Source organism: Gracilinanus agilis, chromosome 1 (assembly GCF_016433145.1).
Source record: "Gracilinanus agilis isolate LMUSP501 chromosome 1, AgileGrace, whole genome shotgun sequence".
NCBI lineage: Eukaryota > Metazoa > Chordata > Mammalia > Didelphimorphia > Didelphidae > Gracilinanus > Gracilinanus agilis.
Window position 1 is genome coordinate 724,363,353 of NC_058130.1, and position 72,089 is coordinate 724,435,441.

Below are 72,089 nucleotides of genomic sequence, written 5' to 3' on the forward strand. Positions count from 1 at the left end.
CACAACCTAGGAGTCATTCTTGATTCCTTACTTTATCATTGCCAATATCTGTCAATTTCATCTTTGCATCATCAATCAAATAAATCCCCTCCTTCCCTGATCACAGTCACCCTCATCACCTCATGCCAGGACTATTGCAGTAGCCTTCTTGGTGGGTCTCTCTTTACTCTAATCCATCCTCCATTCAACATCCAAAGTAATTTTCCTAAAACAAAGGTCTGACCATGCTATCCCCCCCTACTCAATAAACTCTAGAGGCTTCCTGTCACCTCCAGGATCAAAAATGGAACCCTTTGTTTGGCATTCAAAACCCTTCCTAACCTAATTTGAAACCCTCTGATTTTTCTAATCCTCTTACATCTTCCTCCTCTCCTTGTACTATGCTATCTTGTGACATTAGCCTCCTTTCTCTTCCCTGAACAAGATACTTCATCTCTCAGCTTCAGGTATTTTCACTGGCTCTATTCTATTTCTGGAATGCTCTCCCTCTTCATCTCTGCTTTCTGCCTTCCTTCAAATCCTGCCTAAATCCCACCTATTGCAGGAAGCCTTTCCCAACCCTCTTAATTAGATATAAGATAGATAAGATAGATAGATGGATTGATAGAGAGATAGATAGACATAGATCGATAAATAGATCAATAGATCAATCGATAGATAGGTAGATGGATTGAGAGACGGATGGACATAGATAGATAAATATATTGACAGATCGACTGATAGGTCAATCGATAGATAGACAGACATAGATAAATAGATTGACAGATCAATAGATCAGCTGATATATCATTCGATAGATAGATAGGTAGATGGATAGATAGGACCCACTATATGCCAGGCATTGTACTAAGTGTTAAGGATATAAGGAGAGACAAAAGGCAATCCCTGCCCTCAAGGACTTATAATTGAATGGGGGAGACAACATGCAAACAAATATATGTGTGTGTATATATGTTTGCATGTTGTCTCCCCCATTTGGTTGTATACATGCATTCAAACATATAGACACAGCTATTTAGTGTTTGAGGTCAGATTTGAACTCGGGAAGACGAGTCTGGTTGGATTCTGGTGGCCTGCTGGAGAGCAAAAAGCATAGTCTGGGACTGGTTAGATAGAGAGGGCTAAAGTTAAGATGGATTCACTCACACGCCAATCCTAAGGTCACTCAGGGGGAAGAGCTAGGATTTGAACCCAGCTCCTTCGATTCCAAATCCAGTGCTCTTCTCATTGTACTCTACTGTGCATATTCTCTCATTTGGTCTTCACCAAAGCTCTGTGAGTTAGACCACAAATGTGCCAACATCCCCATTTTATAGGGGGGGAACCTGAGGTTTAGAAGTGGGTCTTGCTCAGGGTCATATGGCCAAAAAAGTGGCAGGTTTGGAGCTGTTGGACTTATTCCTCTAAACCAGGACCCTTTCCCTCGGATGCTTATTTCTTCAAATACCTATCCAGCAAAAGTGAGACACATCTACAAAGGAAATAATACACATGGAAGAGACCTTGGGTCAGTTAGTCAAATAGTATAAACTTAGTTTATGCCCTCAAAGCAATCACATTATAATAAGGGATACAATATATACATCTAAGATATACACAGAAGAGTTGAACGGGGAACTAGGAAAGGCCTACTAGAGAAGATTAGTTATGAGATGAGTCTCACAGGAGGTCAGGGAAGCTATTCTGGGATTTCTAGCACAGCATATTCACTTCTGGATGGAAGAGATGTTTCCCTTCTGGCCATGGCTACAATTTAATTTCGTTCTCTTCCATGAAGTTTTCCTAGGTATCTGAGGCTTTGCTGATCTCTCCTATCTTTAAATTCCTATGGCATTTATATAGCACTTGGGTCTAGTCTCATACATAGTCCCTCTGAAAGCTACTACAAGTCTGACACACTTTGTGAGTTAACATTTATGTAAATCCATATTTCTTGAGTTCCCATCAATGCATTTACTTTTACTAGGTTAAATAGAGGGCTGGAAGCAAAAGATATTTAATCAAATAACAGGTGAGAAGATTTCTGCCATGCACACAAGCTTCTCACAGGTAATCAGTCTACCAATGAATATGTGGAGTTATTAGTTTCCAATTTTTAGTTTCTGATTTTTAGGAAGTTATTTTCTTCATTGAACTTTTGTACTTCCTTTTCCATTTAACTAATTCTACTTTTTAAGGAGTTCTTCAATGGATTTTTGTTTGTTTGTTTGTTTTTTAAACCCTTGTACTTGGGTGTATTGTCTCATAGGTGGAAGATTGGTAAGGGTGGGCAATGGGGGTCAAGTGACTTGCCCAGGGTCACACAGCTGGGAAGTGGCTGAGGCCGGGTTTGAACCTAGGACCTCCTGTCTCTAGGCCTGACTCTCACTCCACTGAGCTACCCAGCTGCCCCCTCTTCAATGGATTTTTGTTTCTCCTTTCCCATTTGTCCAATTCTAGTTTCCAGGGAGTAGCCTTCTTCAGTGAAGCTTCTCCCTAAGCTGTTGACTATTACTTTAATTTCTTTTCCTATTTTTCCTTCTACTTCTCTTATTGTTTTATTTTTTAACTTCTTTTTTGAGCTCTTCCAGGATTTTTTTTACTTTTTAGGCCTGATACTCTTTCACACTTTCCTTTGAGGCTTCACCTGGTTCCATTTTGGCATTATTTGGTTTACTTTTATGAATTTATATTTTGATCTTCCCTTAGCAACTTCTAAGGTCGGTTTTTCTTTGTTTTTTGCTCATTTTCTCCAGCTTTTTCTTGGCCATGCTTATATGTTGCAGTTCAGCTCTATTCCTGGAGTGGATGAAATACCATCCCAAGCTTGTATTGTAGTCTACTCCAGTGCTTGGGGTTGGCCTGGTTGCCTTTGGGTCCTGCAGTGTGCACTTCAAGGAGGCTTCCTGGCTGGTTTGAGGGAAGGCTTGAAGCTGTTTTGTCCAGAAGCTGCCTTGTTGGATCAGACTGGGTTCAGCTCCCTTTACTATCGATTGATTCCTGCAGATGTGGCATGGTCCTCTTACCCCAGTGAGAAGGGTTTCTTCTGCTGTCCTTCCTTGTCATCTTGTGCTAAAACACTGCTTCATCCTGTCTTTTGGTGGTTCTGCCCCTCTAGTGTGCTTTTTGAGGCTTTATTTTTTGGTGGTTGCTTGGAAGAGGGTTTGGGCAAACTCAGAGCGTTCCGTACTCCACCATCTTAGCTCCTGGAAGCAAAAGTCTCTGCTAATGTGTACGTGACACACACAGGGAATATACTTGGCTAGAAACATTTGTGAAAGGCACATGAGACACATGTAGTTTGGCCATCCATATTTTAGTAGAACATCATGACTAGGGCAAACCATATTCCCAGAGCTATAGAACTACTGGCATACTCTGAGATGTGGTATCTGTTGTTCCTCAGCTGTAGTGTGGCTTTTTGCCCTGGGCTGCTTTCTATTGCCATCTACTGGTCATCTTCCGAGTTGTAGCTTCTTTCCATTAAGGCAAGGAGGCATTCTTAATATTTTTTTTTTTAAAATCATGACTCTCTTTGGCAGTCTGATGAAGCCTATAGGGCTTTTCAGAGAATAATTTTTTTTTAATAATGTTTTTTAATTTTTTTTTAGAAAAATTTCCATTGTTACATGATTCATTTTCTTTCTCTCCCCCTAAAACAACCCACCCCCCCAGCCAACATGCATTTCCACTGGGTTTTAGATGTGTCATTGATCAAGACCTATTTCCATATTATTGATATTTGCACTAGGGTGATTATTTAGAGTCTATATCCCCAATCATATCCCCACCAAACCATGTGATTAAGCAGTTGTTTTTCTTCTGGGTTTCTACTCCCTCAGTTCTTTCTCTGGATGCAGATAGTGCTCTCTCATTAGTCCCTCAGCCTTGCTCTGGATCCTTGCATTGCTGCTAGTAGAGAAGTCTGTTATATTCGATTGTATCACAGTGTATCAGTCTCTGTACAATGTTCTCCTGGATCTGCTCCTTTAACTCTGCATCAATTCCTGGAGGTCTTTCCAGTTCACATGGAATTCCTCCAGTTCTTTATTCCATCACCAGCATATACCACAATTTGTTCAGCCATTCCCCAATTGAAGGGCATACCCTTGTTTTCCAGTTTTTTAGAGAAGAATGTTTTTTAAAGCAGAAAATAAAATACATCAAATTGCAAAGAAATGAATTCTATTAGCACTCAATTATCAAAACATTAAAAAATAATAATTGAATAGACACCAGGTTAAAAACCCTTGCCCTAAAGCAGGTAAGCAATAAACATTTTTTTAAACCCTTACCTTCTATCTTAGAATCAATACTGGGTATTGGTTCTAAGGCAGAAGAGTGGTAAGGGCTAGGCAATGGGGGTTAAGTGACTTGCCCAGGGTCACACAGCTAGGAAGTATCTGAGGTCAGATTTGAACCCAGGACCTACTATCTCTGTGTCTGACTCTCAATCCACTGAGCCACTCAGCTGCCCCCAGAAATAAACATTTATTAAGCTTTCATTATGTTTGGGGCCCTGTGTGGAGACCCAGGGATAGAAATACAAGTAAAAAGAAAGAGTATGTCCTCATAGAGCTTATATTTTTTTGGGGGGGGGGGAGGGGAAGACCATTCATAAAAGAGGAACAAGGAAGGTCACTATGTTTTGGGACATAGTGGTGAAGTCAAGAGAGTCAGAAAGACAGTTGAGAGGGGGATGATTGTCCTGGACCCATCCCCAAAATGGGGGCTCTGGTCTGGAAGGAATTTACCAATGAGAGAAAGTAGGCTGAAAAGAACTTGGGGATTGGGGGGTCTCTCCCTCCCTCTATCTCTAGCTTTATTCCTTTGTCTCTGACCCTGCTGGTGATGGAATACTATTGTGCTCAAAGGAATAATGAACTGGAGGAATTCCATGTGAACTGGAAAGACCTCCAGGAAGTGATGCAGAGTGAAAGGAGCAGAACCAGAAGAACTTTGTACACAGAGACTGATACACTGTGGCAAATCGAATGGACCTCTCTACTAGTAGCAAAGCAATGATCCAGGACATCATNGGGATAGAAATACAAGTAAAAAGAAAGAGTATGTCCTCATAGAGCTTTTTTTTTTGGGGGGGGGGGGGAGGGGAAGACCATTCATAAAAGAGGAACAAGGAAGGTCACTATGTTTTGGGACATAGTGGTGAAGTCAAGAGAGTCAGAAAGACAGTTGAGAGGGGGATGATTGTCCTGGACCCATCCCCAAAATGGGGGCTCTGGTCTGGAAGGAATTTACCAATGAGAGAAAGTAGGCTGAAAAGAACTTGGGGATTGGGGGGTCTCTCCCTCCCTCTATCTCTAGCTTTATTCCTTTGTCTCTGACCCTGCTGGTGATGGAATACTATTGTGCTCAAAGGAATAATGAACTGGAGGAATTCCATGTGAACTGGAAAGACCTCCAGGAAGTGATGCAGAGTGAAAGGAGCAGAACCAGAAGAACTTTGTACACAGAGACTGATACACTGTGGCAAATCGAATGGACCTCTCTACTAGTAGCAAAGCAATGATCCAGGACATCATTCACATTCAGAGGAAGAACTGTGGGAGCAGAAACATAGAAGAAAAACAACTACCTGATCACATGGGTCGATGGGGATATGATTAAGGATGTAGACTCTAAATCAACGGTCAGCAACCTTTTTGGCCCTAAGAGCCATAAACGCTTGCAGAAAGAGAAGAATGGAGGTGGAAGTCCCTAGAATATGGGGCAGGGTGGGGGGGCGGCTGAAGGGCCCCCTGGGGCACATCCTGGGGCTCTGCCAGTACTGGCAGGTCGGGAGGTGGAGCCAGATATGGCTATGTTGCCAACACCTGCTCTAAATGATCACCCTAATGCAAATATTAATAATATGGAAATAGGTCTTGATCAATGACACATGTAACTCCCCTGTTAACTTATAAAAAAAACACAGAACTATTAAATAGTCATAAAAGACACTCTTTAATCAAGGGAAAGGGGCAACAGGGCTACCTGGCCTCTTTTGCAGAGCTGCGCCTTGTGCAGAATCCAAGAACTGAACACTGCTTTGCTCTGCTCCCTGACCCCCCTGGGAGTGACACCGCGCTAGATGATGACTCCAAGGAATAAAGGAAATTGGGAAACTTGTATACCATTTGGGAAGATCCAGGGGCTGGGAGAGATGATTGACATTATACTGGTAAGGATGGGATTTACAATCAAGCTTGGGAAAGGAATCCTAGCTAGAGTCTGGGTGTAAGGAAAGCGACTGCTTACACAATGGATACTAAAGGATGGTCCCTGCCCAGGTGTGTTTTCCGGGGACTGGGTCTTTGATACAATGGGCAAGACTACCCAAGACAAAGGGTATTTAGCATTTACCCTAGGGTCCATTATTCAGTCTGCAACTGCTAGCCTGAGATTCCCTTCAGGGTGGATTCTCTTGGGAACAGGGAACAAGCACAAGCTTTGGGGGGTCTCCAACCTACAAGCTATTTCTAAAACTTGGGGTTCACCAGATCTCACTAAGCCACAAGTTTGGGGTCTCTAGATTCCACGTCGACCCCCACCCCTACCCCAAAAAGCATCTATTCTACCTGGCATTGAGGATACAAAGACAAAAGGATGTTTGTCCCCATCAACAAAAGAGCACGTGTACATTCTATCAGGGAGACAAAAACAAGTGTATTTCAAGTATACATAAAATAATATTATCAGGTAAATTCTTTGGAGGGGGTGGAATACACCTCGGGGAGATCCAGGAAGGCTTCTGGTAGAAGGTGGTGTCTGAGCAGAATTTTGGAGGAAACAAGGGATTCTAAAAGGCAGAGATGAAGAGGTAGCTCATTCCTTGCAAGTTAGCAGTCAGGGTAAAAAGGGGAAGATGGGAGACTGAGCTTGAAGAACAGACTTCTTTAAGCTACCCCTTAGGGCTCAGGCAGGAAAATTGTAGTTCAATTGTGTCAGACTCTCCTGGACCCCATTTGAAGTTTTCTTGCCAAAGATACTAAAGTAGTTTGCCAATTTCTTCTCCAGTCCATTTTATAGAAGAGGAAACTACAGGCAACTAGGGTTACATGACTTGCCCAGGGCCACACAGCTAGTAAGTGTCTGAGGCTGGATTTGAACCCACACAGATGAGTCTTTCTGATTCCAAATCCAGCACTCTAGGCACTATGGGGCCACCTAGCTGCCCAGACAGGGGAGTTATGTATAATAAAGATGGAAAGGTAAGTGGGGGCCAGATGGTTGAAGTTTTTAAAAGCTAAATCAACTTAATCAAATGATCCTTGAGACAATCAGGAGCCATTAATGTTTATGGGGTGGCAAGTGAAATCTTCTCACTTTCACTTTGGCAACAAATGGTTGACTGGATTAGAAAAGGGGAGAAACTAAGGCAGGGAGACCGGTTAGGAAATAACAGCAACAATCTAAGTGAGAGAAGAGTGGTGACCACAGAGAAGAGGCTGGATTTGAGCAATATCACCGAGACAGACACAAACTTTGGCAAATGATTGGATATGTGAAGTCAAGTCAACAAGCATTTATTAAATATTTACGATGGGCCAGGCAGGCAGTTAGGTGACAGAGGATAAAGCACTGAGCTTCAGAATCTGAAAGACCCGAGTTCAAATCTCACCTCAGATACTTATTAGTGGTGTGACCCTAGGCAAGTTACTTGACCCTCTTTGCCCCAATTTCTTCATTTATAAAATGATCAGGAGAAGGAAATGGCAAACCATCTTTGCCAACAAAACCCCAAATGGTGTCTCGAAGAGTTGGACACAATTGAAATGACTGAACAACACAACAACGGTGAGTTGGGTTGTACGACTTCCTCCAGATCTATTCAGTAGCATCACATGGGTAGGAACAGAAGAGGAAGTGGGAATCACCTGGGGTTTTCTTAAAAGGGGATGGTTAGGGGAGAAGTGAGGGCTGGGGTCTTCTGGAGTTGAATTTAACTATAGGCTAGATGTAGAGAAGGGAAGAAGGGGAAGAGAGAGCCAGAGTGGGGCTGGGAGAGGAAGAAGGGGGATAAGAGGGACAAGAAGATTTCAGTGTTGGGAGTCTCCTCTCTCCAGGAAGATCTTCCCCATGGTGAATGCTGAGCACAGACCTAGGCACACAGAAAGCAGCAGCTCTGGGGATTTGAGATTGCATGTACAAGGTTCAGAGTTGGACACTCCCTGGCCGTGTCCTGCGACACGTAGCTCCTCAGTGCTTGAGAGCCTACTATCCAATGAACTCTGGGAATTTTCTCAGAAGCACAAGGAGCTTTTTCAGGCAGGTGGTGGGAGGGGTGGGGCAAGGGGTATGAACTGGAGATTCCACTTCAGCCACCTGAGGCTTACCCACAGGAAGCCTTGGCAGTAGCCCAGGGAGAACCAGTGTTTAGACTTGCTCCCTTGAGGTCATCCGATGAGCCAGTTTAAAAGCCCTTCCCCTAGGCAGCAGACTTACACAGTACTGTATTTACTTGCAGAATTCCTCCTTTGTCCAGTTTTCTTTTTCAAAGATATTTCACCTACTGTACCTCTCTGGGTCACTATGAGAAAAGGGCTTTGTAATCCATAAAGTGCCCCAAAAAGGGGAGTCTAACAAATACAGACCACAGTTGGATTGAACAGTTAGTAATCCCTCAGGAGCCCCTCTGCTCTGGACCCACGCACAGGGCCTCGGTTTGATTCTGGATGAAATTCTAAGATCTCCTCAAAAAGTGAAGAGTAAAAAAGGTTCACCATAAATCAGGTAAGGGACAAATATTTATTTCCTACACATAGAAGAAATACTAAATCCAACACACACACACACACACACACACACACCGGTAGAACAACTTAAAACACAATACAGTAATTTAACTTATGACTGTTAGCCTTTCCCAAGAAGCAGAGACTAAAACTTCATTAGAGCATAGAGCAAGCCCTTACCACTCTTCCACCAAGGAGCCAATACACAGAAGTGAAGGGTTTAAAAAACAAACAAACAGAACATAGAGCAAGGGGTAGCTCAGTGGATAGAGAGGCAGGGCTGGAGATGGGAGGTCTTGATTTCAAATCTGGCCTCTGACACTTCCTACTGTATGGCAAGAAAAATTGCCTAGACTTTATCATTCTTCTGCCTTGAAACTTATTTATTTTTGATTCTAAAACAGAAGGTAAGGGTTAAAAAAAAAAAAAAAAAGAAACCGGTACTTAGACATCATTATGTTTCATCACTTCTCTTCACTCATTTTAGAGGTCTTTTGGCAAACCCAGCCAGGGACTGGGCTCTTCCTCTTAAGTGGATCCAAGAGCTCTGAAGTAATTGTCAGAGCCTCCTTTCAATATGTAGTAGAGCACCTATCTTGGACCCAGGACCTTCTGCGATCATCTCCAAGTTCAGGCAATCCTTCTTTCATGTTCAGTCATGTAAGATCTGAAAAATGGGGTTTTCCCCCTCACTAAATAGAGGTCCCTTAGTGTGGATTTAGGTTTGGATCAGTGATGACCCAAGCAGTGTTTCTGGCCTATTTTGTCGGCCCAGGTCAGCCACCCCAGTCCTCTGTAAGTTTAACTCAAAATCTGACTGCGGTATGATGTTATTCAAATAAACGATGTTTCCTTTATAAATAGCAGGATGGGTAGAGGACCAGGGTAAAAGGAGTGCCCTAAGCTACCAGGTTCTAGCTCCTCCCACTCAGAGACTGGTCTGCAAGGACCTGCTTGGCCCCAACACCTTTGGGCTACTACTCTACTCTCTCTCTCTGCCTCAACCCTTCTAGTTAACTAAAATCTGACCAGTTGGTCCAAAAATGAGAACAGAGTTCAGATTATAAGGTTTAGCTACAAGCCGACAGGCTTAAGCCAAGAGTGGTCTGGCTTAGAGTGTGGTAGACAGTCTGTCCCGGCAACTCTCCCTCACATGAAATCTCCAGGAACCGGGTTTCGGCCACTAAAATGAGATCAGGATGAGGGATGGGATCAGGTAAAGAGTCTCTGGAGTCCTGGATCTTCTCAGGTAGGTCCAGAGCTTTGCCCAGATCAAAATGGCCACCCCAAATTTGTTTCCCCCCCACTCACTGCACCCCAAGGCAAAAGTGCCCCCTGGGACTTTCTGTCGTCCTCCATATCCTTCCCTCTCATTCTGGAATACCACCTCAAATGGTTCCAGGCCTGCGGTGGAATGCCTTTGCAAAGGGTCTCTTCCACAAGGTTCTTGCATGCTTTTTCTCCAAAGTCCTTTACAAGTTTGCCTTCGTCTATCTTTATTTTCACAGACTGGAGGAGGCAGTCTGAAGCCCAGGCTCCAACTTCCCCGGACATGGCAATAATTGCTTTTCCAGTCAAAGGTGCTTCAGATTTACATGAGCCCACCTGGACTATTGAGGGAAGACAAAGGCAAGGATGGAGACGCTTCCTGGATGGGGGGGCGATGCTGACTGAGGTCTCCTCCGAGGAATTGATTGATGGCTCAAACTGACTCCATTTCGAGGAAACCAGCTTTCTTATAAGGGGCCATAGTCACAGAATAGCTAGTATAGTAAGTAAGTAATGAAAAGGAAGGGAAGGAGGGAAGGAGGTGTGGCAAGGAAAGGCAACAGTAAAAGTAAGAGAATAAAGGAGCAAGTTAAAGTGGGGAGCGGTTAGCAAGAATGCTTTATATCTTGATTAGTTACTAAGGAAGGGGTCGTTTGTTTGGACTGTGGTTGCCCAGGTCTTTAGGGAACTGTCGTCACTTTACCCATGATCCACTTTGGCCTGTGTGGCTTTACCTCTGGTTCACTCTGTTTGCCTACTTGGTGGGGTGGGGAGGTGAGCAAACCGCAATATAAATGAGATGCTAATGTTATGTGAAATATCCTGGGGCAACTCTAGGTCAAATTTTGCTCTTTTCTGGGCAAACTTTTTTTTTTTTTAACCCTTTCTTTCTATCTTAGAATTAATACTATGTATTGGTTCTAAGGTAGAAAATCAGTAAGAGTTGGGCATTGGGGGTGAAGTGACTGAGCCACTCGCTGTGTAAGGGGTAAAAAGGGGTTTTTGTTGGGTGAATATTAAAAAGGGATGGTCACCAGGGAATTGAATAAATATCAATCCCCAGTGAGAAAACCTCAAGTCAAAATGACTTTTATGGTAGTTTATTTACAAATGAGAAGAGAGAGAGAAAGTAAGAAAATTAGAGAGAGGATAAGGTAAGATAATTAACCTAACATACCAAATAATTTGCTCCAGTCCCTGGTTCAACCCAGGCAGATCTAACTAGTCCTTAATCAGAGAAGGGGGCAGAGGGCTGAAGGCTGGGAATAAATGAAGCAAAAGTTTCAGACACAAAGCCTCTTTGGAAAGGAGAGTTCCTTCAAAGAAATCCAGGAAGATTTAGTCTTTACACTCACCATATGTAATTCCAAGGGAGAGATTAAAAGGAGTCTCACCTAGTTCAAAGACTCAGCCAGCGCTCCTCCAAGCCCAAGACATGAATAAGAAGAGCTCCTTCAGGTCCAAGACACAAACAAAAAGAAAGTTACAGGAAGTTGTCACTCCCTTTGAAACGCTTCTTTTTCCTCACTTCCTGTGCCTTCCTCCTAGTTTATGTGTTCAATCAGGACAGATTTTGCTTAGGACTGCCCAGGGGGCAGTCAATCAATTCTGATTCATCACCCACTCTTGCACACGTGGGTCACAAACTTCCCACTGGAGAATTAAGTGGAGTTGCTTTCACCTTTGGTGATTAAATCTAAGAATGGGCAGGGTAGATTTAACCTCAATATCACAGCTGCTCCCTGTTCGAACTCTAAAAAAGGCTGTGAGATTGTGCCTGGGAAACTGAACCACCTGCATATGCTGTCAATCATCCCCAAATGCTGAACTGATATATGTGGTAGGATGGAAGTGGATAGGGGAAGCTTTGCTAGTTCTGGTTATATGAGTTATTATTATTATTTTTTAAAATCATTATTGTTGTTGCTAAGAGGAAAGTGGTAGAGGGTGCAGCTAGGTAGCTCAGTAGATAGAGAGCCAGCCCTTGAGACAGGAGGTCCTGAGTTCAAATCTAGCCTTAGACCCTTTCTAGTTGTGTGACCCTGGGCAAGTCACTTGATTCCCCACCATTGTCTACCCCTTACCATACTTCTGCCTTGAAACCAATACGTAGCATTGATTCTAAGATGGAAGGTAATATTTTTTTTAAAGAAAGGTCATGGGACATGTGCTAGAAACAGCTCATGGGAACTTAATGTGTTCCCAATCCTAACTCACTATGAGACTTTTTGTTTTAAACCTTTACCTTCTGTCTTAGAATTGATGCTAAGTATTACAGTGCCTTCCTTCTGTTAATTATTTCCTATTATGCTACAAATAGCTTGTTTGTTCATATTAGTTTCTGGAGAAGGAAATGGCAAACCACTCTAGTAACTTTGCCAAGAAAACCTCAAAGAAAAGGAGGTCTAGAGCCAAATACAACTGAAAACAACTGAACAACACCAAATTATATTTGTTTGCTTTTGTTTTCTTCATTCATTTGTGAGCTCTTTGTGGGCATAGCACCTGGCATATTTTAAAAGTCTGATAAATGCTTATAGACTGACTTACCCAGTCTAACTCATAGCTAAAACATGGTCCTGCTCAACTACCTCCCTGACAAGTTTCTGCTTCCCCCATCCCTGAAGGGGAACCATTATTTAGTGCCTTCCTCCCTCTGAGATTATCTTGCATTTATTCTGATTATGTCCTTTTTTTCCCTTTTTTAATACTTACCTTTGGTTTTAGAATCAATACCGTATATTAGTTCCAAGGCAAAAAAGTGGTAAAGGCTAGGAAATTGGAGTTAAGTGAGTTGACCAGGGTCACAAAGCTAGAAAGTGTCTGAACCTCCTCTCTCGGGGCCTGGCTCTCAATCCACTGAACCAGCTAGCTGCCATACTACTTACGTCTTATATATTTGTTAGTTATGAGCTCCTCGAGGTCAGGGGACTGTTTTTGTCTTTCTTTGTATCCCCAGAGCTTAGCCCAAGGCCTGGCACATAGTAGGCACTTAATAAATATTTGTTGATCTCTTCTCTGGTAAAGTCCATCTAATTCCTGGATAGCTCTGGTTATTCCTTAGAATGGGCTGAAATTTCCTCCAAGGTAACATTTTCCACCCCATCCTCTATTTTTGCTCTCCAGGGGTTAATCAGAACAAGCCCAATCACCCATAGGCAAACAAAATTTTTTCTGTGGGTCAAGAGCTCTTTTCGAATGAATGTCTTGAGCAAGTGTATTTAATATGATGTAGACTGAAGGCCAGGGTGGGGCAAGCCTTGAATGCCAGGACACGGGAAGGATGGGACTGGGCATGTTGAAATCTACTCCTCTGCCTGGAAAGAAGGCGGGCTAGATGTGATCCAGAGAAGACAACCCAGAAGTCCTGGCTGTAGACGTGTGGCCAGTAGCTGCCAGAGCAATGCGAACCAACCAACTTGTGAAATATATCTTGTTTATTTCTTGTTACCTCTTCTGGGTAAGTAGGGCTTGGGGGTCCAGGGGATGAGGCTCCTTGGGAAAGGATTTTTAGGAGAGGGCTGGCTCATCTGGGAGAGGAAGCATAGAAGAAACTGCAGACACTGGGATAGGCTTTCGGCACCCCCTAAGATGACATGACTGATGTGGAATACAGGAAATCCACAGTCCCTCCCATTGCTTTCTCCCTTCTCAAATTACCTTGTATTTATTTGAGAATAAGTTGTATCTCTCAGTGAAAATCTAAATTACTTGAGGGAGGAATGATTTTTTATTTTTTTTGGTCTTTATCTACGAGTGCCTAGCATAATGCCTGACATATAATAAAATAGGTGCTTTATTAATGCTTTTTGGATTGAATTTAATTAAAATCTTCCAACCTTGAGCTATCATTAGATAGCTCAGTAATAGATAATGGATTCTAGAAACAATTTCTTGGAAAACCAGAGCTAGAACAGTCTTGGATCAGAGGATGTAGAGTGTCAGAGCTGGAAGGGATGTTAGAACAGAGAATGTCAGAGCCCAGAGAGACCTTACTTAGACTTAGAGAATATCAGAGCTGGGAGGGCCCTCATGTTGGTCTGATTGACTGACTGGGAGGGACCTTTAAAAAAAAGGATGCTAGATCTGGGAAGGATCTTAGGATGTAGGATGACAGAGCCAGGAGAGACTTTAGAGATCAATGAGTTGATTCATTTTATTTTTTTCAAGATAATTTCACATTATAAACTCAATAACAAACAACAAATATGAACATACAAAACGAGAAATAGAATTCAAAGGCTTAAATTTCAAACTTTACATGTCAATAAAACTAAAAAATAGTCACAATTTATTTTGGTCCCCTCCTGATATCTTTTCCTGTGTACTTATAAAATGTTTGTAGCTATTTTTAATATGGTTTCAGTGAATGTAATACTTTCCTCAAATGTCACTATTTTTTATGCCATTTCCTTTTTTGGGATTGTCCATATTTTTCTAATTTTGGGGTGTCATCCATAATATTCTATTAATGTGCCATAACATATTCAACCATTCACCAACCATTGAACATATAGTATATTGCTAAATTTTTTTATTATTACCAGAAGAAATTAAAAATATTTTTAGCCGTATGATTTTGTTTTATTTTATTATTTTAAATTTTACTTAATTGATTAAGAAAATTTTTTCATGGTTACATGATTCATGTTCTTTCTCTCCCCTTCTCCCACCCCACTCCTGTAGCCAACATGCAATTCCACTGGGTTTTACATGTGTCATTGATCAAGACCTTTTTCCATATTATTAATATTTTCATTAGGGTGATCATTTATAGTCTACATCCCCAATCATATCCCCATTGAACCATGTGATCAAGTAGTTGTTTAAAAATATTTTTTTTAAAGATAGAGTTTTCCTTCTTTATAGCAATATCTTTAGGAGATAGTCCTCACAGTGGGACCATTGGGCCAGATGAAAGGTTCATAACTCTTACTGTACATTGCCAAATTACTCTCCAAATTGTAAATGTACTAACCCAAAGCCCCACCAACAATGATGATAGTTTGGTCTTAGATAAAACCCTGTGATATACAAATATAAAAAAAAAAAAAGTTCTACCACCAACATAACAGTAGGCCTGTTTTTCCACAGCCCTGCCAACAATGAATTTTTATCACTATAAACTATATTTGCTAATTCAAAGGATAAAGGACTTAAATCACTTCCACTAATGGCTTACTCCCAACCCAGTATGGTATGGAGGTGACACTGGCTTTCAGAAGACTATGTCAGGGAAACAAACTCTGTCAGGTCTGATCTGCCATAGCTTTGAGAAGCTGGCCATGTTCTGTTTGTAATCTAAGGATCAATCTACTTAAATTCAGAGAGGACCATTTCCAATTGGCTTCAGGGTGGTAAATTTTTGGCTATCACTCAGAGATAATCTACTAAATTGTAAAGAGAGTTGGGAATCTGCATTCAGTGATTCTACGAATGGGGAAAGGAAACAAGCATTTATTAAATGCCTACTATGTGCTAAGGTGCTTTATAAATATTATCTCATTTGAGACACACAACAACCTCAGGGAGGTGGGTACAATTATCTCTATTTTATAGATGAGGAAAATGAGGCAGGTAGAGATTAAGTGACTTGCCCAGGGTTATACCATTAGTAAGAGTCTGAGGCCAAGTTTGAATCCATGTCTTCCTAACTCCAGAGCCAGTATTCTATTCACCAAGTCAACTACTGGTAGGTAGAGAGACTGAGAAGGTATTTATCAATTTCTTTCATTGATAGCTGCCATTTATGTAGCATCTTAAGGTATTGTGGAGCATATTACATACATGATATCATTTGAACCTTGGGAGTCTAGGAAGTAAGTATTGCAGGTACCATCATTCCTATTTTGTAGATAAAGAAACTGAGTTGCAGAGAAATTTTAAATGATTTAGCTAGTGTGAGAAGGTGGCTTTGAATTCAGTTCTTTCCTGATTCTGCATTGATTGATTGTTTGAGTAATCAAAGCTATGAAAGATTTTGTGGGACAGAATTTGTCAAATGACTAGATGGTGGTGGTGGTGGGACAGCAGAGAGGGACAAGGGACAAGGGATGGCCAGAGATGATTTAGAGATTACCAGTCTGGGTAACTGGAGGAATGTTAATGATTCTGGGATCCTTTGGGTCCAAGATTCCAGGATCCTATTTTACTTTGAAGATTTGCATTTTTGTCATAGGCAGGGGTGGTAGTGCTCCTTCCAAGTATAAATTGTGATCCCCTATGTAACTTTTTTCTTTTAAGAATTCATAGGAACATTTGATTATAAATCTGGAGCTGGAAGAACATTTTGAAGTCATTTAGCCCAACTCCCTTATTTTATAGATGAAGAAACTGAGACTCAGAGAGGTAAAGGGACTTACCTAAGGTCACCAAGGGAGTCATTGGTAGAGCTGGGAGTTGAATTAAGGTCCTTTTGATGTCAAATCAAGGGCTATTTTCATTATATCATGCTGCTTCTGTGGCTGATCTGATGATAAGGTTCTCCAAACAGAACTGGGCTGCCAGTCCTCAGACAACAACCACCTTGGTGCTTGAGTTCCTCGTCTAACTGAGCCCCCTCCCTCTTGGTAAAAGCCTTCAGAGTTTGTACTCTGCTGGCATTGGCTTCAAGAACCCAGGGTTGTCACTTCCACATTGCCCTGAGAAATTATAGTGGGCCAAAATGGAAGATTTGTGATTCATAAAATGAGACAACAAAGACTTTGTAAACTGTAGACCCCTATATGACTGATAGCTCATTTGAGAGAGGCTGTGAATTCTTTTGCAAAGGATGTTCAAGTAGGGTCCCTGGAAAACTCATGAATCTCACTTGAAGTTCTGACTGTGGCACATAATCATCATGTTGTCTCAGAGGAATCACATTTTTTCCCTCTGAACCTCAGCTTTCTTATCTATCAAATGGAACTAATACTACCTGCACTACCTATCTCACAAAATTATGAGAGATGTGCTTTCAAAAGGGGGAAACTGGGGGCAAATAGGTGGCTCAGTGGATTGAGAGCCAGGCCTAGAGGCAGGAGGTCCTGGGTTCAAATCTGACATCAGATACTTCCTAGCTGTGTGACCCTGGGCAAGTCACTTAACCAGATTGTCTAGCTCACACTCTTCTGCCTTAGAACCAATATATAGTATTGATTCTAAGATGGAAGATAAGGATTTAAAAAAAGGGGTGGGGGATCTGTGGAAGGGACCAGGAGAAGACCCATAACAAGGGTGAAGAAAAGCTGGGGCTTTACTCAGTGGGTGCTAACATCTTAGAGGGACATATTTTATTGAGGGGTATTTTTTTCGCATTGTTGGTTGGGAGAATGCCATATTTATTCCTTATTATCCTCCACTAACTCGATCCTCAAAGGAAAGGGGGTCATGGGAGGGCAAAAGAGAGTAGAAGGCAGTGCTTGGTTAGTAGAACCCCTCCCCCCACAACTTCTTCCTTGGAATTGGGTTAGGGGTGCTCTCAAAGTGCCTCATCTCCTCATATTAACCCCTTTGGTTGGAGAATTAGTTCCCACTTCCTCTGGAGAAACTTGAGGCCCGATTACAAAGACCTGAGATCTCCCTTTCCTAGGGAACAATGTACCCAGAAGAAGACTTCATTCCCAGAGAAGCCTGGCCTAGTTACCAGGTCTGAAGTATCCTCCCTGCAGGCAGCTCCTGGTCTATGAAAGCAATCTAGCTTCCCAGGACCAATCTGGGCCCTTTCTCTGGAGGGTCTGATATTGTGAACTTTCCCTCCCCACCACTTCCCATCATTTCTTCACCAGGATAAGGGTGTAGGGCTCAATTTATTTGCCTTAAGTGACAAAATTTCTCCTTACAACTTTTTAACTCAAGGTTTATGCTTCCATTTACCTAGCTGAAACTATGCCCACCAAATAGCAATCATATTTGACCTGAAATATGTCTAAGAGGAAGCCCAGAAGTCAACTCTTCTTCTTCGGAGCTTTTTTGCTTTATTAGTTGGAACTTCTCCATGTTTGTCTTCCATTGCCAGGTGGCCAGTGGTCTAATGATTGCTGTGGGTATATATGCAAAGCTCTCCAAAGAATCAGGTAAGTGTGATTTGTCTTGGGCGCATCACTACTGGGATCTGGCCTGGGGACACAATGGGGAGTGGGGAGCCCTCCTCCCACTCCCTTCCTGTAAACACCATCAGAAAGGAAGGTGGCAGGAGCCCAGGATGCTTTGGAGTTGAGAAAAGAGGAAAGAAAATCCTGTTACCATTTAGTAACCATCTCAACTAGGGGTTCTTAACCCGATTTATGTCATGGAGCCCTTTGGCAGTCACTCTGGGGAACCCTGCAAATGTCTTTTTAGAACAATGTTTAAAATACATAAAATAAAATTTGTAGATTATAAAGGGAACCCGTGAAAGTTAAACTGTCACCAACATACTTTCAAAAACAAATTCATGGGGGCAGCTGGGTAGCTCAGTGGAGTGAGAGTCAGGCCTAGAGACAGGAGGTCCTAGGTTCAAACCCGGCCTCAGCCACTTCCCAGCTGTGTGACCCTGGGCAAGTCACTTGACCCCCATTGGCCACCCTTACCAATCTTCCACCTATGAGACAATACACCCAAGTACAAGGGTTTAAAAAAAAAAAAAAAAAACCAAATTCATGGGGCAGCTGGGTAGCTCAGTGGATTGAGAGCCAGGCCTAGAGACGGGAGGTCCTAGGTTCAAATCCAGCCTCAGACACTTCCCAGCTGTGTGACCCTTACCACTCTTCCACCTATAAGTCAATACACATAAGTTAAGGGTTTAAAATAAAAAAAAAATAAAAAAATAAAAAACAAATTCATGACCCCAGGCGGAGAAGCCCTGATTCAGTCCAACCCATGATCCCAAAAGAATCCTCACAGTGAGACCCACCTGACAAGTTATCAACCACGAGCTGTTTGTAAACAAGTTAGGGAAAGATACAGTCTGTTTCTCTTATTGGCCTCCCACAGATACCACCTCTGGAAGCAGCCCACTCCACTTTGGGATATGGTTAGGAAGTCTTTCCTCAGGGTTCTCCCCTCTTGGGACAATTCCCTTTCCATGTAACAGTTCTTCAAATGTATGACTTCACTCATCATGTGTCCCTTTGAGTCTTCTCCAGGCTAAACATTCCTGGTTCCTTTATCTCCTAATCACTCAGCAGGGACTGAAGGCTCTTCACCATCCTGGTGGCCTTCCTTTGAATATTTAATGAACAAAGTGCAGAACTGAACATGATATTCCAGATGAGTTCTGATGAGGGCAGATTACAATGAGGCTATCAACTACTTATCTCTTGAAGCTCCATCTCTCTTACTTCAGTCTAAGCTTGCATTAGACAGTTTGGTTAACACATTTATTCCTGTTGAGCTTGCAGCATACTATAACCTTCAGATCTTTTCCAGATAACCTGTTGCCTTACTCTTTAGAGCTCTGGATCCTTCACTTCTCTATCAGGAGGTGGGCAGCCTGTCTCACCAAGAGTCCTCTGGAACTGGTTGGTTATTATAGCTAATAAGAGTCTCTGATTCTTTCAAATTTGTCTTTGCCATATTAGTGTCATATAAGTGATTTTCCTCATTCTGTTCATTTCACTCTGCATCAGTTCAAATAAATCTCAGGTTTCTCTGAAACGATCTTTTTTATCATTTCTTGCAGCATAATAGTAGCCCATCACATTTCATATAATGTAACTTGTTAAGCCATTCCTCAATTTAGAGGTAGCTGCTTAGAGACCCATTCCTTGCCACCTCAAAAGGAACAATAAATATTTTTATATATCCTTAGAGTTTGTTTTGCTTAGGAATAATCCCTCCCTTAATGTACCTTCTCTCTTATTCTTCATTCTTCTTTTTCCTCTTTCCCTTCTATTAAATGAAACGTATTTCTGTTCGCAACTGTGTTTGTGTGTATGTGCATGTGAATTTTTCCCTCCTTTAACCAGTTTAGATGAGAACAAGATTCAAGTGTCAACAACTCCCTCCATCCTCTCCTCCTTGTTTGTATAGATGTCTTTTTTCAAACTTTGATGACAAGAGATAATCATATAATTTTTCCCAATGTTCTTTTCCCTTCCCCATTTCCTCTTCCTCTTCTTTCCACTCTTCTCTTAAGATCAACATTAACAGAACCATTTCTAAGCCTTCTACCTGATTATGTTCCCTCTATGACCCTTACTGATGATAGGGTTTGGAGGAGTCATTTGAATGTAAGCTGTTTATCCTTGTTTAGTCCCTTGTCATTGTTCACGTATGTTTAGCTTTTTATATTCCTTTTTACTCCTGTGTATGAATGCCAAAGTTTCTACCCAGCTCCAGTCTTTTCATCAGGAATGAATGACGAGTATTTCCAAAGGAGCAGGTGTTTACATTTCTAGGTAGAATTTGCTGGTGTCAGGAAGCAGCTTCAGGGTTAATGTATATGGCTTGGTGGTTTGGGATGCTGTCTTGTGTGGGAAATTAATATAGACTTGTGATATCTTTTATGAAATAATTTCCTCTTTATTCCCTCAAGAACAGTTTGAACTTAAGGCTAAAACAGTTTCTCCCCCAGACTCTGAATAGGGGTGAGCACTCCCTTCTTTTGTTTAAATCTTAATAGGATAACAGGATTGAGAGATTAGATGAACTCTCTTAGGTAACAAAGTTGGCAAGCTCTAGCTGCCATTTTGGACTGCAGTGAGCCCGCCTTCAGTTGCAGAGGAAAGGGCCTGTTGGTGTCCTTAAGATTCACTCTTTCTGTGATGAAGTAGTGAGAGAGGAGTTGGGGTCTCGAAGTCCACCTTCTCAGTGGCTATTTATGCTTCAGAGAAGTCTTGGGGTATCCTGGAGAGGGACTGAGAGGTGAGGTCACGAGGGGTATATATTGGCATGTCCAGACCATGGAGGGAGTCCACTGGCCATTTTATATTTTCTTGACTAGTTGATTAATAAATTAACTGAAAATTAAGAACTGCTGCCTATTGAGAATATCAATCATTACACCTGAGAGTACGGAGAGGGGGAAGGAAGAGTCAGTGGTGTGGGGAGAGTAGATTTCAAGTGCCATTAGAGTGAGATTAGAGAATGATGGAATGTGAGTGTGAAGCTTGGTGAAGAATGAGTCCGGTGAAGAGCTAGAGCCTCTGACCTGGGTTTTGGGTGAGGCTTAGGAGAGATAGTGGAGAATAATCTATTCTTCTCTCCTTAACTCCCAGCCTCCAACAACACATATCAGGATGGGGTGAGAGATAATGAAACAGAATAAGATCATCTTCTATCCAGGATGTCTGAATTGTGAATATTTGAGCTTTGCCTGATTTCAAGATTGGACGGAGTGAGCCCAGGAAAGCACAGAGTGACTTGGGGCTCTGGGTGGTTGGAGGGGAGGAGGATGGAAGGAGAGCTAAGCTGTGGGGACAGTAAGACAGCAACTGAGCAGGGCCTGGGTCCCCAGGAAGTCTTTAGCTTTTGTCTCTCCCTGGGGTTCTTTATAGACAGCACAGAAAAACAAAGAAACAGAGTTTTTACAGACACAGATCAAAGACAAGCCCAGCATACCTACCGGTATAGGTTCCAATCTTAGAGAAGGGACGGAGGATCATGAAAGACCTCACTGTATCTCCTGGACTCTGGTGCCCTTAGCTTGTGGTTTGAGTCTTCTGTGTCCATATATTGGGGAAAATTCCTGAGGACTAAGTTGTGATTCTGAGTTGCTCAACATTGGCTCAGAGGATGAAGAAAAGAATTGAGCCTGGTCAGTTCACAAGGCTTCCCTCCCACTTGTAGGGGTCAGAGGTCAATCCAGTGACACTTTCATTTGAAATGTCACCCCCTGCTCCTTCTCATTGAGAGAACTCACCTTTACTGAGCCCCTCTGTGTGTCAGGCCTTAAGCTCCATGTGGGAAGAAACACAATCACTCATGGAATTTACAATCTAGAAAAGAGAGACATACAGAGACCAGTTTAATACAGAATAAATATTAATCAACAGTGAGCTTTTCGAGGGCAGGGTTTGTCTTTTGCCTTTCCTCGTATTCCTAGCATTTAGTAGAGTGTTTAAGCACATCGTAGGTGCTTAATATATTTTTATTGATTGGCAATATACAAATAATTCGTGAAAGAAGTTTTGAGAATGAAGAGTTCATCTGACTGATGAGGGAGTTATGGCAGGCTTGATGGAGGAGGCTGGGCAGAGAGAAGAGACAAAGGGAAGGTTTTGGGGGAGGAAGATGTTCTAGACATGGAAAGCGCCAAGAACAGAGGAATGGAGTTGGGAAAGTGTATATCTTCTAGTCTTCTGCCTAGGATACATGAAGAGGAACACTGGGAAGTAAGTGTAGACAGGTCCATTGGAATGAGATTAGAGAGGGTCCTGAAGTCAGTTTTGGTTTTCATTTGGGTAACAGGGCAGCTAGGCAATGCAATGGATAGAACTTAGAATTAGGAAGACTCATTTTTCTGAGTTCAAATCTGGCCTCAGACATTTCCTAGTTGTGTGACCCTGGGCAAGTCACTTCACTCTGTTAGTCTTAGTTTTCTCATCTGTAAAATGAGCTGGAGAAAGAAATGACAGACTACTATCTTTGCCAGTAAAGCCTCAAATGGGGTCACGAAAACTGAAACAATTCAACAAGAAGAAGGTTTTGGGAGGGGGAAGAGACCTGATTAGAAGAGAAGCCTGGCTGCGTATAAAGGTGAGAAACTAGAGGCAAGGCAGCTAGGAAGCTGCCATAGCCCTGAGGTACTGAAGCTAAGAGCCTGGACTTCCTCTTCACCCCTACCACCTATCTTCCTGATCCAGTGCCTCAAACTTTGGACTCACTTTTCCTTTGATTTGTCTATTCTGTCGAAATCATCCTGCATCTCCTTTCTTGTGTTGTTTTGCTCTGGGATGTTCAAGGAAACGGATACAGTACAATGTTGCCCAGGCTGATGGCATCTGGCAGCAAGGTCACAAGAACATTATAACCAAATCCAGTCATTAATATCTGGAAATTCGATAACGATGTTTCAACCGTGGCTTCTTTCTATCATTGTTCTCATGGCCTGGAGAGCTCTGTGGGAGGCCAGAACAGTCCGCCCAGTTCACATACCTTTTGGGTTTTAGTCTCAGTGTTTCAGGCAACTTTTTTTAAGCGTAGAGATTGCACACAAGTTGCTGATCTGCCTCCGGAGCTCCTACACTGGGAATTCCCTAAGCTCAGAAAATCTCAGGTCTGAACCGAACACATATTCATACCCTCCATCAACTCCCAGGTAGGAAAATTCTCTCAGTCAATCCAGATCTGCCTTGCTCTGTAGGTTAAAGACTTAGAGAGCTGCTTGGGGTGACAGCTCCGGGTCACAGAATCAGTATGGGTCAGAGGCAGGAGCTGAGTCCAGATTTCTCTGGCTCCAGATCCACTCTCTGACCATCCCCCGTCACACACACACACACACACACACACACACACACACACACACACACACACACACCCCTATGTGTATGTATGTGACTTTAACGTTTGACAAGAAGCTAGGTGGCACAGTGGTTAGAGCACCTGGATTGCAGGCAGGAAGACTTGAGTTCAAATCCAATCTTAGACACTTACTAGCTAGGTGACCCTGGGCAAATCACTTAAGTCTGTTTGTCTTAGTTCCTTGTCTGCAAAATAAGCAGGAGAAGGAAATGGCAAACCACTCCAGTGGATCTTTGCCAAGAAAACTCCAAATACGGTCACAAAAAATTGGACAGGACCAAAATGACTAAGCATTAATTGCATATGGTAGGCACATAATAAATGTTTGGCTTTTTGATGGACAAGAAGACAATTCAATGTCTTTGACACTAAAACTCTCCTGGAGGTCAATTCAGTTTTTGAGGACTGAAAAGGCACTCACAGAGTATGCCAGCAAAAGGAAGAGCAGGATGATGAAGGGACATCAAATCAGATTACAAGGATCTTGGGCAACTCAATGGGACAGTGGATAAAATGCCCATCCATCTTCAAGAGTTCAAATCTGACCTCAGGCATTTACTAGCTTTGTGACCCTGAGCAAGTCACTTAACCCTATTTGCCTTAGTTCCTCATCTGTAAAATAAGCTGGAGAAGGGAATGGCAAACTACTGTCATATATTTGCCAAGAAAACCCCAAATGGGATCACAAAGAATTAGAAATGACTGAAAAATGACTGAACAACAGTAAATATTATTGGATTTCTGTGAGAAAACCACCCAACCATTTCTATAGCCCCATGGCAAATGCTACCACTCTACCACTTTGACTGACTTTTTTTAAATCCTTACCTTCTGCCTTAGTATAATTTCTAAGACAGAAAAGTGGCAAGGGCTAAGCAATCAGGGTGAAATGACTTGCCCAGGGTCACATAGCTAGGATATCAGCCATAACTTAATCAGCACATCTAGTCCTCATGCAAGCTGGTGGTTTCTTTTTGCTCTAAACTTACTGATTGATAATTATAAGCTATGCCAACAGACACATAAAGCAGTGAATCTGAGTTGGCATCTGGGTGTTTGGGGGCAGACACTGATTTGGAAGTAAGGAGTTATGAGACAAGATAGTCCTGGAACAAGGGAAGCATGAATCAAACTGCCCTTACTCTCCCTAGATAAGCCTGGACTACTGTGAGCAAGGAAGCACTGAGACACACCTCGGAAGACTGGAAGGAATGCTGCCACTATGATGTTGACCTAGAGCATAGCTGTTGGTCCTTTGAGGAAGAAGAATATAAAAGTAGTGTGTATATACACACACACACACATATGTGTATTTAAATGGATTACTTGTTCAAACTCTATGACTCTAAATGAGACATTGTACCAAGTGTGCAACTATGATTGAGAACTGAGAGACCATGCAGGCATCACTTTTCTTCATTGGCAGCGGGGGTGGGGGGATTAAGGAAAAATAAAAATGATAAAAATCTATATAAATTTTAAAAAAAGGCCAGATTTGAACCCAAATTCTCCTAACTCAGGCCTGTTGCTCTATCCACTGCGTAACTTAGCTGCCCCTCACTTTCATTTATTCTTTTTTTTTTTTTAAACCCTCACCTTTCATCTTAGAATCAATACTGTGTATTGGTTCCAAGGCAGAAGAACGTGAGCTAGGCAGTGGGGGTAAATGACTTGCCCAGGGTCACACAGCTAGGAAGTGTCTGAGGTCAAATTTAAACCTAGGACCTCTGGTCTCTAGGCCTGGCTCTCAATCCACTGAGCTACTCAGCTGCCCCCCATTTACTCTTTTTTTTTTAAACCCTTACCTTCTGTCTTAGAGTCAATACTGTGTATTGGCTCCAAGGCAGAAGAGTGGTAAGGGTAGGCAATGGGGTTCAAGTGACTTGCCCAGGGTCACACAGCTGGGAAGTGTCTGGGGTCAGATTTGAACCCAGGACCTCCCGTCTCTAGGCCTAGCTCTCAATCCACTGAGCTACCCAGCTGCCCCCCACTCCATTTACTCTTAATAAAGCCCAAGCCCTTTAGCCTGGCATTTGAGGGACTCCATGACCTACACTGGAGAGTTCTAGGTAATGTTTGAGTTCCCACATTAAAATTCTATTATTTTAAGATTCTGTATCATCAAAGCCCTGCTGAGTGATTACGATCATTCCTGTATTTGTCTTATCGGTCCACATCTCTAAATACTTGAAGAGCTATAAAAATGAAGGAATGAAAAACCAGTACTCACTGAAAGCAAGATAGCCCTTGCCCTCCAGGAGGGCATTCATTCAGTTAAGAGGAGATAATATACATAGACAGGAATGGTGGTCTGAGAAGGGAGTGTGTGGGGAAGATGAGCTCATCTATAGAGCAATCAACAAACATGCCTTTTCCAGGAACAAAGTAGTATTGCTTTGCTTACTTAGTCCAGAGGTGTAGGTAAGTTTTTTGGGGATGGGGGGAGAAGGAAGAGGCTGATACTGGTGATGTCCATGGAAGATATGCTCATCAATGGCAGGATGGAGAGCAAGAGGGTGGGCTGGATGGCTGGATGGGTGTAAAACATGGTTTGGCTTTGTTGTGAGGCCTGTGTGTCATAGTAGACTGGCTGAGTTTGTGCCCAGAGATAAAGATAACGAAGGGGTAGAGCAGGAGCTCCAAAGCTGACCAAGGCCCTGGACATGTTTTGTTTCTGTTTTTCTTCTTTTCCACTTGTGATGCCTCAAGGCACAAGGCAAGATGGTGAAGGTGGGCAGCTACTTGGAACACGAAGCACAATTTCCACGCAACCATCTTTGAGAACTTAACATTGAAACATTTGACATTTTGAGAATTTGACACACTGCGGAGGAATTAGCCTTGTTCTACTTGGCCCCAGAGGGCAAAACTAAGAGAGATGGTCACAGGGAGGCAGATTTAGATATGAGAGGAAAAACAAAAAAACTTCCCAATGATTTAGAGCTATACAAAAGGAAAGTGGGCTGCTTTGGGAGACAGTGGGTTCCCTTTAACCTTCAAGCAGAGGTAGAATGACCAACCTCTCTTTGGGGATGTTTTAGAAGAGATCCCTGTTAAGGTACAGGTTAGATTAGATACCCCCTGAAGATCTTCTTATCTCTGAAATTGGATGGGCTGGTGTAGTAGAAGATATTTCAAGCATACAAGTCAATTAAAGCTTAGGATGAGTCAGGAAAGGCTTCATGGAAGAGGTAGGATCTGTCCTGGGCCTTGAAGGATAAGCTAGATTGTGTCTTGCAGAAATTAAGTGAGAGACTTGGAAGGTAGGGAACTAGATAATGACATTTCAGGCAGAGGGAATCAGGAGAACAAAGATACAGAAGTGGGAAAGCTAAGGACCTAGACTACATTCTGAGAACAGGAAGAAGTTCAATTTGTCTGGAACCAGATGGTGTAAAAAATAAAATTAATATATAAATATAACTTTAAAAATATTATGGTTTTTATAAGGTTTTATTAGTAGCCACCAGAAAATAAAGTCACATGCCATACTAGCTTAGTTAGTTTAAAAGGCACGCCATTGCTTGCTGCCACCATGGTGGATAGAGAGCAAAGAAGTGAAACGTCAGCCCCTCAGTTTTATCCCTCTGTCTACTATGTCATTGTATAATGACAGGAAGTCAATGGGCTCATGGGAACTGTAGTTCAAGGACCCCAATATTTCCAGTAACACAATAGGTAAATTGGAAGGGTCAGAACACAAAAGGTCTTGGATGCCAGTTTAAAGAGCTTAGATTTTATTTAATAGACAATGGAAACTACATGTACGTTGCCCTTCCTTCCATTGCCCCACTGGAGTACCTTTCTACTCCCTTCTTTCTCTCCAGGCTTACCCTATTTCCTTAAAGTGCTCTTCTCAGCTCCATAGTCAATGCTGTCATATTGTACATATTCCTGCATAGATCTTCTGCCTCCTTCTGAACTCTGGGGACAGACATCATGTCTTTGCTGTATCTCCCCCACAGCAAAAAGAGCAGTGTTTTCCCCACAGAAAGCCTCTGTACCTACAGGCTGATGATGAGGTTGGACCCTATAATTCACAATCAAGTGTTAATGATTGATTGCAATTTAATATGCCTCTCAGGGATATTTCACTTTAATGAGAAAAAAAGATTCTGTCCATGGTACCGGGAGGGTTGGGGGTTGTCTCTCTTCTCTACTGCCATCTATTGGAGCCCCCACTGGCTCTGTTCCCTTCACTATTAAGAACCAGTACTAGATTTGGAATCAGGGAGATCCATCTTCTTGAGTTCAAATTTGGCCTCAGATACTTACTAGCTGTGTGATCTTGAGCAAGTTATTTAACCCTGTTTGCCTCAGTTTCCTCATCTGTAAAAGAGAGACCCATCTTCTTGAGTTCAAATTTGGCCTCGGATACTTACTGGCTGTGTGATCCTGAGCAAGTTATTTAACCCTGTTTGCCTCAGTTCCCTCATCTGTAAAATGAGCTGGAGAAGGAAATGGTAAACTACTACAGTAGTTTTGCCAATGAGTGAGATAAAACTGATGACTCACTCAAATAAAGAAACCCGGTGTCAGAAGGTAGGAGAAAACTCTAAATGGAGTCACAAAGAGTTGGGCATGACTGAAAAATGACTAAACAACAACAGAGACCCGACGCCCCTTTAACCACTTAACATCATTTAGTTTTTACAAAGGCATATTTGCTTAGAAAATATTATAAGCCTCTACTGTAGTCCCCGCTCCAGGCCCCGCCCGCCATCTTGCATTTCCCCACTTGGCCTCGTAAGCTGTTTCTCGGCCTCGATGTCCTTCCCAGCAGCCCGTCTCTGCTTATGGAATTCGTACCCATTTTTCAGTGCTTCACCTTCTACCTCGTCCATGCAGGTTTTCCGGATCTTTCCATACACCTGAAATCATGTCCTTTTCAGACTTGGGTTTCCTGGTGTGGGTGCTTCCGGCTAAGTGCGTTAGGAGTTTTGGTACTAGTCCGTCTCGGGTCTTTCCGCCGTCCGGCGGCGCATCACGCCTTCCCTTCCCCTTGTCTATTTCATGCTTCCCAGGTGCCGTGGAGTCCCTGCTGGCGGAGCCCTCCCTCCTCGTCCTCGCAGTGGGCATCCTCACCTTCGTTATCACCTTTTTGGGCTGCACCGGAGCCCTCAGGGACATTCCGTTGCTGCTGAAAATGGTAAGAAATGGGCAACAAGTGGAGGCAAAGACCCACGAGGAAGGCCCTGCTTTCGAGGACACTGTGGCCAGATGACACCCGGGCCTCCCTTGGACCCCTTTCTCTTCCCCAGTCGAACAGCCGAGGGACCAGTCTAATCCGTATATTCCAGCCCAGAGTTTCAGGCTCTCCCTACCTTTATTAGCTGTTTACAGGCAGGCTCACAGTGGGAGAAAAGATGGTGCCCCCCAAGGGGCTAGTACAGGTGTCGCCCCCTCCCCTTTGCAGTTCAGTAGCTTCTTTGGCAGTGCAACTATGCAAAATGTTGGAAACTTGTTTAAACTCTATTTAAAATAACGTATATTTACTAATTTTTCTAAATTTCTAAATAATTTCTAAAAAGTTTCTAAATTTACTGTTTACATTTTCCCCTTAATAATATCCTTATTGGGGCCAGCTAGGCGGCTCAGTGGATGGAAAGCCAGGCCCAAAGTTCTGGATTCAAATTTGACCTCAAACACTTCCTAGTTGGGTGACCCTGGGCAAGTCACCTAACCTCCATTGCCTAGCCCTTCCTGAACTAATACTAAATATTGATTCTAAGACAGTTAAAAAAGTTGTTTTTTTAATAGTATGTTTGTCTTTTTCCCCCCCTCAGGAAAAATATAAGAATTGTCCATCCAGTTAACTAGAATCTATCTTGTATACTAACCTCATGATTCTAATTATTAGCCACAAGAGGGAGACCTCTCCTACCTCAAGGTCAGGCATCGTATTCAAAGGCCACTATTGTAATTTGCTCCAAAATGCTTTTTAGACTCTCCTTAGATATCTTTCATGTTCTATAAGGGGCTTTGAAGATTTCAGAGCATTTTCATGTCCTGTACCTAAAGCTCACAATAGCCATCGTCCTTGAGGAAGGCAGAACAGGGATGAAGATTTATAATGGAGATTTTAAAGATTAATATCCAAAATACTCCAAGTATTATATTTAATAAGATTTATTAAAATTAACTTGAAGCAAAAAGGAAACTAAAAGGCTAGAGTCAAGAGGGAGCCAAGCATGTGGAAGAGAGAGAGAGCGGGAGGAGTTATAGAACTATATAAACAATAATGCAAAGACGCATGTAAACGAAAAGGGAAAAGGAATTTTGGGAGATGGAGTTCAAAGGTACAAAATTTCTAATTAATAAGTTAATTTATATAAATTTATTACAAATCAAACTTATATTATATTTGTAATATAAATTAATTTTATTATAAATAATATTTATAATAATTATAAATATAAATTAATTTTAATTCATATTTATAATTTTAACAGTGATAGTATTTTATACTATCCACATCTAGAGAAAAGAATTGCTGGAGTACAAATGCAGATGAAAACGTATGGTTTACCACTTCTTTTTTTTGGATATATAATGTTTTTTTTAAAAATGAGTATTAAAAATGAATTTTAATTTAATTATAAATGTAATTTTTAACTTGTGTGAGTTTCTGAGGAATGTTGTAATCATATTAGGCTAAGGGAAGACAATTCTTGTCATTGTGTGTATTTTAATATTATTAAGGCCTTTTGGATTTTTTTTATTGTGTCTGCCTCAATTTTACATGAATTTTAAAGAGTTTTCTAAAAAAAATGTGATATTTGTCCTGAACTAGAACAGTACAACCTTTCTTGATTAATAGCTGAGACACTTCCCAGCTGTGTGACCCTGGGCAAGTCACTTGATCCCCATTGCCCACGCTTACCACTCTTCTGCCTTGGAGCCAATACATAGCAGTTAAGGGTTAAAGAAAAATGCAAATAAATAAATAATGAGTATTATCTTTTTTTTTTGTCATTTAGATTTTAATTTTTAAATTTTTTTCCCCATGGTTACATGATTCATGTCTTCTTTTCCTCTTCCCTCCCCGGAGGGAGGCAGCATGAATCATATAAATTTGGAAAACTTATGTGGAAATTTGTTATTAAATAAAAATAAAGATAAAACTAAAATTTTACATTTTATAATTGAGAATCCTAAGGGAGTATTAGTATCAGGAAGAAGTAAAGTGATTTCTCCTTGTTCACCTGATCTAGGGAAGGCTGGACCTAGATTCAAACTCAGATTTCCTGATTTGGGGGTTATTACTGTTTCAGCCCTGCTTGTGTCAGCCACAAATACCTGGCTGAGGGCAGGCTCAGTTTCCCAAGATGCTGCTTTCTTTCCTCAGTTTGCTGTGTTGTTGCTGCTGATCTTCGTGGTCCAGATCGTGGCTGTAGGAGTGGCCTTTCTCTTCTCTGGCCTGGTAATAAGAACCAAGCAGACTCTGGACTCTGATGGGCACTGGAATACCTTTAATGCTTACCTCATGTCAAGCCTTAATCGCAGACCTCTCCAAAGAGAAAAATAATGGGGAAGAATTTGAGTCTGTTTTCTCCTCTTGGTTGTATCTGGTTTGTTCAAATAATTGACTTGGAGGTAACCTTAGAACCTGGAACTCCATAGCTAGAAGGAACTCTGGAACAAAGATAATCAGAGCGGGAAGGGAATATAGAACATTTAGAGGGGAATTTAGAACACAGGATGTCAAAGCTGGTAGGGCACTCAAAATAGAAAATGTCAGAGCTGGGAGGGAATTTTAGAACATGGAATGTTAGAACTGGGAAGGGCCCTTAGAATACAGAATTTCAGAGCTGGGAAGACCCTGGGAACCCAGAATGTCAGAACTAGGAAGGACCCTTGGAACCTACAATGTCAGAACTGGGAAGGGCTCCTAGAACATAGAGTATCGGAGCTGGGGCCTTAGATGTCCTGAGAACAATTTCCACCCACCACCCAGACCAATTTTATAGATGAGCAACCAGAACCCTAGAGAGAGCTGAAGTAGATTATTGATCCAGACCACGCAGCCAATTTGTGGCAGAACTTGGTCTTGTAGTTTTGTAACAATGCCATTAAGGCAGCCTTTGACTCTCCATTCAGAGCTTTTTTCTACCACACCATGAATCTTCCCTTGTTAGCTGTAGGACCATTGGAAGGGCAACTAGGCAGTTGGCCCGGAAGATGTGAGTCTGGAAGATCTGAGTTCAAATGTTGCCTTAGACCCTTAGCTATCTATGACACTAGGCCAATCATTCAACCACTTTGCCTCAGTTTTCTCATCTGTAAAACAGGAACAATAACACCTATTTCAAAGGGTTGTTTCAAGGATCAAATGAAATAATATATAAAACATTTTGCAAACCTTCAAGCGCTGTTTACATATTAGCTATTATTAAGAAAAAAGGAGGATATCCTTGAGAATTTTCTGACAGTTGAGTTCAATTTTCTGGCAGAGTGGATTAGAATTTGGATAGGGGAATCATATGGGTTAATCATGACTGGATGTTCTCTGAGTCTACCAGGGAGGTGGATTAATGTCAATTGGCGGAGAGCTGGGTCCATCAAATGTTTTCCCTTGGTTTTGAGTTGCAGGTGATGGATAAGGCTGCGTTTCTCATGGGAAAAGCCATAGCCAGTTACCGCGATGACTTGGATTTACAAAATCTCATTGACTATATACAGAAGAAGGTAAGAAACAGGTAATGTATTAGAAAAGAACCCTGGGCTAGGAGTCTGGAGACCTCCCACTGCTTCCTTGGTGGATAGTCTGGGATTCATCTGTCTAATTAGAAATTTGGTTGAAGTGAATGCTAAGGTTCTTCCAGTTACACTTCAAGTGAATTCCTCTAAAATGTTTGGGAATGGGGGCAGCTGGGTGGCTCAATGGACTGAGAGCCAGGCCTAGAGAGAGGAAGGTTCAAATCATAGGTTCAAATCTGGCTTCAGACACTTCCTATCTGTGTGACCCTGGGCAAGTCATTTATCCCCACTGCCTAGCTCACACTCTTCTGCCTTGGAACCAATACACAGTATTGATTCTAAGATGAAAGGTAAGAGTTTAAAAAACAAATAAAAAAGAATACAATGTTTGGGAATAAGAACCAATGAATCACAGAATTTCTGGAGAAGTGGAGGATACCAAAATCCTCCTTTCAGGGATGGTCTAAACCATATCTGAAAAAGAATCCCTTGAGTCACATGCCATTTAAGTGATCATCCTACCATGGGGAACCCATTACCTCCCAAAGCAGCCCAGTCTAGCTTGAGATAGCTCCAACTGCTAAGTCTAATCATAGCTAGTATTTATATAGCACCTACTATGTGCCAGGCACTATACTAAGTGCTTTACAAATATTATCTTATTTGATCTTCATAACTCTGGGAGGCAAGCACTAATTTATTATCCTTTTTTTTTATCTTTGAGAAAACTGAGGCAGACAGAGATTAAGTGGTTAGTCCAGGGTCATATCATGGTCAATAAGACACTGTCTAGCTGGTTAGTGGTAGCTTAAATGTGGTTTCTGGAAATGGACACAATCTTCTGGATGTGACTCTATATAGCGAGCTCTCCCCTCCCCATTCCTGGACTCACATTAGGTGTATTTTATTGAGGTTTCAGATAAACGAGACAGGAAGGGAGAAGAAGGATCTCTACCCACCCCAGTAACTTGATATATAAGTAAATGCCTTACAGTCACACCTTTCTGAAGAGGCCCCTATTGCACAATGTGAGGCTCACTAATATTTGATCCGACAGCTAAGACTATCAGGTGATTCGACCTCGGTTTTGGATGAAGAGCCTAGGGTTTGAAGTCAGAACTTTGAGCCCTGACAACTGCCTTTCTACTAAGAAGAGTACCTTAGATCAGCTTGTCTTTAAAAGCACAGTGGGGGGTGCAGCTAGGTGGCTGCATGGTTAGAAAGTCAGGCCTAGAAATAGGAGGTCCTGGGTTCAAATATGGCCTTAGATACTTCCTAGCTATGTGAACCTGGGTAAGCCCTTCCCATTATTCTGCCTTGAAACCAATAAGCAGCATGGATTCTAAGATGGAAAGTTAAGGGTTTAAATTTTTTTTTTTTAGGGCAGCTGGGTAGCTCAGTGGATTGAGAGCCAGGCCTAGAGACAGGAGGTCCTAGGTTCAAATCCGGCCTCAGACACTTCCCAGCTGTGTGACCCTGGGCAAGTCACTTGACCCCCATTGCCTACCCTTACCAATCTTCCACCTATAAGTCAATACACAGAAGTTAAGGGTTTAAAATTTAAAAAAAAAAAAATAAAAAATAAATTTTTTTTTTAAAGTCTTCTATAACTTTGCTACTAACAGCAATGCAATGAATGATCCAGGACAATCCTGAGAGACTTATGAGAAAGAATGCTATCCACAGCTAGAGAGAGTAGAAATCCAGAAGAAAACATATGATTTATCCCTTGTTTATTTGGGTATGTGATTTGGGGTTTTGGTTTTTAAAGATTATTATAAAAATGAATAATATGGAACTAGGTTTTGAGTGATAATACGTGTGTTACCCTGTAGAAGAATATTGCTTGTCAACTCTGGATAGAGGGGAGGGAGACAACATAAATCATGTAACCATGGGAAAAAAAAAAGCCTTCTATAATAGAGCCTCTAGAAGGTAGGTGACACAGTGGATAAAGTGCCAGGCCTGGAGTCAGGAACACTTATCTTCTCAGTTTAAATCTGGCCTCAGACACTTCCTAGCTGTATGATCCTGAGCAACTCATTTAATTTTGTTTGCCTCAGTTTCTTCATCTCGAAAATGAGCTGGAAGAGGAAATGATAAATCATTCTAGTATCTTCACCAAGAAAACCCCAAATGGGGCATCAAAAAGTCAGATATGACTAAAATGACTAAACAATAACAACACAATTGAGCTCCCACTTACTTTGTCAGGTTTATTTCTTATTACTTCTTTTCATGCACTTTCCATTCGAGAACAAGTGGCCAGCTATCTATCTCTGGTACTCAACATTTCAATCTCCTGCCTTCATGCCTGTGCATAAATGTCCCTGTGTCTAGAATGTCTCTTTCTTTATCATCCTGGCTTCTCTCCCTCCCTCCTTATCTCTCCCTCTCCCCCCCCCCTTCCTATTTCTCTCCCTCTCCATTTCCCTGAATAAGTAAATTAATTTAGGTAGGATTGTCATTTTTATTATATTAGCTCGGCCTACCCATGAACAATGAATGTTTTTCCAGTTGTTTAGATCTCACTTTGTGTGAAAAGTGTTTTGTAACGTATTCATATAATTTTTGTGTCTGCTTTGGTAAGTATATTCCCAGGCATTTTATATTGTTTAGAGTGATTTTAGATGGAATTTCTCTTTCATCTGTAGTGGAAGAACCAAAAACCAGTATTGATTGAACCTAGCTAGGAGGACCTGTCTGTTCTCCCCCCAGATAACAGAAAATTTCCATCCTGTGGATTCCCTCTAGCGAAGGGCAGTTGTGCATTATACAACCACCCTACCACCAGTTGGCTCATTTGGCATCTGTTCCACAGCTTTATGGATTTCTTTGCTATAGCATCTTAGACTTAAGAGGGTGTCTGGTCCAAGCCCTGCCTCCAGCCAAAGCCCACCCAGACATTCTGGTTCTAATGCTGATTTTCCTCTCCAGTTTGAGTGCTGCGGGGTCCATTCCTACAGAGATTGGTCCCAGAACGAATATGGGCTGGACTTTGTTGGTAATATATAGAAATGCTGATGAATTATGTGGGTGTATTTTGTATCCTGCAACTTTGCTAAAGCTATTCATTATTTTAACTAGTTTTTTAGTCGACTCTCTAAGAACAGGCAGCAGTGGGATCACTAGGCATGACATGTGAGAGTCAGTGGGTAGAGAGAGAGTTTGATAAACTGAGACAAGACCAGATTTCAGGCTTTTGATTTCCATGTTGGTGTTGAGTGGGTGGCCCACATGGCTGCTGCAGAACAGCAAACTACGGTAAATAGAGAAGCTAGATTAGGGTAAATCTTCCATAAAAGTTATCTCCCTCCTCTTTTTCTCTTTTATTTTTCTCCCCTACTCCTTTCTGATTAAATAAAACCATTCAATCTATGGCCAAACTCATATTAATTCTAATGGTTGGCACCCCATGAAGACTGACTAGAACTCTCTCACTCTTTTACTTTCTCTCCCTTAGTTTATAAGAGCTGTGTGTTAGAAATTAGGCCAGAGCAGCCAAGATGCCAGCCAGCCCCCACCATGGTAGCCATAGCCTTCATTACCATTTAGAGCTCTAGACTGATGGAGTGGTGAGATCTTTATCTTTTAAAGCTGGTTGAATGGGATTCGTTCCATGGGTAGAGTGGAAAAGGGTTTATTTTGTTTAAAAAATCATTGCTATAAGGGATTTTTCTAGTCCATGTGGTTGAGTTTTTGGGGGAGGGCTAGACTGAGACACTGGTTTTGAGCCTCTAGTCCCCCCCATCCCCCATCCCTTCGTGGCAGGGGTTACCTCTTCTCTTCCCTCCTCTCTGGCATTTATGAGGCCCTCAAGGCTCAAGCAGCAGCACCCTACTGCCTCCTCTGCCTCTGAGCCCCTCTCTGGAGGCTCTAGGACCAGGGCACTTAGTGGGTAGCGCCCCAGAGATGACCAGGAGAGCCAGTGCCCCTCAGGACCACCAAGGATGCCCTAGAGTGCCCAGCACTTATAGCAAAATAGTATCCCATCACTATCATACACCACAATTTGTTCAGCCATTCCCCAATTGAGGGACACCCCCTTATTTTCCAGTCGTTTGCCACCACAAAGAGCACGGCTATAAATATTTTTGTACATTTTTTTTATCTCTTTGGGGTACAAACCTCTAGTATTGGTATTGCTGGATCAAAGGACATGCCTTCTTTCAAAGCCCTTTGGGCATAATTCCAAATTGCCCTCCAGGATGGTTGAATCAATTCACAACTCCACTAGCAATGCATTAGTGACCCTCCCACTCCCCCCACAGCTTTCTTTAGAGTACAGCTTGGATAGCCCCTATTACATAAGCTTTTCCTGATCCCTCTCCTGGTTACTAAAACTCTCTCCCTCTTGAAAACACTTTATATATTCTCTGGATTGACTTATTCATGCTCACATGTCCTCCCAGTAGAGTATAAATTCTTTGCAGGCAGGGTCAATTTTATTTCCATCTCTGCATTTTGAGTACCTTTTCTGGTGTGAGGCAATAATGGGTTCTTAAGAAATGCTTATGGATTTAGCAAACATCTTTAATGTAGCTTTGTTGTTGTTTGTTGTTCCATTATGTCTTACTTTTCATGACCTCATTTGGAGATTTCTTGACAAAGGTACTGGAATGGTTTGCGGTTCCTTCTCCAGCTCATTTTACAGTTGAGGAAACTGAGGCAAACAAGGTTAAGTGACTTTTCCAGGGTCACTAACTAGTAAGTATCTGAGGCCAGCTTTCAGTCTTACTGTCTCCAGGTCTGGCACTCCATCCACTTCACCAGCGAGCTGCTTTTTAAGTATCTACAAGATGTTAGAACAGTCTCTTCCTTCAAGGAGTCACCATTCTTAGGTCTGAATCTGTCTGAGCTTGTGACTCCTTAAATATGACTTTTGAGAGTCTACTTTCATCTGTAGTGGAAGAACCAAAAGCCAGTATTGACTGAACCTAGCTAGGAGGACCTGTCTGTTCTCCCTCCAGATAACAGAAAGTCTCCATCCTGTGGATTCTCTCTAGCGAAGGGCAGTTGTGCATTATACAACCACCCTACCACCAGTTGGCTCATTTGGCATCTGTTCCACAGCTTTATGGATTTCTTTGCTATAGCATCTTAGACTTAAGAGGGTGTCTGGTCCAAGCCCTGCCTCCAGCCGAAGCCCACCCAGACATTCTGGTTCTAATGCTCATTTTCCTCCCCAGTTTGAGTGCTGCGGGGTCCATTCCTACAGAGATTGGTCTCAGAATGAATATTTTGACTGCAGCATTTCCAATCCAAGCCTGGAATGTTGTGCTGTTCCTTTCTCCTGCTGCATCCCAGAGGAGGAGCAGGTAAGTGTCTGGTACAAGCAGGGTCCTTTTTCGGTTCCTTTTCCCCATTGCATGATTTAAAAGGCAGCTAGGAGGTGTTGGTGATAGAGCCCTCCACCTGGAGTCAGGAAGAGCTGAATTCAAATTTGGCTTCAGATACTAGCACCGTAACCCTGAGCGAGTCCCTTAACCCCTGTCTGTCTCAGTTTTCCCAACTGTAAAATGGAGATAAATAATAGCACCTACTTTCAAGAGTTGTTATGGGGATCCATTGAGATAATGTGTGTAAAGCCTTAGCACAGTGCTGATCTGCTAATAGTAGGCTCTTAATAAATGCTTGGTTCCTCTCTTCCTTCTTAAAAGCAAGAACAGTAGGATTCCTGGTACAGGGGCACAATTTGTGTCTTAATGAGAGACTAGAGTCAAGCTCTGATCATAGAGTCTTCTAGCCATCAAAAGTCAGAATTGGAGAGAATCTTAGATAATATTAGGAAAACGATAACTTTAACCGCATTAATAATAAAATCAAGAAAAATTATATGATTATATCAATAGATACAGAAAAAAATTTTGACAAAGTATAGTGCCTATTTCTATTAAAAGTACTAGAAAACAAGAGAATATATGGACCTTTCTTAATACAATAATGTATATAATGCATATATACATTATATTTTGTGTGTGTATACATATACATGCCAATAATGGTAGTTCTTGGTGATTAGCTATCCAAATATATTGGAAAGGATTCTAGTTTATCTCCATCACCAATAACAGCAATAGCTATATATCTATATTGGTGATATATATCTAGTAGGCAGATATACATATCATCAAGATCTACCATTATTGGTAATGGGGAGAAACTAGAATCCTTTCTGACATATTTGGGAATGGAACTAGGATGTCCATTGTTACCACTTCTATTTGACATAGAACAGGAAATGCAGCTGATAGCAAAAAAGACAATGAAAAGAAATTGAGGGAATATTAGGTACATTATTTGACAGAGCAAACTAAGCCCCAGAAAGCTGCTTTTATTTGCTTAAAGTCATACAAGCTGCATCTTGAGCCCATGAGCTTCTGATACATCCCTCTCTTTCTCAAAACCCTTCCATGGTTCCCTACTACCTAAAGGAGCGAGCCCAAACTCCTTCAGCAAACATTTAAAAATCTAGTTCAATTTAATTCAAATAATTATTTATTAATCAGCCAACATACACTTATGAGGCACTTACTGTTTGCTTCAGTACCTTAGGCACCGTGGCAAACTCAGGCTATCCAAAGAAAGGCAAAAATATGATTTTTGTCTTCAAGAAGCTCATTCTAAAACAGAGGATGTTACACGTAAATAACCATGTACCTATATGTTTATTAATTAAATACTGATGTGTTTGTTAACTATTTACTCTTTGACTGGCTCAGGTGTCTTCTTTTTTTGGTTCTGTGCCAAGGACACAAAGATGGGAAGGAAAGTAGTCCCTGCCCTCAAGGAGCTTATACTCTGTTGGAGCAAAATAATGTATACATGGATAAATAAATAAATATAAAACATACACCACACCTCAGACACTTCCTAGTTGTGTGACCCTGGGCAAGTCACTTATCCTCCATTGCCTAGTCCTTACCTCTCTTCTGCCTTGGAACCAATACAAAGTATTGATTCTAAGAGGGAAGGTACGGGTTTTAATAATAAAAAAAAAACCCAACAAAACAAAACAACCATATATTATATATACCATTATATATGTATATATATTATAATACATAACATATTACATTTTATATTAACCCCCATTTATTCATATATATGTATACATATATATACACACACATATACAAACAATAGCTATTTAAACGTGTCACTTAACCTCTGTTTGCCTCAATTTCTTGATCTTTAAAATGGGGATAATAATAACACCTACCATCCAAGGTTGTTGAGAGGATGCAATGAGATAATTATAATACACTTAGCACAGTGCCAGGCACATAGTAAACACTCTATAAATTCTAATTACTTTTATTGCTTCAAGCCTCAATTCTTGGGCATTCTTCCCTTGGTCATCTGATAGTGATTAATGCCCCATTCCACTTAACTAATTAACAACAATTAGCTTTTGCACTATATCCCCTAACTGCCTGTACAGATATTGCTCTGTGTGCAGGAGATGCTTAATAACTTTTTTCCTTTTAATTGACTTTATCGAACACTTTTCTCTATGGGGCTTTATAAGCGATTATGTGGAAGATGTTTGTTCCATTCAGCAGGAAGTTATTAAGCACCTTTTATGTGCAAGACACTATTATTAAATGCTAGGAAAAAGAGATAGATGTCTCAGTGGATTGAAAGCCAGGCCCAGAGATGAGAGGTCCTGGGTTCAAATATGACCTCAGACACTTCCTAGCTGTGTGACCCTGGGCAAGTCACTTAAACCCCTTTGCCTAGCCCAGTGATGGGCAACCTTTTGAGCTTGGTGTGTCAAAATTCGCTAAAAAAAAGCATAACTCGGGTGGTGTGTCACTTTAAGAAAAAAACCATAATTTCATGATATTTATAGTTTAAATAATAAAAATGTATAATTATAATATATAACTATTTAATAAGCCAAAATAGGTAAATTAATAAAGGTAGAATTGTCACCTATAGTGCACAGAGTGTTTACACTACACTACAGCAAATGTTTCATCCTCGGCATGTGGCCCCAGACTTCTCTGTACGTGGCTGCGTGTCATCAAAAATGACTACACACTGACATGCGTGTCATAGGTTTGCCATCATTGGCCTAGCCCCTACCTCTGTCTGTCTTGGAACCAATACACAGTATTGATTGTAAGATGGAAGGTGAGGGTTTAAAAAAAAGGGGGTAGGCACAGAGCTAGGACTTTGCTGCCATAACCTTCAAGAACCCAGGATTTACCCCCATAGAAAAAGGAAGCTTCAGAATGGAACCATAGTGGAGGATCTAATTACAATACTAAGTATAGCTAATTAATTAGATTTACTCCAAAGCTCCTGAAGCTCTAGGATTGATTTTCTTTGTACAGGGGCTCCCTCTACTGGTATGATTCGTAATCCCATCATCCTCCTTTCTGAATTGTTGAGGCCCAACTCTAAGGGCACTTCTATGCCCTTAGCTGGGTTGGCCCTTGAATGGCAGGTGCAGGTCTGAATTCAGACCTTTGCAAGTTTAGTTGAAGACTAATTACAAAAAAAATAGCTCTTTTCTCTCAAAAGGTTGCCAGCCATTCTGGCACGTTATCGATAGAGCTGCGGACTGGCACAATATAAACAATTGTGGAGATGAATTCTCAGTTCTATCCAGCCTCTGTGGTTCTGTGATGATGAAATTTATGATGTGATTTGGTTCAATCCAGCATATACTGGTAAGACCGTGTGTAAGCTGCTCAGGATGTAAAGAGGGAAATGAAAAAAAAAATTCCTGGCTTTAGGGAACATAAGTTCTCCTGGGAGGAGGGCCACATTTATATAGACAAAAGAGAATTTTAGAAAGGAGAGTGTATTAGCACCAGGAAAAGTTTCACTGGAGGAGGCAGTCCATAAACTGGGCCTTGACTAAAACTAGAAATTCTGAGGAGGGAATGCAATCCAGGCGTGGGATACAGCCTGTGTAAACATTTGGTGATAGGAAATGTCAAGTTTGCTTCAGAATTTGGAACATTGAGCAGGTCTGTTTAATGAGAACGTAGGAGGGTACAAAAGGGAATAATGGTGAGGCTGGAGAAATTGTGATACAGGAGAAGAGACGAGGAAAAGTACCACCTTCCTTTTGTAGAATACAGAATAAGTTAATGGTAGCTTTTCCTGTTTTTCTTGGTCTTGAGAGAAGGCTCTCTGTGGATGGGGAAAAGAATAAAGCTGGAAATGACTATGTGTCAGAGTAACAGCTTAAAAAAAAGACTTAAGGGGGCAGCTGGATAGCTCAGTGAATTGAGAGTCAGACTTAGAGACGGGAGGTCCTAGGTTCAAATCTGGCCTCAGACACTTCCCAGCTGTATGACCCTGGGCAAGTCACTTGACCCCCATTGCCCACCCTTACCACTCTTCCACCAAAGAACCAATACACAGAAGTTAAGGGTTTAAAAAAAAAAAGAAGACAGAAGAAAAACAATGAATATACCAATGTTGTTCCCCAAGTCTTGCTCTGAACCCTGATAGTCCTGAAGAAAGGGCAAGGCCATTGGGCCATGTGTCCTGACTACCCTGACTGGTCCCTGGAATTGGATCTTGGACGAGGTTGGCACTGACCGATGCCCAAACAATGGCAAGTCACTGTAATGGAGCATTATGGTATCATCAAAAATATAATGTATATATTTTTTCTAATTCACTAGACATTTATTAAAAATATGCTCCATGCCAAGTCCTGTGCCAATTTGAAGTAAAAAACGAAATAGTCCCAACTCTCAAGGACTTCTTAGGGGGAGGCGGAGGGTAGTGGATGACAATTCAAGTCATCAGTTTGCTCAGTACATCTGTAACTTAAAGGATCTTATAGGGGGTGAACTACCCCACAGAAACCTACAGAAACCCACAGAACCCCAAGAGAGAGGGGCAATTAGGGCAGTTAAGAATGTGGGTATAAAAGCAGCACCCCAGACTTGGACTCTTTGGGGGAAAGAGGGTGCTGGGTGGAAGCCTAGTTTATCTCTGACCTGAGGAGCAGGGTGGATTATTTCTTTTTACCCCAAAAGGCAATCATCAAGACTGTTTAACCTACATTGATTCTCTTACTGTGACAGGGATATCCTGTTAGCAGTATCTCAGAAAAACCTTTAACATCTACAGATCTTCAATCAAGCCTCTCTAAGCCATCTTGTACATGATATTATTTGATACACAGATACAGTTTAGCTTGTAAGGTAGTTAGGGAAAAGAAGTTTCTAATTTTGAGCTTTCCCCTCTGGGGTGGGGGGAAAGCCATTCTGACTACACTTAAAGATTTTTAGACAGATTATTCCTTATCCTCTTACCTAAACACTTATCCCCCATCCCAAACCCTCCAAGTTATTAAACCCTTGTTTAGCTAAGTCTGTGTGTGTGAGAGAGAGAGAGAGAGAGAGAGAGAGAGAGAGTGTGTGTGTGTGAAGGACTATGGTCTAAGCTATTTAGACCAAGATTTATATATTATCTAAGCCAAATCTCCATCTTGGCCAACTGAGTGAGCAGTTGGGATTCAGAGACCAAGGAACCTGTTGTGAAGACATCCTGAGCCAATTATCCATCCTGGTTTAGGGAATAAACCTCAATCCAGTTGAAGACATCAATTTCTGTGGGTTTATTCTTGTTTATTAGATAGTTTAGCCCTGTAAAGGCCAAGTCAGATAACAGGCATAACTGGAATATAGGCAGTTCTGTGGGTCAGTTACCAGAGTCTTCTAACTGCCAAAGAAGGGGAGGAGAAAGAATTCTATCAACTCACTCCATGCCCACCTTGCTAGAGGTTTGAGGTGACCCTGGGGCTTGAAACCTGCTGTGGCATCATTACAAACTGGTCCCATTTTTATACATCCCAGGATATACCATTTGCTGAATACACAAATAAATGTCAAATTGTACCAAATTGAATTGCAAGGATAGGAGGAGAACAAATGTAATGTGCATCAGTCTAATTTTTTTGGGGGGGAGGGGGGGTTCCTTCTTTCCTCTAGAATGTTCTTAACACCATGTGTGGCTATGGGACCCAGAACCTGAAAGCGTGGAAGGCAGAAAGTCTGATCCACACAGGAGGCTGTTTGGAGAAGATTGTCACCTGGGGACGCAGTAACCTGCATCTGATTGCCGGACTGGCGCTGGGTTTTTTGGCAATGGAGGTAAAGAGAGTTATCGTTATAGAATCATAACATATTTAAGCAGAATTTAAGCAGAAAATTGCAAAGTGGTTTGTAATTTTTGAGGTTTGCAAACATTTCTTACATTTTCTCACTTGAGACTCAGGACTACCCTGTGGAGTAGCTGCTATTATCCCTGTTTTACAAACGTAGAAACTAAGGGTGAAATAGGTTAAGGAACTTGTCTGGGGTCACACAGAAGCAGCTAGGTGGTACAGCATATAGCAATCTGGGCTTGGAGACAGGAAGATCTGAATTCAAGTCTGGCCTCAAATACTTCCCATTTATGTGACCGTGGGCAAGTCACTATTTTCCTCATCTGTAAAATGAGCTGGAGAAGAAAATGAAGAACCATTCCAGTATCTTTACCAGGATAACCTCAAATGGGGATATGACTAAAATCACTGAACTGGGGTCATACAGCTAGTAAATGACTATGAAAAAGTCATTTCAATTGTGAAATAATTTTCCCTTTAGCCTCTCTAAGAAGAGTCTGATTTTAAGGTAAAAAAGAAACAGTTTCTCTTCCAAGCTATGAAACTGGATGGGACCTTCCTGCTTTTGTTTAGATCTTCAAAGAATATCAAGATTAAGGGCAGGGCCAAACAGCCATGGTGCACCCTGGTTAAGAGTATGGACCGACCCAGCCAGAAGGAAAGGCTCTGTTGGCATCCTTCTCTGGACAAAGACCCACCTCTTCCTCTGATGAGATAGTGTAGAAGGAGTTGCTGTCTCTAAGTCTACCTCCTCAGTGGCTATTTAGCAATCAGAGATGTCTTGAGATGTCCAGTCCCATCCAGGACTGAGTGATGAGTTCCTGAAGGATATATATTGAATATATATTACTATATATGAATGGCCTCTTTTGCCCCACTAGCTCTCTTAGGTGCTTGTCTGGATTGTGGAAAGAATCAACTGAACAGTTTAGATTGTCTTGAGTGGTTGATTAATAAATTAACCTAAAATTAAGAAATACTGTTTCTCAAGAATTTCAACTGTTACATGTCTGAGGTAGTGAGCTGGGGCTCCTGATTCTAAGCCCAGAATCCTTTGTATTACTGGTAACTATTGGTAACTGCCTCATCATTTATAGGGGGAAATGTCTTGGATTTGGAGTCAGGAGACCTGGGTTCAAATTCTGAATGTGCCAGATATAAAGTAATTTATCCACTGTGAAGGCTTGACAAATAAGGCTGGAGCAATAGTATTTCCCCATTACTGTGTACAAAACTCTCTCATTAATTTCCTTTGCTTCACTCCATCTCCTTGTTGACTCTTTCACTCCTGTATTCTTTTTTGCGGAGTTATTTTAGGATTGGTTGGAGAGGATTCTCATGGTGGTTTCAAGCTTCCTTGCTTCTACTCCACCATCTTGGCTCTGCTTCTTTCTCATTAATTTCCTCCTGAAGTTCTCACACCAGCCCTGAGAGACTGGCAGGGTTTTTGCTTTGTTTTGTATTTTTGCATATATCACTATGGAAGCTGCAGAGTGGAGGAAGTCCTAGACTTGGGGGTAACCCTGAGCCTCAGCCTCATAGCTTCTATAATGATACAGGAAAATAAATAAATAAATATAGGTAAGTAAATAAAAAATTAATAAAATGAGAGATACTAGGCCATTATCACTTGTTAACACTGCACAATGGATAAATATTATTTAATGATATTTTGTATTATTAATATTGAATTAAATTATTTTAAAATTAAATAAAATTACTACTTTAATTAAAATATTAAATTAAATGCAACTATATTAACAACAATATTTAAATATAGTATATAATTAAAAATATAAATGACATTAAATAATAAAATAATTAAAATATTAAATTAAAATTAATGAATAATTACTATTTAATAATAATATTTAATAAACATTAATCTCTGTGCCTTAAGCCAACTTTTTGGGCCTTATCTTGTAAGCCACAGATAGGTTTAGATCAAGGCCCCCAGGGGCAGTTTTGCTACACTGTCAAAATCACAAATCTTTTCCATTTTGCCCCATGACACACATATATACACACACATACACATATACATGTAGCACTGATATTTACATAAAAAGTTTTCCCACCTACCATCCTAGGCATTTGGGAGTACAAATACCAGTTTCCTCATTCTGCAGAAGAGTAAACACATGTAAGTTCAGTGACTTGCCCAGGGTCACAAAGTGAGCTGATTCTAAGCCCAGCATCCTTTGTACTACTGATAACTATCTCATCATTTGTAGGGGGGAAAAGTCTTGGATTTGGAGTCAGGAGACCTGGGTTCAAATTCTGAATGTGCCAGGTATAAGGTAATTTGACATTTTTGACCTTAGTTTCCACTACTTCTCTTATGACCCTGTTGTGTAGAGAAGAGACAGCTGGGTGGCCCAGGGGTTTGAGAGCCGGATCTGGAGATGGGAGGTCCTGAATTCAAATCTAACCTCAGACACGTCCTAGCTATGGGACCCTGGACAAGTCACTTAACCCCCAATTGCCCAACTCTTACCACTCTCCTGCCTTGGAACCAATTCTTAGTATCAATTCTAAGATAGAAGATAAAGAGTTTAAAAACAGAAAAAGGGCCAGCACAGATGGGGAAAACAAGGTCCACAAAGGTGATACACCATACCAGTGTCAGCCTTGAGCAAGTATCTCATGTGGGACTTGAATTCAGGTCTCCTGACCCCCCAGCTCACTCCTTTTGGTGTCTGTGTCCCATCCTGCTCCTCTATGAATTACTAGATATAAGATCCATGCTGGGCATAGCAGCCTGTGTTCTTGCCCTCCCAGGGCTTCAAAGCCTGCAAAGGTTCATATTTTACGGTTTATAAAGCAAGTCCTCACCCCAACTCGATGCAATAGAGAGTTGGAGTTTTATTGTCTTCAAAGGACTTTGGAGGAGGAATCTGGAGAGCTGGTGGGTGGAACTCTTACCTCCGGCACTTGGTAGCTCTGTGATCAGTCTTGGGTCAATTGCTTCAGCTGACTGAGTCTCAGTTTCCTATTCTGTCAAATTCAGCTAATATTACCCCTTTCTCCAAGTTATTGTATGGATAATGCTTTGTAAATCTTAAAGCTCTATATAGAAACATGAACTGTTTTCATAGTGGATGGTGCTATATCTTATTCATCCATCTCCCCTGAGCTGTAGGTCCCAGCACAGGGTCAGGCACACAATATTGCCATTGTTCATTTGTTTCAGTTGTGTCCTACTCTTTGTGACCCCCATTTGGGGTTTTCAGTTTTCCCCCCTTATCTTCTATCTTAGGATCAGTACTAAGTTCCAAGGCAGAAGAGTGTTAAGGGATAGGCAATAGGGTTTAAGTGACTTGCCCAGGGTCACTAAGCTATTAAGTGTCTGAGGCCAAATTTGAATTCAGGAAGATGAGTCTTTCTGACTCTGTCCACTGGCCTCTTAGCTGCTCAGGTGAACAATAATTGCTCAGTAAACACTTCTGAATGAATGAAGAAATGAATGAATAAGTGAATGAATAACTCTTCTTTCCCTCCAGGTTGTTGTCTTCTCTTTGGCTGTGACACTTATTTACCAAATCAGCTTTATAATTCAGAAGAGAACCAACAGAAAGAGAGAGGCATAAAAAGAGAATTGGACCAGAAAGAGGAGAACTCTGGTCTAGCTTCTGCCCTTGCTAGGGAGAAACGTTAATGAAGAACGTGAGAGGCAATGGATCATAGAGAAACTCTTTAGCTCAAGTCACCCCAGAGAGAAAGCTGAGGAGTCACCTAGTTAGGACCACTGCCCAGTTGAGTGAGTTATTGACATCTGGAATTCAACAGATACTCCTCAAAGCCAGTCTTCATTCATTTTGAGGGAAAAGAATTAAGAGGGTGGAAATCTGGGTTTGAGTCTTGGATCTGCCACTAACTTATAAATCATGTCCCCTCTCTGGGCCTCAGTTGTTCTTTTTTTTTTAAATTCAATTTTATTTTATTTTTCTCACTTCTCATACTCTTCTTCACACCTTTATCCTCAGAGAGAAGGCAAGAAAAAAGCAAACTATTACAAATTGGTATAGTCACATAAAATAAATTTCCACATTGTAGGCTTCAGTTTTTCCATCTTTAAAATAAATGCCTCAGAGCAGCTCTCTAAAGTCTTTTGTAGCTTTAATAGTTAATGTTTTAGAGCAGTGGTTCCCAAACTTTTTTGGCTTACCTCCCCCTTTCCAGAAAAAATATTACTTAGTGCCCCCTGGAAATTATGAAACTATTTATTGAACTCAGAATAGAATGTAATACAAAAAAAGTGTGGCCATCACTGCCTCCCTGGATCATTGCAGCACCCACCAGGGGGTGGTGATGCCCACTTTGGGAATCACTGTTTTAGATTTATGTAGGTCTCTTTCAGTTTTCACATGTTATACTTTATAGTCTAAAGACCCTTTCTGTGCTAATATTCTGTATTCTGTGTTTAGGTCCCTCCCAGATCTGACTTTCAAAGTTCTTAGGTTCCCTCCTGACATTATAGGATTAAATTTAAAATAATTTTTTTTCTTTTGATCCTGGACTTGTGATTTCACTGAAATAGAAAATTCTCTCTACCCATAAAGAACCATACTAATGTTTTTGAAATTTTAATAACAAATTTCCACATAAGTTTTCCAAAAATATTATTTATATTGTCTCCCCCCTTTTTCCTTCCCTTCTCCCTGAGTTGACAAGCAATTCAATCTGGGTTATACAAGTATCATCACACAAAACTTATTTCCATTTTATTGATTTTTATAAGTGAATAATCTTATAGAACCAAAACCCCAAATCACATAGCCAAATAAACAAGTGATAAATCATATATTTTTATCTGCATTTCCACTACTCCAATAGTTCTTTCTCTGGAGGTAGAGAGCATTCTTTCTCCTAAGTCCCTCAGAATTATCCTGGATCATTGTATTGCTTTTAGAAGCAAAGTCTTTCACATTTGATCGTTCCACAATATTGCTGTTACTGTGTGTAGTGTTCTCCTGGTTCTGCTTATTTCACTCTGCATCAGTTCATGGAGGTCTTTCCAGCTCTTTCTGAAATCATTTTGTTCATCATTCCTTACAGCACAATAGTTTTCCATCACCATCATATACCACATTTTGTTCAGCCATTCCCCAATTGAGGAATATCCCTTTAGTTTCCAATTCTTTGCCACCACAAAAAGAGAAGCTATGAATATTTTTGTACAAATACGTCCTTTCTCATTTTTTTTTATCTCTTTGGGATCCAGATCCAGTAGTGGTATCACTAAATCAAAAGGTATGTATTCTTCTATAGCCCTTTGGGCATAATTCCGAATTGTCCTTCAGAATGGTTGGATTAGTTCACAACTCCACCAGCAATGCATTAGTGTCCCAGTTTTGCCACATCTCCTCCAACATTTATCACTTTCCAGTTTACTATCATATTTGCCAATCTGAATGATATGGGGTTGAACCTCGGAGTGGTTTTAATTTGCATTTCTCTAATCAAGAGGGATTTAGAACATTTTTTCATATGATTATTGATAACTTTGATTTATTCATCTGAAAACTGCCCGATCATATCCTTTGACCATTTGTCAATTGGGGAACAACTTGATTTCTTATAAAGTTGACTTATTTATATATTTGAGAAACAAGACCTTTATCAGAGAAATTTGTTATAAAAGTTTTCCCCCAGTTTTTTGCTTCCCTTCTAATCTTGGTTGCATTGGCTTTGTTTGTACAAACCCTTTTAAATTTAATATAATCAAAATTATTCATTTTACATCTTATAATGTTCTCTATCTCTTGTTTGGTCATAAATTCTTCCCTTCACCATAGATATGACAAGTAAACTATTCTATGAAGAACTGTACTTCTTCTGCAATGTAAAAGCTTAGAGAATTGCCTAAAGTTTAATAATTTTGCTTAGGACCACAGTCAGTATGTGTCAGAGGTGAGGTATTCCTAATTTCCAGACTGGTTCTCTTTACAATGTAATGTTTCTCATTACTTTATATTGTGATGAAAAAAAAATGCTTTATTTGGGAGTATTCTGAGGTTTTTGCTGTTGCCTAGAACCTCAAACTGGCCAGACTCAGAATAGTTATCACAGAAATGACATTACAGAGGATCTGGGTTCAAGAGACAGGAAAAGGCCACAAAGATGCAACTCTCCAGACCCAGAAACTCTGTTTCTGTCCCCAGTTTAAAGTTTTAGGTGATAGATGGCGGCTTAGAAACAGCAAAAGTAGAGTCCTCTGTGAAAACCCTTCCACACCAATCAAAAACAAAGTGCTTCAAGGGGGACACAAAACCAAATCCAACAACAGGACAGAGATGGGGGACCCTCCTGCTTGATTCAACTGAAAAGGTACACAGAAAAGGTATATAGAGAAGGTTGAATTCTCCGGTTTAAAGAAAAGAAAAAAGGAAGGTCCCAGGATTCTTCCCCCACTTACTGTGCTAGGACTCTGGCAGTTGCAGGAATTTTGGGGCAAGGGAGTGCCTTGCTACCACAACTACAGGAAGCTCAGGGCTTTGACCACAACTGGCCAGGAGGCAGCTGGAGGAGAGGGGCAGAGAAGGGGGCATCCTGGTCGCAGCCTTCAGCTACCCCTCTTCCATCTTGGGCCTCTGCCTCTGGAGGTTTTGGCCTCAGGGCACACCCAGCTCTGCATATCAGCTCAGCCTGTCTATCAATAGTGCAGATCTCCAATCTCCAAAGCTCAATCTCCAACACCCCTCCCCCACCTACTGTATTGAGACCCATGGTAAGAATCTGGTTGAGTGGGATCCCAGGGTGAAGGCTGAGATCCCAACAGAGTACCTTGATACCACCACGGGAAGCTCAGGGCTCTGAACAGGCAGCTGGCAGGGAGGTGGCTGGCAAAAAGGAAGAGAAGAGGAGGAAAGTAACTACATTCAGCCTCCACACCTTCACTCTCACTTTCAGTTTCTGCTGGCAGCTGGGGAAGATCTGATCTCAGGGCTCATTAATACAACAGGTCAGCTCCATTAGCCTAATCCAGTTAATCAGCAGAGCAGAGAAGAAAGCCCCTTTAGGACAGAATAGCCCAAACTCACAGATCTAGCAAATAAACAGAGGAGCATGAATACAGCCAATAAGGAGGGGGGAAGAAGGAAAAAATACAAGTAAACAACAGAAAAAGAAAAAAGAAATTACAATCAACAGCTTCTATCCAGGCAATGAACAAAGAACAAATGGAACAGAAGAGGACCAAGGAACACCAAGCAAAAACTCAGGAATCCCAGCAAATTGGACACAGGCTTTGGAAGAATTCAAAACACAATTCAAAAAACAATTAAGAGAGGCTGAAGAAAATTGGGAAAAGAACTAAAAAAGCAAGATAGGTCATCTGGAAACAGAAGCACAGGAACTAAAACAAGAAAATAGTTTCTTTAAAGCCAGAATTGACCAGCTTGAAAATGAGGCAAAGAAAGTAAAAGATGACCTACAAAGAAAAACAGGGCAGAATGAGAAGGATGACCAAAAAGCCAAGGATAAAATTCAGTCTTTAAAAATTAGACTCCAATAACTAGAAGCAAATGAGTTCACAAGTCAGCAAGAGTCTATAAAACAAAATCAAAAGAATTAAAAAATTGAGGAAAATATGAAACATCTCATCAATAAAACAACAGACCTGGAAAATAGACCCAGAAGAGACAGTTTAAGAATTATTGGACTACTGGAAAATCATGAAAAAAAAAATGCCTGGACATCATTCTACAGAAAATTATCTAAGAAAACTGTGCCAACATTCTTGAACAAGAGGGTAAATTAGAGGTTGAAAGAATCCACAGATCACCTCCTACTTCAAATCTCCAAATGACAATGCCCAGGAATATTATAGCGAAGTTCAAGATCTTCCAGACCAGTAATTCCCAAAGTGGGTGCCACTGCCCCCTGGTGGGTGCTGCAGCAATCCAGGAGGGTGGTGATGGCCACAGGTACATTTATCTTTCCTATTAATTGCTATTAAAATAAAAAAAATAATTTCCAGGGGCTCTAAGTAATATTTTTTCAGGAAAGGGGGTGGTAGGCCAAAAAATTTTGGGAACAACTGTTCTAGACCAAGGAAAAGATACTACAAACTGCTAAAAAGGAACCATTCAGATATCATGGAGCCACAGTTTGGATAACACAGGACCTAGCTGCATCCACACTGAAGGACTGGAAGGCATGGAATATGATATTCTGGAAATCAAGGGAAATGGATCTACAACTAAGAATCAATTACCCAGCAAAATTGATTATATTCTTGCAGGGGAAAGTATGGTCATTTAATAAAATAGACGACTTCCAAGCATTCCTAAAGAAAAGACCTGACTTAAACAGAAAATTTGATGCTCAAACACAGAACTCAAGAGAATTACCAAAAGGTAATTAAGAAAGGAAAAAAAAATTTAAGGGACCCAATAAGTTGAAATGATTTGTATTCCTATAAGAAAAGATGATATTGGTAACTCTTAAAAATTGTTATTATCTTCAGGGTAACTAGAAGAAGTATATTTGGAGGGTACAGTGACAAACTGTATAGGATGACATGAAGGGAACAATACAAGGGAGGGAGAGGTTGGAGGGGTTGTTTAAAAGGCACCATGATAAGAGGGGAGCAAATAAGAGGGGAGGGATGGGAAAGGGAGTAACATTAGGGAGGGGAAAGGGGGGGAGACTGACTAAAAGCAAAAAGTTGGAGGGGAGGGTAAGAAGGATAAGAGAAAAAGTAGAACCAAAGGGGGAAGTAAAAATGGAGGGGAATACACAGACAGTAATCATAATTGTGAATGTGAGTGGGATGAACTCATCAATAAAAAGGAAGCAGATAGCAGAATGGATTAAAAACCAGAATCCTACCATAATTGTTGTTATGGGGATAATTTTGAGGAAAGGTGTGTGGGATAAGGGAATTTGAAAGGAGATTGTCAGAGACTTGCTAAGTGAGGTAATCTAGGTTACAGGTAGGCTGGGATTAAGGAGATTCAGAATATAATAGGGCTGAAGTCAGGAGTATAACACAGAAGGGAAACAGAGATCTTCAGGGAGAGGAGAAATTAAACTAAACAAACAGCAGGCTTTATAGACTGGGACTTAGACTCAAACACAGGCTGAGGGAAATAGACTAAACTGAAATTAACAAACAGACTTTAGTTAATTTCACAGGAAGGGACTTGTTTTGGAGTTACACCTTCTTCTAAGATGGATACCCGGCTTCCCTTTAAGCCCAGAGTATGTTGGTTCCTTCCCTCTTCTTCCCTCTCTTAATAACTAACAGACAATTATACTAATAGGTCTGTTGAAACACAAAAGGGTTCATTATCTTTAAAGGATGATTTGTCAGGAAAGTGGATCAAAGGAAAGCCCTAACAGTTGTCTCAGGAACCTCAGGTGGGGGAAGGGAGGCAAAGATGAAGTCTGAGTAAGGACCAGCCTTTAACTCAGCTTACAAATCCTATTGCTATCTAAAGGGAATAAATGATGATTGACTAGTTTCTCTATATCTAATATTGTCAAATAACAATTAACCCTTCACAGATTTTGAACTCCTCTCTAATTACTCTCCTTATTAACTCCACAGACATATAAGGTAAGGGAGGGAAGGTAGGAAATAATATTAGGAAAGGAAGATATAAAGGGTTTATCCAAAATAATAATTTCTTAAGTAAATATATCAAAGCTAGGCTAAATTTCAATACTACAGCTAGGTAAGGAGGCAGCTCGGCTGATCAGACTACCTCCCTCCACGGGAGACCCTAATCAACTGTCTTTTCCTCAAGATTCCAAACTCCTAACAGCTTTTGGAACTCAGCCAAAGCTTGAAAAAAACTATATGACCCCTTCTCTATTCTACATTGTCTACAAGAAACACTTGAGTCAGGTAGATATACACAGGGTAAATGTAAGAGGGTGGAGCAGAATTTACTGGGCCCAAACTGAGACAAAGAAGGCAGGAGTAGCAATTATGATCTCAGACAAAGCTAAAGCAAAAATAGATCTCATTAAAAGAGATAAGGAAGGTAATTACATCTTGATGAAAGGCAGTATAAATAATGAAGAAATATCAGTATTCAACATATATGCACCAAATGGTACAGCATTCAGATTTCTAAAGGAGAAACTAAAGGAGCTTAAATAGTGGAGGACCCGAACCTTCCTCTATCAGAACTAGATAAATTGAACCAAAAAATAAATAAGAAAGAAGTAAGAAGTGAATGAATTGTTATTAGAGCTAATAGATATCTGGAGAAAAATAAATAGGGATAAAAAAGGAATATACCCTCTTTTCAGCAGCACATGGCACATATACAAAGATTGACCACATACTAGGGCATAAAAACATTGCAAACAAATGTAGGAAAGCAGAAATAATAAATGCAATTTTGTCAGACCATAATTGTGATAATTAGATTAAGTCTACTCTGTCTATCTTTAGATTTAATCACCAAAGGTGAGAGCACCTCCAATTCTGGGTGGTCCATAACCCATGTGTGCTAAGAGTGGGTGACGAATCAGAATCAATTGACTGCCCTTTAGGCAGTACTATGAGAAGCGTCTATTGTGATTGCACACGCAAATTAGGGAGGAGGCATATGAAGTGACGTGTAAGTGACCCCTTTTAAAAAGAGGGAGTTGAGTGAGTGAGAGGGGCTTCTTGTGAAGAAGGCTGCTGCTGAAGGAGTTCTTCTGAGTAGTGGAGGAGTGCTGGCTGGAACACTGAGAACTTGGTGAGACTGCTTTCAATATCTTCTTTAGAAGTCCACGTGGTGCCCAGCTGTGTGACCCTGGGCAAGTCACTTGACCCTCATTGCCTACCCTGACCACTCTTCTGCCTTGGAGCCAATACACAGTATTGAAAACGGAAGATAAGGGTTTAAAAAAAAGTCCACGTGATGAATTTAAAGAATGAATCTTCCTGAACTTCTCTTAAGGAACTTCCCTTAATAGACCTCCAGGCCTCTGGCCCTCTGACTCTCAGCTGAGGGTTAATTAGATCTACCTGGATTAATTAGAGGATCGTAGTAATTAACCTACTGTGTTAGATTCTTATTTCCTCTCTCTCTTCTCAATTATGGAAGTAAATAAACTTCCATAAAAGTCAATTTTGACTTGAGATTATTCTTAATTGAGGATTGATAATTGTTCAATCCTCTGGTGACCATCTTTTAATATATTAATAATAATAATTAACAGTATCAGAGATGAAAAGGGCAACCTCACCTCTAATAAAGAGGAAATTAAGGTAATTATTAACTATTTTGCCCAATTATATGCCAACAAAGATGACAATTTAGGTGAAATGGGTGAATATTTAAAGTTTTAGGTGACATGAACAAAATCATAAGGGATAGAAATAATTAACTCCTGCAGTAAGCCTAAATGTTGTGGAGGAATTTTTGTTTGTTTTTAAAGGAATCTAAAATAGTGGAGGAACTGGGAGGTGGGGAAGGAACTTAAATATATAGCCCAAGAGCCAAATATCTCTTAAGTAAATCGTTTCAGTAAAGTGTGATATACATATTGTTGAGCTAACAATTAAAAACTCAAGCATTTAGTATGTAATATAACAAGGAACTTTGCCAAGCCTTGATAGTTAAGTCCAATTTCAATGGCCTCCCTGGTTTGTTTTTTTGAAGCTTTCAAATTTCATTTCTCTCAAAGATGTCATGAGTCAGTCAGCATGTCAGTCAATAAACTATGTGAACAGGGCCATCTGACAGTTCTAGAGGCAGAATGGAAGGTCATGGAATCAGGAAAATTCCAGTACAAATTCTGCTTCAGATTTTATTTCGGTGATTCTAGTAGTCACTCAATTTCTGAGAACCAAGTGCCACCTTCTATATAAAACCCCTTCAGTGACTAGTGCATTCCCACTTAAAATCATTTTGAATTAATTATGTGTCTTTTAAAAATTCTGTTTGCCTCAGTTTCTTCAACTGTAAATTGGAGACCCTGGAGAAGGAATGACAAATTATTTTAGTATCTTTGCCTAAACCCCACCAAAGAACCTACTGGGGTCATGGAGAGTCAGACATGATTAGAAACGACTTAATAACAACACCATGTACGTACTTATTTAATGGGATTGGGACAATAAAGCCAAGTCTTGAAACCATCTCTGAGTGATCCACATAGATGTTTTTAGTAAGTCTGATTCTGGGTATGTGCAATGGATGTTTCTTCTTTCTCTGCTCAAGATACCTGAAGGTATTTTGTGACTACTTCTGGTCTACTTATTGTGTATCTTTTTGATTGGCCCCTGAGCTGGAAGTTGGCATACATACAAATGATTCCCACATGGGCAATTCAGAATCTTTTCCCCCTTGGCTGTTTTCTGGTGAGGAGGAGAAACTGCTGGAGCCCTCTGGGTCAGGGAGGGACCTGGGCCATCTCTCATCTGGACTACAGCCTGTGACCATGGCCATGCTGTTGCTTCTTTTTAAAAAATCTTTTATTTATTTTTAATGAAAATGAATTTATTTTCTCTCCCTCCCATTCTACTTCCCAATTAAAAAAAACAACAAGCAAAATTCTTGCAACAAATATGTATAGTCGAGCAAAACAAACTCATACATTGTCCATGTTCAAAAATGTATGTCTCAGTCAGCATTCTGAATCAATCATTCCGGTGGTAGGAGTGAAGTAGCATAATTCATCATCAATGCTTGGGAATCATGGTGGGTCACTGAATTGGTCAGAGTTTGTAAATATTTTAAAATTGCTTGTTTTGATGGCATTTTTGTTTTTGTATAAAATGTTCTCATGGTCCTTGCATATTGCCTCCCATATTAGATTTTAAGTTCCTCAAGGGCAGTGACTTTTTGTGTCTTTTTTTTATCCCCAGTTTTTAGTACAGTCTCTAGAATATAGAAGATACTTAATAATTATTGATTGATTCACTCAGCATTAGTTCATGCAAGTCTTCCCAGGTTTTTCTAAAACTTCCTTTCATCATTTCTTTATCATTAAAAAAATTAATAAAACCCTTTACTACTGTCTTAGAATCAATACTGTTTCAGTCCCAAGGCAGTAGAGTGGTAAGGGCTAAGCATTTGAGGTTAAGTGACTTTCCTAGAACCTCACAGCTAGGAAGTTCTGAGATTTGAACCCAGGTCTGGTTCCCTAATCACTGAGCTACCTAGCTATCTCTCATAATTTCTTTTTAAGAAGTTATTTTCTTCAGTGTGTTTTTGTACCTCTTTTACCAAACCATTAATTCTTTTTTTTCTTGCAATACTCATTTCTTTTCTCAATTTTTCCTAAACCATGCTTATTTAATTTTTAACATAATTTTTTGTTCCCCTTTAGCTCTTCCATGAGTTCTTTTTTTTTTTTAAACCCTTATACTTTGGTGTATTGTCTCATAGGTGGAAGATTGGTAAGGGTGGGCAATGGGGGTCAAGTGACTTGCCCAGGGTCACACAGCTGGGAAGTGGCTGAGGCCGGGTTTGAACCCAGGACCTCCCATCTCTAGGCCCGACTCTCACTCCACTGAGCTACCCAGCTGCCCCAATGAGTTCTTTTTTTTTAGCTTGTGTCCAGTTTGCATTTTTCTTTGAGGTTTTGCTTATAGGTGTTTTCACATTGTTGTCTTCTGAGTTTGTTTTGAGTTTCACCATAATAGTTCTCTATAGTCAGGAGAAATTTTTGTTGCTCTCTTATTTTTCTAGTCTATTTCTTGATTTTGAACTTTATATTAGAGTTGGGCTCTTCCCCGAGTGTCCGGGAAGAGAAGAGTATTATTGTTCCAAGCTTCTGACATTTTTGCCCTGCTGTTTTCACAGCGAGTTCTGGGGGTCTCTGAAATGTCACTGCCCTCTTGGTCTCTTCTATGATTCTTACCTAGGAAGGAGCCCTGATGCCTTGCAACTGCAAGTGTTCCTCTCTGTTCTAGAATTGCAACTTGCAACTGGATAATAGGCAACAGGGTTGCCAAATAAAGCTTAGTTCTGTGTCCAGTGTTAGCATAGGGGTCTCTTGGAAGTTTTTTTTTTTTTTTTGACCAATCATTTGAGATGTGCGATAACGAGATTAAATCTACCTTACCCATTCTCAAATCTAATCACCAAAAGTGTAAATAACTCCACTTAACTCACAAGTTAGGAGGTCTGTGACCCACATGTGCTAAAGTGAGTGATGAATCAAAATTTACTGACTACCTCCTGGGCAGTCCTAAGAAAAGCATCTGTTGTGATTGGACACATAAAGTAAGAGGAAGGCACAGGAAGTGATGAAAGAAATGTCCTGGATAAATTAAGAGAACTTCTGGGACTTGGGCTTTTGATTCTTCTTGTTCATGACTTGGACCTGGAGAAGCATTGGACCTGGGACCCTGAGACCATAGTGAGACTGTTCTTAAATCTTTCCCTTAGAACTACATGTGGTGAGTGAAGAAGGCTGTCTACCTTAGCCTCCAGAGGGGTCCTTGATTGGGAGAAGTCCTTGTGACTAAACCTCTTGTTAATTGACTTTTAGGCTCTTTGGCTGGGCCTCTGGAACCCTGCCAGAGTAAAGCCCAGACTTGAATATAAATTTAATTCATTAAATTAGATCTCTTACTCTACCCTGTTCTCATATCTCTACTTCCACACTCTCCTATATTTTGTAAATAAATTACTAAAATCATTTTAGGAATTAGTATTTATTCAGTTCCTTGGAGACCACACCTTTAAATATTAATATCCAACCAAAAAAACCCCTTTTCCCTCTTACAGATGTGAGCTCCTAAAGCTGCTGCTGTCATAGCTACCTCCAAGGCCCATATCTGCTTTATCTCTCTGTGTGATATGGGCTCGTCCCTGCCTCAGTGTTACAGACCTCTCTTTCCAGCCTCCAAGAGAACCACCCAAGTTGTCTTGGACTGAAAAAAATGTTTCATCTTGGCCTTTGTTGGTCATGCTACTCCAGAATTAGATTTGATGCAATATTTTAAAATTGTTTTGATACTGCCTGGTGTATGACATAGAAAGAGAAAGAAGAGAGAAAGAGACAGAGAGACAGACAGAGACAGAGAGAGAGACACAAACACAGACATACCCAGAGAGAGAGACAGACAGACAGACAGACAGACAGACAGACAGACAAAAAAGCAAGGGTCAGACAGGGGATGGAAGATCTCCATTTATTATGACAATGAGAAAGGTTTTTTATAGAAAGTAGAGTACTAAGCATAATATCACTTTTAGCGGCATAACTTTCCCTTTAAAAGACTTTAAAAGACTTCCCTTTAAAAAGACTTTACCCAAAACATTTGTAGGGCACTTCTACAAACCCAAGCAATTGAGGAATACTGACAATAATTTACAGGAATCAGGAGAAAAGAGAATCTGGGTCATTTGGTTGTCACATTACAAAAGCTTCTTTGGTCATCAAAATAATGAACAACTCAAGGATTATTATGAAGGAAGCTTTCAAGAAATGCCTTTATCTAAGTAATAGCTAGACAATACTTTTGAGCTGCTATATTGAGATCTGACCTTGCCATGAAATCCCAGGCAAACTCACAAGCATGTCTTTTATGGCTGCTTTTCCTCAGTGGGCCTAATTTGTCCTAGGTTCCTCCATATTGTTTGGAGAGTAAAGTTGGACTGTTTCCTCTACTCTGCCACCTTGGCTCAGTCCTTTGTCTTTTCATCATTTTTATAGCATGAAAATATTCCTTTATCTTTGTATGGGGCAGTGGATAGAGTAGTGGAACCTGGAGTCAAGAAGACCTGTGTTTAAACCTGTCCTCAGATATTTGCTAGCTGTGTGACACTGGGCAAGTCACTTAATTCTATTTGCCTCAGTTTCCTATTTTGTAAAATAAGCTGGAGAAGGAAATGGAAAACCATTCCTGGATCCAAACAGGGTCACGAAGAATCAGACAGAAGAAAATGACTGAACAATAGCAATCTTTGTATCCCATACTTTGTTTAGATTGTCCACAAATGAAGATGTGAAGGCTCTGAAGGAAGTTTGTTCTTCTCTCCTCATTAAAATGTTACATTTTGGGGGCAGCTAGGTGGCTCAGTGGATTAAGAGCCAGGCCCAGAGATGGGAGATCCTGGGTTCAAATCTGGCCTCAGACACTTCCTAGCTATGTGACCCTGGGCAAGTCACTTGGCCCCCTTTGCCTAGCCCTTACCACTCTTTTGCCTTGGAACCAATACATAGTATTGATTCCAAGATGGAAGGTAAGGGTTTAAAAAATAAAATAAAATGTTACATTTTCATAAAGTTCCTTCAAGTTGTTTAAATAAATTAAATCCATTTTCTCTTTATCCGCTGTATGCCCAATTGTCTCTGGAGGATATGTGATAGAAGTATGTTGTCATGGAGTCAGTTCATCACACATCAGTGATAGAAACAAGGTACAGAGGTATATTTTTTTAGACATGGCTATCTGTGAATACATTTCATTTGATAATGCTTATTTATTACAATGTTGTTTTTCCCTTTCTCTTGATCAAATTTTTATATGAAATTGTTTTTCTATTTTTAAAATAATAACAGCTAATATTTACATACTGACTTAAGATTTACAAAGATCTTTACATGTATTATCTCATTTAATCTTTACAACCATCCTATGAATTGGGTTCTATTATTGTTCTCATTTAACAGATGAGGAATCTGAGGCAGAGATCAAATGACTGGCCCAGGTTTTAACAACTAGGAAGTACCTGGAGTAGGATTTGAATTTAGATCTTTCTGTCTCTGAATCTAGCACTCTACCGGTGATGCCAACTACCTGCCTCTTGAAATCCATTAAAAAAATCAGTTCAGGGAAATCTTGGCTAGCAGTCAGTCAATTCTTTTTTTTTTTTTTTTTAACCCTTACCTTCTGTCTTAGAATTGATACTAAGCATAGGTTCCAAGCAGAAGAACAATAAAGGCTAGGCAGTTGGGGTTAAGTGACTTGCCCAAGTTACACAGTGCCTGAAGCTAGATTTGGACCCAGGACCTCCTGTCTCTATGCATGGCTCTCTATCTACTGAGCTACTTTGCTGCTCTCAAGTTAATCAATTCTTGATCTTGATCTTGATTAAGATAGGGGCTCAGCCAAAGAGCTATAAAAGAATTCATACTTTTTGATCTAGTCATACCACTACTGGGTCTGTACCCCAAAGAGATTAAAAAATGGGAAAGGACCTGTTTATACAAAAATATTTATAACTGTACTTTTTGTGGTGGCAAAGAATTGGAAACTAAAGGGATATCCCTTAATTAGGGAATGGCTGAACAAAATGTGGTATATGATGGTGATGGAAAACTATTGTGCTCTAAGGAATGATGAACAAGATGATTTCAGAAAGAGCTGGAAAGACCTCCATGAACTGATGCAGAGTGAAATGAGCAGAACCAGGAGAACATTATACACAGTAACTAAAATATTGTGGGATGATCAAATGTGAGAAACTTTACTACTAACAGAAATATAATGATCCAGAACAGTTCTGAGGGCTTATGAAAAAGAATGCTATCCACCTCCAGAGAAAGAACCATTAGAGTAAAAATGCGGAAGAAAACATATGATTTATCACTTGATTATGTGGGTATATGATTTGGGGTTTTTGTTTTTAAGATTATTCACTTACAAAAATGAACAATATGGAAATGTTTTGAGTGATAATACATATACTACCCAGTTTGAATTGCTTGTCAACTCTGGGCAGGGGGAGGGAAGAGGGGAGAGAGAAAACATGAATCATATAAATTTGGAAAACTTATGCGTAAATTTTTTATTAAAATAAAATAAAGATAAAACAAAAAAACATTTTGAAAACTAAAAAAAAAGGGGAGAGGGCTCAGGAGGGAAGAAGAATTAACAGTAGTAATGCCAAAAAAAGAGACAGTCATTGAAACAGTTTTTTTTAAATTCAGAGAAAAGAAGGAACTCCATATAATGAAATATATATGTACATATATATAACATTATCATGTAAAATATAATACATAATTATGACATAATATATATGTAATTACATATACATGTAATTAATCAATGATACTTATCTTTTGATCCGTGCTCTGAAATAATCTGAAGCCTGAGGAAACCTTAATCATATACAGAATTGTAGACTTAGAAAGGACTTATCTAAAAAATGTCTATGGTATTTTGATCCTCTCTGAATACCTCCGACAGATTGTCTATGTTCGCTTCTTGAAACTTCCGTGACCTCATGTCTACATATCCAAAGCTATGCTATTGCATCCCCATCTCTATCAGTCTGTGGCATTAGAGATGAGACCACCTTCAAGGCCCTGAGTGAAAATTCCTTCCTTCCCTATAAAACCCATAATCCTGGTCTGCATCATTGAGCTGCCTTGGTGTGGAGTGGTGAAAGACTCAGGTATCCTGTCCACTGACTAGGAAGGATGATAAGAATTTGTTATTATCTAGGTGTACTGAGTCTAAGGGCAGCTTCTTACAGGACCATTGCTGACTGCTTTCTTCCTGCTGTGATCTGAAGACCATCAAACCTGAGACCTCCTGATACTCTTTGGCAACTGAGTCCCAAAGAGATTCTTTCCCATGAAGGAACTGCAACCCAGTGGCATCAATAACCTTGAACTACATCTTCCTTGTCCTTGGGTTTCTCACATTAAATTTTTTTTTAGTTTCCAATTATATATTTTTAGTTCAATCATCTTGCCAATTTAAATATAAATCACAAAATACGAAGAAAGAAACAAAGACAAGATTAAATATCTGGCAAATAAGATAAAATCAGAAATGTGTTCATAATAAATTACGATAGAATTATAGTGAATCATTGGCCTTTACTGTATTGAAGTCACCAAGATATTGTGCATTTTGTCATTTTTATCAGGTTGCCTAGCACACTCTTCTTATTTTGAAACAATCTTAAACTTTTTTTTGAATGTGGAAAATTCCAATTAATTAATTAAGAATATTTTTCCATGGTTACAAGATTCATGTTCTTTCCCTCCCCTTCCCCTACCACCCCATACCTGACATTCCACTGGGTTTTACATGTGTCATTGATCAAGACCTATTTCCATATTATTGATATTTGCACTAGGGTGATTGTTGCAGTGGTTCCCAAACTTTTTTGGCCTACTGCCCCCTTTCCAGAAAAAATATTACTTAGCCCCCTGGAAATTAATTTTTTAAAATTTTTAATAGCAATTAATAAGAAAGATAAATGCACCTGTGGCCATCACCGCACCCCTGGATTGCTGCAGCACCCACCAGGGGGCGGTAGCACCCACTTTGGGAATCACTGGTTTAGAGTCTACATCCCCAATCATATCTCCATCAATGCACTCACATTAAATCTTAAGCCTTTACTTGTCTGAATGAAATTAGGTTGTTATAAAGGTTCATTGCTTTAGTTTAAACAATTTACTGGCCTAATTCTTTGGGGAAACTTACTTTTTAAGTCTCCAAATTGCTGTAACAGAAATCATATTTGTCTAATTTCCCAATTTTCCAGATGAGGAAACTGAGGTCCAGAGAGAGGGAAGAACTTCCCGAAGGTCAAACATTTTTTTTTAACCCTTGTACTTCCATGTATTGTCTCATAGGTGGAAGAATGGTAAGGGTGGGCAATGGGGGTCAAGTGACTTGCCCAGGGTCACACAGCTGGGAAGTGGCTGAGGCCGGGTTTGAACCTAGGACCTCCTGTCTCTAGGCCTGATTCTCACTCCACTGAGCTACCCAGCTGCCCCTGGGTCAAGCATTTAATGGCAAAGCCAGAGCAAAGACTCTGCTTTCCCAAGCCTTGGTCCAGTTGGCTTTCCATTAAGCCATAGCTAATGATAAAAAGAAATAAAATATCCTTATGTGAATTAAAATAATTTTTTTCCTTATACTTTACTTTTGTGAAGTTTTTTTTTTTTTTGTGAAATTGCCACACTTCTTGAATACTTCTACCTTGACAAAGGTCTGACTTTTTAATATCAATATCCTACCAATGTGTATAGACTGACAGTCATGGAGCACAATAGTTTCTGGGGAGTTAAACATAAAAATTGCTCAGACATAGAAAGGCACATGGTGGGTAGGGGCACAAATATTGTGTTGATTCTAAGACAGAATGTAAGGGTTAAAAAAAAGAATAATAAAGAAGAACCAGAGTAAATAAATGATGTCATTAAAGAGACGCAGGTTGAAAAAAGAAAATGGGCTAATCATGTGATGAGAGCAAAGACCCCCTCACCCTTCTACTGGTGAATTCTCCTGACTGGTGAATCATTGGCTAGGACTTCCATTTCTTGGAATCTTATTCACATTTGATTCACCCTCAGATCTACTCAATTTCTAGACTATACTAACTCCTCATCAGCAAGTATGGGGCTTCCCCATTCTCTCCCCTCCTTTCCTAGTTTCCCTTTATGTTTTCTATTAGAATGTGAACTCAACAAGGGGAGGAACCTTCTTGTTTTCTTTCTATTTATATTGCCAGTGCTTAGCACAGTGCCTGGCACACAGTAAACGCTTTATAAGTGCTCTATCTTTGTTATCTATCTCTATCTTCTATCTCCATTATCTCTTTTTTTCCAAACATATGCCTGTCCCCTCTATCTCTACCAATCTGTGTCTTTTTTATCACCTATCTCAATCTAGCTAATGCTACCTATTCATCTTTTTCTTTTAAAAAAATATAATTTATTTATTTAGAATATTTTCCCATGGTTACTTGATTCATGATTCCCTCCCTCCCCTCTCTGCTCCCAGAGCTGACAAGCAATTCCACTGGGTTATATATGTATCATTGTTCAAAACCTATTTACATGTTATTCATATTTGCAGTAGAGTGATCTTTTAACATTAAAACCCAATCATATCCCCATCGAACCATATGATTGATCATATGTTTTTCCTCAGCATTTCTACTCCCACGGTTCTTTTTCTGGAGCTTTTTTTCTCATAAGTTCCTCTGAACTGTCCTGGGTCATTGCATTGCTGCTAGTAGAGAAGTCCATTACATTCAATCGTGCCACAGTATATCTATTAGTCTCTGTGTACAATGTTCTCCTGGTTCTGCTCCTTTCACTTTGCATCAATTCCTGGAGATCTTTCCAGTTCACATGGAATTCCTCCAGTTCATCAATCCTTACAGCACAATAGTATTCCATCACCATCAGATATCACAATCTGTTCAGCCATTCCCCAATTGATGGACATGCCCTTGTTTTCCAATTTTTTGCCACTACAAAGAGTGAAACTATGAATATTTTTGTACAAACATTTTTCCTTATTATCTTTTTGGGGTACAAGCCCAGCAGTGGTATAGTTGGATCAAAGGGCAGGCAATCTTTAAAGTCTTTTGTGCATAATTCCAAATTGCCCTCCGGAATGGTTGGATTAATTCACAAATCTACCAGCAGTGTATTAGTGTCCCAATTTTGCCACATCCCCTCCAACATTTATCACTTTCCTTTGCTGCTGTGTTGGTCAATCTGCTAGGTGTGAGGTGGTACCTCAGAGTTGTTTTTATTCGCATTTCTCTAATCAGGAGGGATTTAGAACACTTTTTCATGTGATTATTGATAGTTTGATTTCTTCATCTGAGAACTGCCTATTCATGTTCCTTTCCCATTTTTCAATTGGGGAATTATCCATCTTTTTCTATCACTTATCTGTCACATCTGCCTCTTTCTATCACCTCTCTTTTTCTCAGTGTCCCTCTCTCTCAATGTCTCTCTCACTCATGGATAGCTTGGTGTCTTCTAGATGTCAAAAGTCAGTGAGGAAGTTTCCTATCCCGTTAGGTGAAGCCTGTGAATGAACTTATGAACCAGAATTGACCAGGAGGGCCAGGAATGGATGGGTTGCCAACAGCATCCCTGGAGGCCATGTCCATATAGATGAGACCAGAGATCCATCTGAGTATTTGAGTTTATAACAGCCTACTGAGATAGGTAGTACAAGCTTTACTATTTCTGTTTTCGGTGGGGAAACCAAGAGAAGAGAGTTAACTTAGACAATGTCATGCAGCTAGTGAGTGTTGGAACCAAGGTCTCCCAAATTGGACCCAGGGTTGTTTCTCCAATATTACCCTGTTCTTGGATCTCAAAACCACAGGCATTCACTGATTAGAAAACAGGAAAGTGACTGGGGTGTCTTCACTGCCACAAGAAGAAACCTCTGGGAATTCAGTTTAAATGATAAACATTGGTTGCTGTAGTGATCCCTGCTCTCCTGAGAGAGATGGGAGTTGTGGGAAGGTACCATTCCAGCCATCTCTGCTAAGACAATTTTTAGCTTTCCTATTTTCTGTGGCTTCCTTGGCACACAAGAGAACTTTTGTTTAAAAATGTTAGAACATCCTAGTTCTCTGGGTACCCATTGCTGGGCTGAGAGAGGGTGCTAAGCACTCTAGGAACTGCTAGGGGTGTGTCAGGCTTCAGGGTAAGAGGTGCTGTGCCTTCAAAGAGGTGCCTGGGTTGCTTTTAAGTACAGCCAAATTGTTGGAAAGAGCCTCAAAGTTTCCCTCAGTTCACTCATGGGCATTAGGAAACTGGTTTTCCAAGAGATATCTCAAAGAAAACAGTCAGTGTGGGCAACAGCATGAGTCTTAGTCCCAGGACCCGTCAGAAATTTCTCCAGGGAAGGATGGGATTGCTCCCTGCCCAGCCATCCAGAGTGGTTAGAATTTTTATCAGCTCAACTTTCTCAGGTGAGTGACCTAGTATTTGAAGTAACAGTTCTTGGAGATAGAATGTATATCACAAAGGACAACTCTAGAATGGCAGAATGGAGAAAACGTTATCCTAGGTCTCTGGAGACATGGGTTTGGGGTCCAGCTCTGTTTGTCTGTCTGTCTTTACCACCTGCAACAAATCGCTTCTCTTCTCTGGGTATTTTTTTCTCAACTATAAAATGAGAAGACTGGACTCTCATGTTCTGTATATCTTGAAGCCTCCCTGCCCCAATTTTGTCATCTCGTGTTTCAAAGTCTCTTCAAGCTGAAAAGTTCTGTTTTTATGCAGTAAGGAATATATTGTAGGTCTTTTCAAGATCAGATAGCCTGTTTTCTGTTGTAAAGTCCCTTCTATCCTAGCTCTGATTTGTTATGTTTCCAGACATTCTATGTTCTATGTCATAAGGTTTTTACTTGCTCTGAGGTCTCCTCTAAGGTCTGCATTCTAAGGTCCCTTCAAACTCTATCATGGTATTCTAAGGTCCTTCTCAGCTTTAATATTCTGTACTTTAAGTCCTTCAGCTCTCACATTTTCTTTTCTAAAGACTTTCCCAGCTTAGGAATTATGTGTTTCAAGAGCCTTTTAGGTGTTTTTAAGTACCTAGGAAATTTCAGCATCCTTGGGCAAAGCTCTGTTTACCATGCCTTAGTTACAGCTCTGGTTGACCCCAAAGGGAAGAATTAGAAGCTATGTTTGGAAGTTACATAGAGATAAATTTGGGTTCTATGTAATCAATGACTCATGAAAATTAAAGCTGTCCACAATAGGATGGGCTGCATCAGTAAGTAATGCTTTTCCCCCATCACGCACCACCAGAGGTCTTCAAATAGACTTGATGGCCTCTTGTTGGGTATTTTGTAGATGGAATTCTTGACCAAGCACAAGCTGAATTACTATATGGTTTCTTGATGCTCTTCACATCCAAATTTCTGCCAGGCTCCACGAATCTAAATTCTTTCCTTCTCAGGAAAATAATTTTACATTATTGACTTTTCTATGACTTCCTGAAGTAATCTAAGTGGCTACATAGAACCATAGCTACATTTGGGTCAGAAAATTTAGCTAACAGTCTTAGCCCTTCCTAAAATCACCAAATCATAGGTTATGAGAGCTGGTAGGGGCCAGTGAATTTAGAATATCAGGATTAAGATGAACCCTAAGACATATATAAGGTCAAGGTAGGAAGGGACCTTAGAACAGAGGATAATAGATTTAGAGCTGAAAGAGAATCAAGCACCAGTCCAGCTCTATAATTTTACAGATTAAAAAACTGGGCCCCAGTGGAGTTTCATGACTTGCTCAAGATCACAAAGGTAGTAAATGTTAGAGGTGGATTTTGAACCCATGTCCTCTGATAGTCCTCTGAGAGACAGTGTTGTCTTTACTGTAGCATCTTACCTAATGTCAGAGGCGCATGGGCAGGGTTCTTAGAACATAAGCATGGGAAATTAGATTTGGGAGGAGCTTTAGAACAGAGAGGATCATATCCAGAAGGGGCTTTACAACATCTCATACAGAGTATAATTATGAAAGAGACCTTAGGGTTCATTTTCATTTTGTAGACTGAAAATGTGGGATTTATGAATGAAAATTATTTGAACATAGCCACATAGAAAATTAGTGGGACAATCAGGCCTGGAATCCCAGTTTACTGACTTTTGGTCTGATGGGACATGCCATCATTCAAAGCTGTCACACACCACTCAGATACCTAATCCTAATCCTGCCTTTTCTTCTGTAGTCTTCGGCTAATGTCATATCCTCATTTTGCCTGCATGAATTGTGATGATTAATTCAGCTGAAGTGTGGTGCTGGTAAGGTCTCAACCACAGTATGATGATAATGACAACACCTCCAAGTTCTGCACCCTTTCAGGGGGAGCTGGTGGGCTATTTAAAGGCTTTCGGTTTCCCTTTTTGTTTATGGGATAAATCCTTAATACTTGTGTTGTACAGCAAGTACATTTTGAAAATTTGATTCAGTCAGTCAACATTTATTTAAGCGCCTACTATGCGCCAGGAGATTTTGTTATCCACATTTAGGAGAGAATAAACAAAAACTCTATCCAAGTTTTATTTTGGAGATTTTCCTGTGCTAACTCCAGGTGACAGCAAAGAAATGAAAAAAGAAGCTATTCTTTGGGGTCAGCTCCCAGAATCAGACCTGGCCTGGGTGAGCCCAGAGACCTTTAGGTATTACATTTCTTTATCTTCACTTAGAGTTTTCAAAGTCTTGTTTCTCTTTCTTCCCTTTTCCCTCTCCCTCCCGCTCTCTCTTTGTCTCTCTCCTTTTATTTTCTTCCTTCCTTCCTTCCTTCCTTCCTTCCTTCCTTCCTTCCTTCCTTCCTTCCTTCCTTCCTTCCTTCCTTCCTTCCTTCCTTCCTTTCTCCCCTTGACTTCCAATTCTTTGCTCCTTCAAAGAGCTGCTTTAAATATTTTTGTATATATAGGCCCATCCCCCCTTTTAAAAAATTCTTTGTGATACAAACCTAGTATCTGGGTTGCTGGGTCAAAGGGTATGTACTATTTTATAGTCCTTTGGGCATAGGCCCAAATTGTTCTCCAGAATGGTTGAATCAGTTTACAACTGTCTTAACAGCGTGTTAGAATTTCAGTTTCCCTACATCTTCTCTAAGCTTTATCATTTTCCTTTTCTGTTATAATAACCAATCTGATAGGTATGGGGTGATACCTCAGAGTTGTATCATTTGTATTTATCTAATAGTGGTTTAGAGTATTTTTTTGCATGACTTTAGAGCTTTAATTACATCGCCTGAGAACTGCCTGTTCATATCCTTTGACCATTTATCAATTTTTTTATTTGAATTTATTAATTGGGAAATGTTTCATGTTCTGATACATTTGACTCATTTTTCTATGTATTTGAGAAATGAAGCCTTTATTAGGGAGACGTGGTAAAACGTTTTTCACCATTATGATTACTCCATCCTATTTCCCCTACTTATCTTTTTTCTCTCGCCTTTCATTCTGTCCATCCCCATTAAGTATTTAGCTTCTGACCACCACATCCCCCAATTTGCCCTCCCTCCTTCTCGTATGTTCTCTTCCTTCTACTGTCTTGTAGGGTGAGGCAGATTTCTATACCCAACCGAATGAGTATGGAGAACCGCTTGTTTCAAAGTGTCCCAGGAAAGGACAGGAAGGGTAGCTGCTCCTGTTCCAAAGAATGAGTCCTGGAGTAGATTAATTGCCATAAGGTTTCTCTCTGATTCACTTTAGACTAAATGGTCCTTCCCTGCTAATATCTTTCAGATATGGATGCAGAGAGAGAGGCTCTGCTGGGAGTTGCATACCCTGAAGTACAGACCTTTTGTCAGAAGCATGGCTTAATGTTGGAGGTAACATTTGCTTTTCTGGTCTTGTCATTGGGACAAGTTCTTTGTGGGCAAACAGAGTAACGTAGGGGGTCATAGGGATGGGATCTTTGAAAATCATCAATTCTAGCCCCTAACTTGAGACAATAGAATGGCTTTGCTGAGGATTATGTGAGAAATGAAACATAATAACAATGGCTCATTTTTGTATTGCCTTTACAGTTTTCAAAACATTCCTTTTAGGAATTGTATTCCTTAAAGTAGAATTATGGAATTATGCCCTATTGCCTCCATTGAGTATTAGCATTCATAGAAATAGATTCTAGAGAATACTAGAAGGGGTAAGCAATAAGAAAAAGGTTAAAAGCAGAACAACATTCCCTTGAATAGGGCATTAAAATTAATATCATGGAAATTTAAAAAATGAATGAGGTAGGCAGAGGAGGGAAGATTAGATACCATACCTCGTCTAAACTAGGAAAGGGAAGGATTGACCAAAGAAGTAAATACAAGGAGTACAGGATTGGGCAGCAGTAGCTGGAGTGAGAGGACCAGGTTTAGATTTGGATGAGCAAAATAAACAGCAATCACTATGTTGATTTAAAAGAGGTAGTAAATTTATATTACATACATATATACATACTCACATTAGTAGTCAGTGGAAGAAAAGATAAACTTAACAATTATAATTTTAAATGCGAATGGACTGTTTCCCAATAAAAAGGAAAAAATAAACAAATGGATAAGAAAACAAAATTCAGCAATCTGTTGCATCCAAGTAACACAATTAAACCACATAACCACCTGTAGCACAAATCATAGGAACAGTAAATGATTATGTTAAAGATAATAGCAATGAAACAACATACCAAAACTTTGGCGTGTGGTGATAGAGGCCCTCAGAGGAAAATTTTAATATCTGGAAACTTATATTAACAAAATGGAAAAAGAGAGCACTAATGAACTAAGCATTCAATTATAAATGACTAGAAAATAAACAAATTAGCAACCTTAAACACAAAATAAGGAATCTTACTTAGTATTGGTTCTAGAACAGAAGGTAAGGATTAAGAAAAATAGTTGGATATTAATGGATGATATTCTTATTATTTCTTATTATATGAGAAGGTTCAATCTAGAAGTTGGGTTGGGGTAAGGTATAAGAAATGAGTATAAAGACAAAAGGTATTAATGAAATTCTTTTTAAATAAAAGTATTCCCTTTAGGTGAATCATCAAATAGAGTAAAAGAATGTTAGAACTAGAAGGAATATTAGAATATGTAACATAGAAATGGCAGAATTAGGAGGGACCTTAATAATTGCTGATATTTATACAGTAAAACCTTTAAAAAATATATCACACTTCCTTCCCCTACCCCAAAAAGAACCTTCCCTTGAATTTATGAAAAATAGTTCAGCAAAATTAACCATCACCACATTCAGATGACATCTGACAGCATACGCAACATTCTGTACACGTAGTTTCGTCGCCTCTGTACCAAGAATAAGGACATGTGTTTCATCATCTGTCCTATAGAACTAAGTTTAGCCTTCCTAATTAAGTTTAGATGACTTTAAGTGTCAGCCACAGGTATTATTCTTCCCAGGTTTCTCCTGATACTAAGTTCAGGTTTGTTTGTTTATTTTTTACCACTATACTATAGTACCTCTAGAAATCTAAGGACATAAAACATAGAATTCTTTCCATAATTCATAGCTTCCATTAAGTTACACTTAAAAAAAAACCCTTACCTTCTGTCTTAGAATCAATATTAAGTGTCAATTCTGAGGCAAAAGAGCAGTAAGGCCTAGGCAATGGGGGTTAAGTGACTTGTCCAGGGTTATACAGCTAGAAAGTGTCTGAGGTCCCATTTGAACAGAGAATCTCCTGACCTCAGACATGGTACTCTATCCACTGGGTTACCTAGCTGCCCCACTGTTAAGTTATATTTTCACATACTATGTGTTCGTTAATTGGATTAGGCTAGTAGGGGCAGTAATTCCCTTTTCTCCTCAGAACCCCAGGCTCCTTTTCTACAACTGGCCTTTTTCCAGCTCACTATGTGATTCTTGTTTTACCCAGGTGGTGGATCTGAGGTGGGGTCTCCGTACCTGGGAGGCTGTGGACCACACAACCATTGACCTGTGCTTGGAGGAGATTGCAGTGTGTCAGAAACTCTCCGCAGGACCCACTTTTATAGTAAGCAATCAATCCACAGGAATTCATTAGTCACCTGCCATACACCAGGGACTATGCTAGGTGCTGGGAGCGTGAAAATAAAGTGAAAACAGTTCTTGCCCTTAAAGAGTTTATAATCTAGCAGAAGAAGAACAACATGAACGTAGCTATCTAAAAAAGCCCAACAGAACATGATGGTCCCACCGCCATCTTTGGCAGAGATGTTTCATCCTGGGTAACTCTTATCATGATAAAGGTCAACCATCTCCCAGGCTGAAGTCTTAGCCTTGTCTAGGGGTCACTCTGAAGCCCAGGAACTGACTGGGCAGAGACTGTGGCAGGAATCCCTGCTACGTGGTGGGGACAAAACTAAACAGAAATGTCATTTGAAAAGAAGAATAAAGAAGTAGATAGGAAGAGAGATAGATGGATAGAAAGGTAGACAGAGAAGGCATTTATTAAATATTATATGTCCAGGCACTGTGCTAAGCTCTTGGGACACAAGTACAAGGAAGTAGTGTCTGCCCTGAAGAAGCTCGTATTCCAATGGGGAAAGACAATACATAAAGGGGAACTGCAAAGTGAGAAGGAGGGCAATGGAAGCATTATATGAAGAAGGACTTAAAGTGGTGCGGAATCCTGGTCCTGGGACAAATAAAGCAAAAAGCTCACATAATCAAGCTCACTTATCAGAA

At 40.4% G+C, this 72,089-nt stretch overlaps 2 protein-coding genes across 2 annotated transcripts in view; both read left to right on the forward strand.

Annotated features, from left to right (window-relative positions):
* The first annotated feature begins 13,247 nt into the window (after window positions 1-13,247).
* LOC123232200 (tetraspanin-33-like) lies at window positions 13,248-46,838 on the forward strand. Its single transcript, XM_044658577.1, is given in 9 exon segments — window positions 13,248-13,361; window positions 13,363-13,443; window positions 17,980-18,037; window positions 28,430-28,554; window positions 30,754-30,828; window positions 31,992-32,093; window positions 37,295-37,423; window positions 43,073-43,234; window positions 46,752-46,838. Coding segments are annotated over 9 exon segments (933 nt in total).
* A 22,316-nt stretch (window positions 46,839-69,154) lies between these two features.
* NWD1 (NACHT and WD repeat domain containing 1) overlaps window positions 69,155-72,089 on the forward strand; it is a 64,893-nt gene continuing 61,958 nt past the window's right edge. Inside the window, exons 1-2 of the mRNA XM_044685329.1 lie at window positions 69,155-69,238; window positions 71,299-71,415. Of these exons, the coding sequence (XP_044541264.1) occupies window positions 69,155-69,238; window positions 71,299-71,415 (201 nt within the window). The remainder of the gene's footprint in view (window positions 69,239-71,298; window positions 71,416-72,089) is intronic.